This window comes from Oryza sativa, chromosome 12 (genome assembly GCF_034140825.1).
Source record: "Oryza sativa Japonica Group chromosome 12, ASM3414082v1".
Lineage (NCBI taxonomy): Eukaryota > Viridiplantae > Streptophyta > Magnoliopsida > Poales > Poaceae > Oryza > Oryza sativa.
The window spans coordinates 23,389,690-23,445,393 of NC_089046.1; the positions used below are offsets into that span (position 1 = coordinate 23,389,690).

A 55,704-nucleotide genomic window follows, 5' to 3' on the forward strand; every position below is an offset into this window, starting at 1 on the left:
GATAGCGCTTTCGTCTCTCCTGACGGTATCCGGAGATACCATAGGGGAATAGCCATGCCTATCCCTAAAGTCGATATCCGGCGTCTTGTCTTGGCGTATGTAGGCTTGTATTGGCTTCTGTTGTTCCGTATATTGTGGTGGTTGTTGATTGTGGTGGGTCTTGATCGTGGTGACCGTGTTGATCGTGTCCCCTCTCCTCCTAGGTGGATGTTCTTATTTGGACATCTTGTTTGGGCGACTGGATTTATGTTCTTAATTTCCTGGCGTGGATATTGGCAGGAATTAATTGAGACTTTAGGTCTTGTATTTATACCCATAGGTGTCCCCTTGTCCGAGTAGAACTAGGGAGACCAATATGGATACAATCCGAGTAGTACTGGTTGTTTCCATTTAGAACTCTGGTTGTCTTTCCTTATCCGGAACTCCTCCTATATCCGCAGGTTGTTTCCGTATAGGACATGGTATGTGGTGGGTCCTGCCGAGATGTAGTCGACTACTATTAGGTATGTGGTATCCATAACCCTGACAGTAGCCCCCGACTTCAATGCAAATGAACGAATTCATATTCTCAACTGCGTGCAGACATTGGAGTAACTGTTATCGAGCTGATGTGACCGTTCTCGGTGAGTTTAGAGATAACGTTAGACTTCCTTTATCAGACTCGTGCGGGCACCGAAAGGGTTTGTCTAAGTCAATCTCTGATGTCAACCAAGGAAGTACAGAGCAGACGACTAAGTCTCCCGTCTTGCTGTAATCGAGAATTTGGATTGAAGTCAAGAAATTTTATCTCGGCGGGTACACCATTTCTTCATTCTGTATTCCTTGTCGAGATCCAGCAATCGTTCTCGAGCGATCGAGAAGGCGTAGAGTCTGCGACGAAGCCTTGTCAACATTGGTCGTACTCGCCTTAGTCGATCTTGGTGTAGAACCATAGAGACATGGAGTCTTCCATAATGTCGAATAGAATTTTCCTGAAATCAATACTCAGAAAAGAATATCAAATAGAAATAGCCCCCGAGCGAACGCTCAAAGGGTGACATGTTATAATATGTATGGAAAACTAAAAATGAATTAACTTTACCGACCAATGTTTTGTGTATGAGCGTCTTCTCTCTTACCGACTTCGATCAGTCAGTTTGTAGAGTCATACACTCTCCCTAGTCCCCAGCCTTGTCGTCGGAGAATCGTTCTCAGAGGATAAGGCTCTTGGACCCTTGACCTGCCTTAGTTGAACAAGCACTGATCCTAGCCCCCAGCCGTGAAGTTGGAAAACTCAATTTCCGATCACACGGCTTGGTTAATACGCACGACGAGAACTCTTACACGACCAGGTCTTACATGGTCTTTTGTCTCTACAGGATCCGACAAGGCCTTATCGGCTCTGGGCATCCCCAGCCAAAGTTCCCTTAGGTTCCTCGGAGGCCTTGTCAAGATGACGTAAAGGGACAGTAGGATAGGTTTCAACGCTAGGTGTCGTCGTGGTAAGGGATCTCTGGGTAAAACACTTGGCGATATTGTATACCTGCTATCAACTTTGTTGAAGTAGAGGTAGTAGGAGAAATCGCTACACCGCTGGTCGAGGACCAGGTAGTAGTCGTAACTCGACCACTTGAAGTGGAAATAGTGGGAGAATCGCTACACCGCTGGTCGAGGACCAGGGAGTAGTCGTAACTCGACCACTTGAAGTGGAAGTAGTGGGAGAGACGCTACATCGCTGGTCGAGGACCAGGCAGTAGTCGTAACTCGACCACTTGAAGTGGAAATAGTGGGAGAGACGCTACATCGCTGGTCGAGGACCAGGCAGTAGTCGTAACTCGACCACTTAAAGTGGAAGTAGTGGGAGAGACGCTACATCGCTAGTCGAGAACCAGGCAGTAGTCGTAACTCGACCACTTAAAATTAGGCGAGAGAGATCACTACGCTTTACTGGTTCGAGAACTAGGAGTAGGAGTCTCTTAATCACCTATAGGGGCGCTAAAGTTGGTTTATTACATGTGCATATCATGTGGCCAGCATGACTCACATACCCAACTTATAGCATATCCGGATGTCTGCTCGCAATCATGTTGGGTGATCAAGCCAACGGCGTTTGCGAGGAATTATCCGTTGACAACCTTTTCTCGAGTAGTCCAGCCATGGCCGGTGCTATGAGATAGGTCGTCGGTCTTCGTTGGTAAGTTGGGTGCGATAACTCCGCATTTGTCGAGAATGTTCTCGATAATGGAGTGTACTCGACCATAACCTACTCGAGTGCTCAATTGTTCCTGAAAAATATTTTCTAGAAGGCAAGATATATAGCAGATAATATCGAGTATGTACTCAAAAAACTGCATGGATCTTCTAGTATTATCAGGATATAACGAGCAGATGTAATTATCAGGCATTATGTAAACCGTAAACAAGCATGATTTATACAGAAGAAAACAGAGCGAGCCCCCAGCGTTAGACCGTAGTTGGCCTAACATCGGAAGTACTCGCGCAATATATATTGTATAAAAAACATGCTCTAAGTAAACGTAATAAATTATAGATCTGACAATACTGTATGATCTGAATAGGTACGATAAATTGTAGATAAAATATTGCGTATCTTTGTAGATACATGCCGGATGTATCTACGAAATTAGTAGATTAATTTTAAAAAAATAATCTTACTAATTACCTTAATTAGCCTTAGTAGCCAACCTAAATTGTTCTCTGGTCACACAGTGACTAGCACACGTATGGGTGGCTCGTATGGGCTCCACAATGTGCATGCTAATACACGTGTGCATGACAATGCAATCGGTCGGCTTCTCGTCCGCTCGGTTGTCCTGCTGCTGCACGTGAAATCTCAACCAATCGGGTTCTGATTCCAGATTGTATTGATTAAGCTTGAATAATGGATGTTGATCCTGATTAAGCTTGGGTCTTGGGAACCGCGCGCTGCATGCAACCGTGCGTAGTAGATGCCGATCCCGATTTGATCTGTCAGAATTCCGGCGATGTCGATTTGGAGATGGTCGGTCGGGGACGAAACCTCCTGATCGATAAAATTAAATCGATGTCTTCCGCGGTGGCGAAAATCTTGAAGCCGATCTCGCCGGATCGAATAGTTAATGACGATGATTCCAATCTCGTCGGGAGACGTACTCCGATCAGATTAGATCTTTTCATGGTCAAAGTTGTCGAGTAGCTTGTTGTCGGAGGATCCATCTCTTAAACCCATCTCGTCGAAATCCTAAAGCACCAAAATCCCCCTACCTGGCGCGCCACTGTCGACGTTTGATATCGCGGTTCTAGTATTTGGACAGTATGGGGATCGTTGGTACTAGGATATACGCGAGACTGAGGTAAAAGAGATGGAGACAGGGATTTTTATACAGGTTTGGGCCCCTGAGTTGTCAGGTAATAACCCTACATCCTGTTGGCCGAAGCCGGAGTTGCTTTTTATTCACCATAATCACACCAGTACAATATGTGGGGTAGCTTATCTAACTGTTGTCGACATGGCGGTCTGAAAGGCTGACTCGTAGTCGACAACAGGGTAGCCTTCCTCCTCGAATCCATGTCCGGCGAGATCAGAGATAGCGCTTTCGTCTCTCCTGACGGTATCCGAAGACACCGTAGGGGAATAGCCATGCCTATCCCTGAAGTCGATATCTGGCGTCTTGTCTTGGCGTATGTAGGCTTGTATTGGCTTCTGTTGTTCCGTATATTGTGGTGGTTGTTGATTGTAGTGGGTCTCGATCGTGGTGACCATGTTGATCGTGTCCCCTCTCCTCGTAGGGGGTCTTGTATTTATACCCATAGGTATCCCCTTGTCCGAGTAGAACTAGGGAGACCAATATGGATACAATCCGAGTAGTTCTGGTTGTTTTCATGTAGAACTCTGGTTGTCTTTCCTTATCCGGAACTCCTCCTATATAGGACATGGTATGTGGTGGGTCCTGCCAAGATGTAGTCGTCGACTACTATTAGGTATGTGGTATCCATAACCCTGACACATATCCTTTTTAATTTCATTATTTGTGTGAATTGGGAAAGACAATGATTTCATATGTGCGTCAGGCTTCGATATCCAGAGGACTTTGTTCTTAAGGTGCCTTCAATAGTTCTTGATCCCAATGTTGCTTCTTCCAGGAAGATATTAAGCTGTAACAGTCCATCTGCAGTAAAAAGAATCATCCAGTAAAAAAAAAAGATATGAAGTACGCTATTTTTTTATAACTAGTTTTGCAGCCTTGCTCTATGTTTTTTTAACCAAGGATATGTCGTCATATCATGTTAGATTCAAGCCCACTAGTTGCCACTTTATGAAGTTATTGATAACACAAAGACAAAGTAAGATAGAAGGAGTTGCATGGTTGTTAATGTTAAACACACAACCAAACGGATATAACAACTAATGCACAACACACTTTATAGTTAAGTTAGCCCAAAGAAAATAATGGTTAACGTCATATGAAAAACATTTTTTTCTTGGATAAAATCAAATGAACAATACCAAATAAACAAAAAGCATTAGTATAATGGTTCTTGCACAAAATGTGATCCAGCCAATAACACTAGTTTTAAGGAGCATGATTGGCATTTATTTTTTCCTTGAAAGAATTGTCGTATGCTTTACTTATTTAGATGGTTCATCCATAATAATAGTTCATGCCAAACATGCTTTTTTTTCTTTGCAAACCAGAAGATGTTTACAACAACATTTAGCCTGAGTTTTTGTTTTGAGCTTTACCAACTCAACTTCCTCGTTGTTCGCACACATGCTTCCCAAACTGGTAAATGGTGCGTGTTTTGCCAAAAAAAAAGAATTATACAAAAGTTTCTTTAAAATATCACATTAATCAATTTTTCAAAAAAAAACCCTAATACCTAATTAATACACACGCTAATGGACTGTTCCGTTTTGCATGTTTGAAGGGAGAGTTCCCAACTCCAACTAAAACCCATCCTTAAGTCTTGTGCTTTTCTTCCTTTTCAACTAAATTTGTTTGTCAGTTATGCAATACGACACATTCAAGAAAAGAAGTTATGAAATATGACAAAAATACCATTCTTTACATAACAATGCACTGCCTTACAAAAAACAGACAAACAAAGAGACTTGTCTATGGTGATAGTTAAAGTGTGTGCGCACAACATGAACATCTGTACTTGTAAAGTGATTTACCTGTTTCCTAAGTGAAATTTCCTCTATCAGTCTTATCCCGGTGGTAGTCATTCCACCTTGAGTTGTAGCTCATGGCAAACCTTAGTAGCCCTTCCAACACAAACACAAACTTAAAAAGAACACTTTGATTCAAAAGAGAAAAGATAACACAATTAGATGAATCAACAAGGCAAATGTTACCTGCTTGTTCAGGGAGAGATGCCCATTTCCAGGTTCCTTCTTCATTCTCCTGGATGAAGCATGTGAACTTCCCTCTAAGGCCCATTTCAATGTTTTAATACCACTTTCCATCTCCTTGATTTTTTGTGGGAGGTCAAACTAAGTTTGTACTTTGCTTAGGAAATGTGGGTTGTGTGTGTGTTTGTGTGTTTACTCACGCATACACACAGGGACAAATTAAGAGATCGAGAGAAAGATAGAGTCAGAGTCAGAGTCAGAGAGAGAGAGATATGTTTTCCTCCCATATATCTTCATTCATGTCTAGATTTAAGGTTTGTGTTATTAGAATATCATCAACAATAGGTATGGAATGTTAAGAGAGTCTTGCATTTGAGGTAAAAGGGACGAATATCGACCTTCTCCATATATATCGACCTTTCATCCAGACTAATGCATGGCTCCTTAAATCATTAGGGAAACATTCTGGTAGTAGCCAAGTTTTGCAAGCATAACTAATTTATGCATGTGGTGTCTGCATATCAATGCTTTGCACAATAAAATTTAAGAAAGAAAATCCAATAAGCTTAGGACAACCTCTAAATGGACCATGATTCTACACAGCCAGGTGAGTACACTACTTCAGGCTTTTAGTAACATGTCATTCTGTCAATTAGCTGAAAACAAATGTGTTATTGAGTTCTTGGAAATGCTGTAGAAGTAATGCATGTACAAGGGAAAGGAGTAATACATGTAATAATGTAAAGAATCACAACTCATCGACTTATGAGGTAGTGTGGATCATTTATCATAGCACACAAGAGCATCTGTTCAGTTTCCTAAGACGTCGCTTATATTTCCGAAATCAAATATGCCTCATAAAGTTGAACGGAGGGAGTATATTCAATACTTGCTTAAGAGAATGCGTGCGATAGAGAATGCGTGTGACATAAAGAGTCGAGAATTTATAGTGTGTTAGTAGGATATACATTGTCACGTAACCGTAGTCGCGGAGTGTGTGTATATTGTCACACAACCAGTCGATCATGGTGGTTGGTCAAATTTATAATTTGTTAGTGGGGTATGTTATTGTCACATGGACTTTCTTCTAGTTTTTAGAAAAGAGGAATTGTGAGAAGCCGACTATCCTTTAGTACTAATTTTGAGATTTGAACCCAGGTGAGTTGGGCGAACACCCTCACACCACACCAACTGAGCTATGCTCAGTTCTCCTTTTTCATAGTTTCTACCAGTTAATAGAACATAAAAAAAACATGTCACCAGTATTAATCCTTACAAACAAGAATGCACAATCTTATATAAAATAAAACAAACAAGCATGTTCATCTATAGCGATAAGATTCTTGTATTGCATAAAGAATACTACCGAACAATGTACCTGTTTGAAAACCTCCTTGGTGAAGTTTCATCTCTTAATGCCATCCCTCGGTTAGTCATTCTACATAGAATTGCAGCTCTTTGCAAACCTCAATATCCCCTGCATTCCGAATTAACACAGAACAAGGAATGGAGAATAGAATAAGCGAAATTCACAAGCAAAAAAGAATTCCAAATGAACCAACAATTCCCCTATCCTTCTTTTCTATATAGTTGGTACCCACTTAGAGTTATTTACTGCTATAAAGCTGAGATTTGGTGAAGCCACGTCATCCTATGAAATAGACGGTCGGATTGATTCAGGCCAGCCTTTGTGTCACCGTTCGATTCCTCTCCGGTAGTGAAACTGTCGCAATAAAATGGCAACCGATGGCCGTGTTTAATGCATTTTAATTCCTTCACCTAACGCATGTTTTTATTCATCAATCCCGGTATATCTTCATCGTTGATAATGACGCACTCACCATGGGTCACCAGTTCAGTGCGACCTGTGCGGCTGCCCCAACGCCCAAGAACAGGTACTTGCCCTTCTGATACTCATGTCTCATGTAGCTGATCATCTTTGCTGCTACTTTGTTTCAGGCTACTTATGAGATTCGTTTTTTTTTTGTTGTATAATTAATCCTTTCGTACAACCTGCTCACATATATTACTGTCCTATCTGATTGATTAAATAAGATGCAGTGTTTGGGCACCAAGAAATATTTGTTCCATGCTTTACAAAGTGATTTTTACATTTTTGCGATGTTTTTACCGTTGATTATCTCCTACATTGCCCTACCACAGCTCACTTATGAAGTGCACTTCCAGTAGTTGCAGTGGTAATTAAGCAGCGATCGATTCCGCTCATGAAAATGGTTGCTTGCATAAGCCATGGTGAGTTTCCTTGACGATCCATGTTTCCTACAGTTTACACGTTAATTGATCCCTACCCTAAAACCTTGACTCTTTTGCAACCTTTAGTCTATTATTCTGTACTCTGTACATGCATCATTAATTTACTTTAGAGTTCAGCCAAGTTTTTCAGGTGAAGGATATCTATGGATCCAAAATATATGTGTTCCTTGGCCAAGTTTTAGTTAGGTGGCTATGTTTCTCTCCGACATTTATGCTCTCTGAAAAAAAACACACTCCATATTTAATTAGCAATTCTATTTGAGAACTTTTATTAACCTCCATGAAACTTGAAACTTGGTAGTTTCTTCTGCAATGAAATTATGTGATGAGTTTTCAGCTATATGATCCTGATCATTGAGATTAGGTAACTTCTCTGTAGGATATGAGCTGAAAACCTTCTAAAACAGGGTACTGAAATTTGTCTAATTACATCTGTAAAGACAAGGTCCAAACATATTTTTAGTTTTTTACTATGATGCTTGATCCAATTTAATTATAACAGCCTTTGTTTCATTAAATTTGGTTTGCAATTTTTACAAGTTTATGATTTTTAGTAAATGATGCCTTTATTTTGTTAATATCTATGTAGAAATTTGTTTCTTTTATTTGAAACATTGACGGTTTTGTCCTTCCAATTGGAGGTTTTGGCCATCAGCTGAATATTTCATATATACAATCATATATTTTTGTGACCATAATTATTTTAAGATATATTCTAAGCAGATTATAAGCAACTTTAATTATATTGTTTGCACAAATATTACGTACCGAGAACTACTCTTTTATGCCCGCAACAATGCGCGGGGCATCAACTAGTTAACCATGATAAACCATGATAAGAACAATTACCTGACCATTTCAGGTAATCTTTGAGGGATTGATGCATTAATGAAGCAGATCAACTTCTCATCTTCCTCCACTGACCTTTTCAGTCGTTCTAGACATATTCTTAATTTTTATTAGTGAATTAAGTTTAAACCTTACTTTCGGGGGTGCGTGGAGTGTGTGCCAGAGTCAGATAGAGCCTTGTAATGTTTTAGATGAATGAAGAGACAAAGGGAGCAATGGCAAGCACTTCCCCACATTCCTTAGCTTTATTTATATCCAAACTTGAAGGATACTACCTCCTTGAAGGATTCTACCTCCGTTTCAAAAAGACTTAACTTTTCAACATGAATATCGATGGACAAGAGATCCATGTAAAAAGATAAAGTCTTTTTGGATGAGGATAGTATGTTATCTGCCAGTAATGTCACAGGAAAAAAATGACAAGCATATAACTCCTAAAATTACCACGCACTACTTTATGAAAAATACAAACTTGTCCAAATGTAAGGTTTATGTTATTTCGACGAGTTTCTTTTGTCATTTATAGAACATGTCAAATGAAAAGGTTAACATGTCAAGAATCACACTCAAGCAGATAAATTGCGCTGCCTCTCTAATTTGTGGCATTGTGTCAGCTTCCTAAATAGCAGAGATCAAAATTTCACATACCCCTTAATCCTTCCTTATAATCTAGATATTTTGTTAACCTGTCATCAGCATCTGTATATTTGCTAAATTAATAGGATATAATCCACATTGTAAATAGAAACAGGAAAGCAAGAATATCCACACAGAAAACAAAATATCAAACAGAGACAAGAGAATAGGGTTGAATAGTTTTGGTTCATGAACTTATAATAAACTGGCGAGAAATGCGTGGATTCTGTACATTATTTTAAGTACAACTAATCTCGAGTCGAATCATTGTACACGTAAATATATTTGCAAGCTCTCCAAATGAGGCTTTGCCACATTAATATTGTGATGCAATCAGATCTGATTCAACTGAATGTTGGTCAAGGGTGTTTGTTCACTTCACATCTCAAGCTTGCTAGCAAGGTACCAGGAATGCATGGCTAGGCTGCCGAATGACATGATGTTGGCCAAAGACGAGAGCCCGTGGATCATCCCAAACTTCTTGTTGATTGCGGCAAGGGTAGGGTTGTTTTTTGCCACCTGAACATTCTTCGACCACCCAACCTCCTCACCAATGCTCAGGTCCCTCTCAATCTTGTGCCTCTTCTTCATCATCTGCGAGGATCAAACAACCAAATATTATCGTCGCACTAGGAGATGAAGAGAAAGGAAGGGGATCTTCTAATTTGTTTAGGCATGGTTACCATAGGTCTTGGTTCATACAAAAAGGCAAATGATTGACATATCATATACAACTAAATATTCTATTAAAGAAAAGCATTAGTGTTGCTGCACTTTATAAGAGAATCATAAACATGTTTTGCTAGAGTATGGGTAGTTAAATATCATTGAATATAAAACAAATAGGGGATATGGCAACGTATCACTGTCAACTACTCAACTGCACATCACTTTACACAAAAAAATGACTGGATAGAGGCACTTCAAAGGATTAGGAGTTTCAGTACTTGAAAGGAAGCAGAAAATAGCACAAATTATGAACTAAATTAAGAATATCAGCAGTGAGATAGCTTACTAGTAATCAACCAAAATAAGGATGCTTGTGAATTTAACATATAGATTATAAGTACAAGTGACTATATATAGTTGCATCAACAAGTTAATATGCAAAGTATAATTTATGTTGCTTAGGAACAACAAAGATAACCTACTACTATCTGATACAATCTTCTACATCCATGATGACCATCATGTAATCACCAACACTATGGCATCACATATGTGCTTATTCTGACCAATAACCTAAAGTAACACATGAGATCTAACAGGGATGAAGGAGTCTAACGTCGATCAACATTCATACATCCATAACAAAGTACTAAAATTGCACACTTCATATGCCATTTAATGAAGAAAAATCTTCAAGAAGATATTAAACATTTTAATGGAAGAGTTATGTCATGGTAAACAACACCACACTGAAGCATAGTTGCCTTTAAAAACTTGGCATTATAGGTTATAGCAATGAGCACTATAATGCAGCTATAGGAGGTCTCAATTTGGTAAAGCAATTACATAAGCAATCAAAATAATTAAAGGTAATGCTGATGCTGTTCTCTAATTAGCAACATCCCTACCCACATAATCAAGAGCATCCAAAATTAGATTCAAGTTAGAGTAGCACAAATATCAACCTCTCAACTCTGGAATCCACTATAGGAAAAGAAGCCTGCAACCCAAAACTATCACTATCCCGCAACTAAAAGTTACTAGTATTAGCCAATCAACAATCAAGCAATGCAAGAAACGCTTGTTAACTACCAGTAGAGTTGATTATGTATTGTTGCGTCATGTCTCGCCATTTTCTAACAAACTTCCATAACAGGTGAAGTATTATTTATGCTGATTAGGATGATATATATGAAGAATAAATCATCTACTATTGCTAATTTGCCATCACCAACCCTAAACTGACAGCTTGTAGTAATCTTGTACAAATTAAGTAATAGCTGACCTCGATGGTCATGGGGGTGAACACGAGCAGGTTGGAGAGGTCGAAGCCAAGGGCGGCGAGGAGGAAGCCGAGCTGGTAGCGCTCGACGGTGGACGCCGTCTTCCACGGGTGGAGGTAGGCGAAGGCGGCGACGGAGACGGCGGCGCAGGCGGAGATGAGCATGAAGTAGGCCGGGAACAACTTCCCCTGCAGGTTCCCGAACTGGTGCCTCGGCAGATTCCTTTCCAACACAAACAAACAACCATTCATCCAATCGAATCCAACTCTCGGATCAGATTTGAAGTAATCTCAGATTTGAAGCAATCTGGGTTCTTGGAATTGGGGGAAAAAAATCAAGAACTCCCCAAGGTTTTTGGGAGTGGTGGGATTACTTGAACATGATGATGCCGCCGATGAAGGTGGCCCAGAGGGCGGCGCCCCATGAGGTGGCGAAGCAGAGGAGGTGGGCCACCTTGGCGGCCGCGGCGGCGCCGCCGCCGGAGCCGGAGCCGGAGCGGGCGCCGAGGAGGACGTCGGGGGCGAAGACGACGCCCGCCGCGAAGAAGCAGACCGCCGCCAGGAACCGCGTCGCCCACCCCATCACTCTCTCTCTATCTCGATCTCGACGGTCTCGAGGAGGCGCCGGCGGCGAGGGGGAAGCGGCGGCCGGAGACGAGGAGGAGGTGTCGAGATGGAGGAGGGAAGGAGGTAGTTGGAGAGAAGGGATGGAAAAGGTGGGTTTTTTAGGGGAAATTTGGCCCTTCTAGAAGTAACAAGGGTATATTCGTAAATTTAAACCGAATTTGGAAATAAATTCCAGGCAATATACTACATGACTTTGTTATTGAGGCCCCATTCAGTTTAAAAAAAGAAACTTGCATCGAGTGTTATGGTACATGTATGGAGTATTAAATGTGGAAAAAAAACCAATTACATAGTTTTCGTGTAAATTGTGAGACGAATCTTTTAAGCCTAATTGCGCTATGATTTAACAATATGGTGCTATAGTAAATATTTGCTAATGATAAATTAATTTGTCTTAATAAATTCGTCTCGCAGTTTTTTGGTGGAATCTATAATTTGTTTTGTTATTATACAATGTTTAATACTTTAAATATATGTTCATATATCCGATGTGGTAACAAAACCTAAAAATTTTCCCCAACTAAAGATGAACTAAATTCCAGGCAATATACCGCATGACTTGTTTACTGAGTAGAGAAGTCAAAAAATCGTGGTTTGATTTCTTGAGACTGCCAAATTAGACTGTTGTTGGTTCTTTATGGCAATATCAAATGGTTACTTTCCCCGTCCTCGATGAGCATGTTTTTTAACCACTAAACGGGTTATTTTGTAAAAAACTTTTTTTTATTAAAGTCTCTTTATTTTTTAATTTATATAATAAGTAATAATCGGTTAATTATACACTAATGGTTTTTTCTCGTTTCGTTTGCTCCAAAAATTTCAGTCCAAACACAATTCCGAACGAGGCCTTATTCCTACTCTTCAAATCGCTGTGAATGTGAAACTACAGAGGCTAATTGATGGACGTGCCTGGTTTAGGTGGGAAAAATTTTTAGGTTTGATTGTCGTATTGGATATACGGACACACATTTGAAACATTTAAAGTTTAATAACAAAATAAATTACAGATTCCACCAGAAAACTGCGAGACGAATTTATTAAGCCTAATTAATCCGTCATTAGCAAATGTTTACTTAGCACCACATTATCAAATCATGACGCAATTAAGCTTAAAAGATTTGTTTCGCAATTTACACACAAACTGTATAATTGGTTTTTTTCCACATTTAATAGTACATGCATGTGTTCAAACATTCGATGTGATGGATGAATAGTTTTTATTTTGGGCACTAAACATAAACAAGGCCTGCGAAAGGGCCTGTAGCCTAGTGGTTACAAGAGCATCAGTAGCACATGAGGTCCTGGGTTCGACTCCTCATAGGAGTGAATTTTTCAGGATTTAACGGCGTTGTGCTTTTAGTTGTAGGCAACGTACCCGTCGACAGCGATGCACTTGTAGCTTCGTCAATCTCTCCAGAATTTGCCGGCCCAGTCTTCCTGTAGTGACTTCGTCAATCTCTCCAGGATTTGCCGGCGTTGTGCTTTTAATTGTAGGCGACGTACCCGTTGACAGCGATGCACCTGTAGCTTTGTCAATCTCTCCAGGAGTAGTGACTTCGTCAATCTCTCCAGGATTTGCCGGCGTTGTGCTTTTAGTTGTAGGCGACGTACCCGTCGACAGCGATGCACCTGTAGCTTCGTCAATCTCTCCAGGATTTGCCGGCCCAGTCTTCCTGTAGTGACTTCGTCAATCTCTCCATAATTTGTCGGCCCAGTCTTCAAAGATGCTCATAGGGGTGAGTGTGCGTGAGTTGCGTCAATCTCTCCAGGATTTACCGGCCCAGTCTTTAAAGATGTTCATAGGGGTGAGTGCGCGTGAGTTGTGAGTGTCTGCAGTACGTAGCGTTTAGTTTATATCAGGACAAATTCTTTTTTTTTTCTTATGCCGGAGCGGTTGGCCGTTTGGAAAAACGATATTTGACCGTTGGAAAACCGTTTTTTCAGTAGTACGTTAGACGTATAACTTAGTGGATTATACGGAATATAAGACAATTACTAATGTTTTTGATGATGAAGATACTTATTTGAGTTGTACACTAAGATAAAATTAATATTAGTGGTAAATGTTGTGTTAAAAAAAAAACCATGATACCATATGTAGATGTCCAAAACAACATATTTTAACAAGGGAATAGATTCTCAATTGTATTTGACTCCGAATCCCAGAGGCTATCATTGATAAAAATACATAATATATAAAACCCTGTTTCATGGATCTTTGTCATACTCATGTAAAAGTTGAATCATCAATGTATACTTGCAACAGTTCTAGAGAATTTTCACTTTGTTGCGGGTGGATAGAACCTCTATCTAAAATTCTGAGCTCCCTTATCACATATAAATAGTTGATGTTTAGTTATGACAAGATTTGGTCAAACTTTTAAATATTTCACAATCAATAGCCTTTCAAATGACTAGTTTTTTAAAAATGATATGCGCAATTTTTCCTTTAAAAGTACTACAATTATTGAAAAATTACTTTAGCATACGAAATTGACTGAAAATTCCCTTGGACCGAATCTTGTTAAAAGTGTCAAATATCTTTCGACTAGAGAGAGCAAACTTAGTTAAAAAAGTATACATCGGTAAATATACTGGCAGTTAAAAAACTTGCGAATGTAACTATAATGTAAATATAATATACTAAATAATAACTACAGTATAATTTAGTTTATAACTTTTAAATAGTTAACTTATGTACTCCCTCCATTTCAGATTATAAGACGTTTTGAATTTGGTCAAAGTCAAACTACTTTAAGTTTGATCAACTTCGTAGAAAAAAGTAGTAATATTTTCAACCCAAGACAAATTTATTATGAAAATATATTCAATTATTGATTTGATGAAACTAATTTAGTATTATAAATATTACTATATTTGTCTATAAACTTAGTCAAACTTAAAACAATTTGACTTTGACCAAAGTCAAAACGTCTTATAACCAACCTGAAACAGAGGAGCATGAAATTACATATTTCTTTATACAAATGCAGTTTTTAGAAATTCTTTTTTCATATCACTATCTTCCCGGAGAGGTAGCAGAAATGCGAGAAGAGCCCAGCCGCCGAGATGACGAGGGCCACCGCCGAGAAGCTGTGCGCCACCCAGAACCTCGCATTCTCGGCGGCGAGGGTGCTGCTGCTCCTTGCTGCCCGAGCATTCTGCCGCCAGCCGACGAACGAGCCGTCGCCGCCGATGCCGAGGCTTCTCTCCACTTTGTGCCTTTCACGCATCGCCTGATCATCGAAAGATCACATGAACAATTATTTAATTTCGCCATGCATTTTGATATATAAGTACAAGGGATTTCTGGTTGGTGATATATTGACGATACAGAAATCTTTATATTTGCAGAAGGAATTAATTGATACTGTATTTGTGGATGGAGGAATTAATAATTACTACATGGTAAATAAATCTCCCAAACAGTTTATTGACTAGCCATTAATTTGTACACCTCCATTGTTTGCTCGTTGGTTTATATATATCAACTGTAATCAAAATTTAAAATTTGAAATGTAAGAGTTGATTTTGAGGGGATTTTTTATCACTTATTTTTTTTCAGCTTTAGATTTTAAATTTTGTTATAAGAAAATAAATATAAAGTTTTTACTCATAGAATAGTTTTGGTTGCTATGTCAATTTTCTAACCGCTTATCGGTTGTAGAGCAGGGTGTGTTCGTTGGAGCTGGTTCCCAACCAGCACAGTACGCACGGAAAACGGAGCGATCTATTAGCGCGTGTATTAGCTAATTTTTTTTTAAAAATGGAATAATATGATTTTTTTAAACAACTTTCGTATAGATTTTTTTTTTAAAAAAAACGCATCGTTTAGCAGTTTGGGAAGCTTGCGTGCGGATAACGAGTCGGAGGGAGCTGGGAACCAGCCCTTTCAAATACACCTGTGTTCAGCAGGTGAGGTTGGGAACTCACCTCCCGCGCATGCAAAACAGAGTGACATATTTTCTTATGATTAATTAAGTATTTACTAATTTTTTTTGAAAAATAGATTAATATGATTTTTAAAGTAACTTTTGTATAGAATTTTTTTTTTTTGCAAAACATACACCGAATATGAATATGGAGGAAGTAATAAGTACTCCATCCGTCCCAAAATATAAGTATTTTAGCACAGTGACAAGTCAAATATTTTTAACTTTTACTATTAATAAAAAAAATAAAAAAGATCAATAATGTAAATTGATGTTACTAGATTTGTCATTAAACAAACTATTATAATATACAACTTTTTTTTATTCAAAACATTTTATTTTTATAGATATTGTTGATCAAAGTAGTATCTCGAAAACCGTGTCAGAGCTTAAAATTGTTATATTCTAGGAGGGAGTACTAATTAAAGACTGTATGTTAACCGTGGTGTTATTGTTTAAAACTGGCATGCTGCGTGCGCCCTTTTAGCTTTGCGAAAATGTTTCTAGAACCTACAGGTCTGTAATATTTAACGCGTGGTCAATGCTCACTGAGTCACTGTCGATTGATTATTATTTATAATTCAATTATAATATTTATGGCCCCGTTCGAAACCACATAGGATGTGATTAAGGTTAGACATGAAAAAAAATTAGTGCCTGATTAATTTAATTATTAAAACTTGAAAATAATTTTATTAAATTTTTTATTTTAAAAAATTTCTATATAGAAAGTTTTCGTACGAAACATGCTAATAAAAACTTTTGTAAAACTTAGAGTGAAGTGCATGAGCGGTCCTTAAACTTGTACGAGTGTGTCATCTAGATCCATAGACCCTAAAAATACATTTGCGTCTCCAAACTTTTGTTGGCTGTCATATCTAAATGGGTTCCAACCCGTTCCATGCGATGATGTGACATGCCATGGTGTCGCCTACGTGTTAGTCGGACCACATGTGAGTCACATAGAATAAAATAAAAACATATTTTCTCTTCTTTATCTTAGAATTATTTTTTAAAATTTTATTTTTTCCTCTCTTTATAAGAGGATAAAATATGGTTTTTAATTTTATTTATATATATGAGTAATATATGGGTTCAACTAACACTTATGCATCACCGTAGCTTTTCCACATTAGCGTATGGAGCGGGTTATTAGAAACCCAAAGACACTAAAGACAAGTACGAAAACCCAAAATATTTTATTATAGAAGTTTATAAACCTAGATTATATACCCATATAAATTTAAGTACCGCATATCGCATATGTACTTGGCTCCAAAATTTATGTCTTCGATCTGAAAAGAATGTACCTCGAGTGTCCTAGGGGTGAAGATAAGCAGGTTGGCGAGGTCGTACCCAGCGGCGACGAGGAGGACCGCGAGCTGCCGGCGCTCGGCCGGCGGCCACGGCGGGCGGTGGAGCCACGCGAACGCCGCCGCGGAGGCCGCCGTGCACGCCGCGTTGAGCGCGAAGCACGCCGGGAACACCTTCCCCCGCAGCCTGCCCATCGCGTGCCTCGGCAAGTTCCTTAATCAATCAATTAATTAATCCACGTGAGCACAATGATTAATTAAACTAATAAAGCAGGGTTAATCTCTCTTACTGATTAATTAATCAATCCACGTGAAAGACGACGATTAATTAAACTAATAAAGCAGCGTTAATCTCCCCCCTAATTAGTTATTCTCTCTGTCTCATCTCTATCTCTACTATTATAAAAATTAAAGATGTTTTTACTAGTATTTTGGTACGCCATCTGTGTATTAGTCGGTTTTAAGTTCGTTTGCTTTTGGAAATCCATATCCATATTGTGGTTTTTAAGATCGTTCACTTTTTTTAAGATCGTTCACTTTTGATAGTACAGAAGGAATCATATAAGAAATCTGTTTGATAAAACTCGCATGCTAACTTAAGACGATCGGATCCTATTTGCAGCTCATGACTTTCTAAAAATATATATATGTAAGCGAACTCACACAGTGAATTTTCATCTTAACTAAACCATATAACAATAATAAGATTAAATTAGGCTTCATCCGTTGCTACGCACGGGTATTTTTTATAGTAATATATAAAATTTTCGAAGGATATAATACATTTAATACTACGAATCTGGAAATTAAACAGAATATACAAATCTCTCCAAAATAAGAAACGCCCAGCGGTTTTCGCCAGTTCCACAAGATGGTTGACTAACCGGCTAGTCTGAGTTTGAGGTCTCAATCCTTTCTATTTGATATTAGTTCATTCTCTAGTATTCGTGGTTTCTATATATCTCTTTAAAAAAATTTAAATTATAAGACGGAGGAAATACATTGAAGCTGCAGGGAGAAAATGTGTAGTACAGGAACATGATGACGCCGCCGACGAGGATGGCCCAGACGGTGACGCCCCAGGAGGTGGCGAAGCAGAGGAGGTGCACCGCCTTCGCCGCCGCCGCCGCCGTCATGCCGAGACCAGCGCCGCCGGCGAGGAGGAAGAAGACGGCGAGCAGCAGCAGCAGCATTTCCGACCACCGTACTGAATGCACGTAAATAATAGGCACCGAGCTGGTTGATCGGCTTACAGATAGGAGAGGCAAACTCGGGAGGCTTACAGATATGTTTTTATAGGCCCCGTTCTTTGGTTGAATGAAGTAAAAATTAAAAGACCAATTTTTGCGACTATAGTGCAAATTAATGCCATTATTATAAACACAAGATTATGAGTTAGCACAAGATTATGAGTTTTTAGAAGATACTCCTTCCGTCCTATTTTTTAAGTACAGCCATAAGTTTTCGTGTACAATTTTAACAGTTCGTTTTATTTAAAAAAGTTGACAAAAATTAAAAACATAAGTCACACATAAAGTATTATTCATGTTTTATTATCTAATAACAATAAAAATACTAATCATAAAAACATTTCAAATAAGACGGACGATCAAAGTTGGATACGAAAAATCATGACTACGTTTAAAATGAGATGGAGGGAGAATATGTTTTTTTCTAGAAAATATGTTATACAAATAGCTACAGGCAATCAGCAATAATAGTTTTTAATTACACGCACGTCACGCACACACTACAGATAACTAACATCTTCAGTTGAGACAGCGATGATATGAATGTGACTAGTTGGTGGTCTATAACTAATAGGAATGGACGAATTAAACATACAGTAAATAGTTTTTAAAAATAAATTTAACTAGCTGATCATATATATTCCCCGAGGAAAAAAATTAAGTTCCAAAAAAAAGTGATGTCTATCGTTCCACAAAAATTAAGTTCCAAAAATTAAGTTTGGAGCTAAGATTCGTGGAGTTGTATAAATATGTTGTATAAGTGTTGTCAAATTTTTTCATAATCATTTTTAAGCAAACGAGGGAACATCTCCTCAAGATCAAAATAGTTTCCCAATTCCATATACTCTGTTTAACAGACCTTGAGCATAGTATGTCACCAACCTAATTGATCAAAAGTAAATATAAAATTACCTAGTCATAACTAACATAGTCATTTACTAGGAAAATTAGAGCCCCATCGTTTGGCCTAAACAGCCAAAGAATAAGCCAAAATTTGAATTTTTGAACTTGATTTTGAAGTTGATTTTGAGATGCTTTTAACATAATTTTTGTTAGTGTTGGCTTTTAAGTCGCTACGAACAAATCTATAAAAGTTTTACTTATAAATTAATTTTTATTTTCTAATAAGCCATTAGGCAAAATAGGCAACCGATGGGAGCCTTACTGATGTAATGGGGCTGCACCCATTGAATTGGGGATTTGGGTAGTAGCCGTCCCTGTTCTAGAATAAATAAAAATTCTAGTCCTCCTCCCCATCCCTAGGGTGCCATTTTTTTTCTTTGTTGTCGGCTCCATGCAGGTACAAGAGGCAAAAGAAAGTCTGGGAGGCACGCAACAAGCCAACAGTAGAGCTAATATGGGGCTAAAAACTTTTAAGTCTCTATCACATCAGATGTTTGGATACTAATTATAAATATTAAAAATAGACTATTAATAAAACCTATCCATAATCTTGGACTAATTCGCGAGACGAATCTATTGAGCCTAATTAATATATGATTAGCCTATGTGATGCTACAGTAAACATTCTCTAATTATGGATTAATTAGGCTTAAAAAATTTATGTCGCGAATTAGCTTTTATTTATATAATTAGTGTCTAAATATAGAGACTAAAGTTAAGTCCCTATATCCAAACACCACCTTAAGTTACGCTGTCACCCCAAGGGAGCGAGTAAGGAGCAATTTGTGATTATGCAATCGGAGGCTATAGCTAGTTTTCGGTGTATATATACATATATACAGTGCGCCTAGGAAGTAGGGTTTATCCGGTCCAAAACAGTTTGTCTGAATGAAAGGTCTTACGAGGGAACCAAGCCATGAGGGTCGCTATTTCCGGTTTTTTCCAGTATAGTTCCGAGTGTTCGTTGTATATAGGCAAAATTTGACTTCAGACACTGAAAAATTGTGTAATTAGCTGTGAGACACCCGAAAGACGTGAATTTACCCGAGGGCTCTAAAAGTGTGGTAATTTGCTGCAGAACACTGGACGCATTAAAATATAATATCCACTGAATTGATAAGAGATAAATCATATAAAATGACAGTTTTGCCCCTTCTCTTCTTCCCTCTCTATTTTCTTGTCCTTTTTCTCTCATTGACACACCCTCTCTCTACTTCTTTCTCGCACGAAGGCAGCACAGCAGGGCGCAGCAGCGCGTGAGATCGAATGCTGATTGGCGCTTGCGTGGGTTCAAGTGCTTGGCGTCCTTGTCATTATCGTCGCCCACGCCGCCGCCCATGTCGCCGCAAGAGATGACGTCGAGGTCGTCGCTCCTGGACCGACCCACCTTGTTCTCCACCTCCGACGCATCCCTCGCCTTCGTGCATCCTCCTCCACCGCCGCTATCCCGGGCTACTACCGCGTCCGCTTGCCTCCGAGCGAGGAGGACCCGCCACAGCCACGCCCTCCTCCCCACCGCTCCCGCACCGCGTGGCATACGGTTGATGAGCCCGGCGACAGCGGCTTCGATGGCGGCAATGGTGACGGAGGTGGCTGCGGCCAGGCAGTGGCGGCGTCGATGACAGTCGGCGAGCGCGGCGGCAGCGGCTTCGACGGTGGCAAATGGCGAGAGGCGCTGAGGGCAATTTTGTCTTTTTGAAATTTCTCTCTCATCTTTTTTATCAGAAATGATACAATATTATCTCAGGTGTCTTACAGCAAATTACATGAATTTTGTGGTGTCCATCAGCAATGACACGATTTTACGGTGTCTCACGGCCAACTACACAATTTTTTGGTGTCCCAGGGCAAATTTTGCATTGTATATATTATGCCAAACATGAATTTTCAGCACCTCTCAAATCTACAACGCTGTAGCCCCATCATCAATTATTAGAGGTCCAGAAAGTTGAGAACAACACAAACTTCTGTGTTTTAGTGTTTTCGTTTTCAATTTGTACAGTCATACTTCACAGCTAACACGCAAAACAAAAAATACACTCAACTTTTTCTTAGCTTATGGCTTGTCTTTGCCGGTATTCACAACATCAAAACAGTGACCTTTTTACTAAGTCTGTGATTCACGCAAAATTACCAGAACATGTGAAAGTGTTCAAAGGAATTTACCAATTGATTTGCAGAGGGGAAAGCTAATCCATATCATTTTGAAATTCAATCCATGATACTGAGTTTTAATATCTCGTAGGCGTCGGCAAGGTAAAAATACTTCATCTGGAAACAATATTCAACATAGAGAAACATAAGCTTTTGTTACCACGATTATATGCAACTGAAATAAGAAAAATAAATTGAGAAAGTATCACCAAAAGTCTAAAACGATTATGTGCAGATACTGTGTTGATCTAATGTACCTTAACAAAGACGAGATCTCACGTGACCTTCAATTGGTTTGGTACCCATACATGGACGGTGCATAACTAACAGGATATGGCAAATTAAACATACATTCAACAAGTTAAAAAAAAAACATTCAACAAGCTGACGATATGCAGCTCTAATTGTCACTGTTCTTTCAATCTCAATTCAAAAAATATATAGCTGGCAAATATTTCTCTCTCTCTCTCTCCAGATGTCACTTTGTTCTTGGCAGTTGGCACAAGTAACTTTTAGCATATCTCAAATCTACAACACTGTAGCCGGTTAGCCACATCACCATGATGCGAAATAATCACTCCACCGATAATGTTGCTAGATGTTTACATATAAACAGCAGCAACAAATGTACGCGCATGTGTGGATCAGTGTTCTTCACCTCCAGAACACAGAAATCTAAAATTTATAATAGAGAACTCAATATCAGGAGGAGGCAGCTCTTTACTTCATGTGATCATTAACATGAAAGGAAATTCCTTTAGGTTTGGACTTTGGAACTAGTGTGAAGGGATTAGAGCACTGATAATCTCTAACTTGACAGTGAGCTTTGAAACAGCCAAGAACCACTGGTCCTCAGCAAGGGAGGAACCACTCAGCTTTTTGTTTCTGTATGGTATTTGTTTCCCAAGAGAAAAGCATTGCACGTATACCGTTCATAAGCCAACTGCCCTGTAAAAACAATAAAAACCAATTAGTAAACCAAAACAAATGGTTCAGGAAGTTGAGAACAATACAGGACTAATGAATGCAACAACAAATCAGGACTGGAGGACCACTGTACCTATCGAACCTACAATGTCAGAATGTACAAAAGAGCAATATCAAGCTGAAATCCCTGCTGCTTTTCCAGTCCATGTGAGTATAAAAGCATCATTGTTTCCTTCCCAGCCAAATTCTGTGAGCAAGTTCTCAAAGTTCATTGGAATGCTTAGTTGGTGTTACATCTTTAGTGGGGGCATGTTGGTAGACTACTGATCGTGATACACTGATTTTTTCCAGTGACTATTTTCTGTTCACAATTATTTTAAACCAAAATCTTTTTGAATGTTTTCGCTTTCAATTTGTATGATGATGCTTCACAGCTAATCAAATACAAGGAAAATTACAAATGCAGTTAAGTTTTTCTTAGCTTATGTCTTGTCTTTAGCAGTATTCACAAGATCAAAAATAGTGAACTTTTTATGAAGCCTATGATGCACCAAAGTTACCAGAACATGTGAAAGTGTTAAAAGGAATGCACCGATTTGTTCTGCAATTGTTTCCTGAGTAGAAAGCTTAAATCCATATAATTTTTGAAATTCCATCGATGCCATAGAGCTTAATATCTCTATGGCGTTGGAAGGTACAAATCCTTCATCTGGAAACAATATTCAACATAGAGAAACATAAGCTTTTGTTACCACGATTAGGTGCGATTGAAATAAGAAACAGAGTGTTGAGAAAATATTGCGACAACAGATTATGTGAAGCAATTATTGAGGTGTTGATCTAATGTACCTTAAGCAAAGATGAGGCTGTTTTGCACCTTTCACTGAGGATAGGGCATCATTCATGTGTAAATTAGCATGCAGTCAATAGATCACACTTCACGCATTGACAACTTGAACAGCAACTTCAGACTCTATGCTCTGATTAGAGCCACAACTCGACTGAGCATTTCTACTGAGGTATTTATCCATTAACTCTCCTGCCTCACTGAATTGACCCATTTTTGCAAGTGCAGCAACAATTGGCCAATATGATTGATTATTGCTCGTGCTGCAGCCACTGCGCTCCCTTGCAAATAGAATTTCTTTGGCCTTATTGACTCTCCTTTCATCACATAGAGCTTTTATCAGGGAATTGTATGTGTAACTGTCTGGAACCACACCAAATCTCACCATGTCATTGAAAATATCTTCAGCTTTATCTACCTTCCTCATCCGGCAAAAACTCAAGATGAGGGCATTGAAGGAATATGCATCAGGAGTAACGCCATCTATTTTCATTTTATTAAGAAGATCAATAGCCTTGTTAACATGCCCTGCTGAACAAAGTGTGTGCATTAATACATTGTAAGTCTGAGCATTTGGTCTAACACCCCACTCTGCCATCTCTTCAAAGCAAACAAAAGCATCATCCAGTTGATGGGTATTGCACAGGCCATCAATAAGAGAGGTAAATGTAATGATATCTGGCATGAAACCATGTTCCATAAGCATCTTAAGAACAACCTTTGCATTATGTACATTCCCTAATTTTGAATATCCACTTATTAGTGTGTTAAAGGTGACAAGGTTAGGCAAGAAACCTTTGTCTTGCATCTCCTTGACAATCTCCTCTGCTTTATCAACTGCCCCGGCCTTCACGAAGCAATCTATCACCATGTTGTAAGACATCACACTAGACAAGAGTCCCTTTAAAACCATGTGCCCCAAATAGTGGTTTGCCTTCGAAAAATTCTTGCAGTTCAGCAAGGATTTGATTACCATAATATATACATCAAATCCTGGATTCCCGCCATTCTTAATGAAAGAATCTAGTAACTCACATAGATCACTCACCTCCAGGCATTTCAGAGCACAAGACATGACAATGCCAAATGCTGTGCTGTCAAGGAGATAACCCCTAGCACTCATCCTCTTCTCAAACTCAACTGCCTCTTTGGCCATGTCCTTCTTCGACAGGCAATACAGCATCGTGTGGCATGCGCTCGGGTGAAGGGACGTCTCATGGCCTAGCCAATCACTCAACATCCTGTATGCCTTGTCTCTCTCCAAGCAGCGAAACACGCCATGAACCAGTGTCCTGTAAGTGGCCTCGCTCGGCGCCACGCCCTTCTCCTTCATCTTGTCCAGCATACGGAACGCCTCCTCCACCCTGCCGGCATTGCAGAACCCGTCCACCAGCATGGTGTACGTGAACACGTTCGGCCTGATCCCCTCCCCCTCCATCTGCCTCACCAGCCGGACCGCCTCATCGACGATCCCGCGCCGGCACACGCCGTGGACGAGCGAGTTGTACGTGAAGTGGTCGGGCCGGCACCCGTCGGCGGGCATCTGCTGGAACCTGAGGTACGCGGTGTCGACGGCCCCCGCCCTCACCGACGCCGCGATCAGCGCGTTGTACACCGCCGTGCTGGGCCTCAGACCCAGCCGCGGCATTTGCACGAACACCTCGTGCGCGTAGCGTGCGAGCCCCAGCCTGCCCCAGCTCTCCACCAGCGCGCACACCAGCTCCTCCGACACCTCGCACCCGCAACCCCTCACCTCCGCCACCAGCCTCCCCGACAGCACCACCGGCCCGCGCCGCCACAGCGCGCCCACGAGCGCCCGCCGCACGCCGCCGTCGCGCGCGAAGTGGGCGCCGAACCGCGACGCCCACACGTAGAGCCGCACGCAGAGCAGCGGCTCCCCCAACCCCTCCCTCTCCGCCGCCGCACGAAGCGCGCGGACGACGAAGCGGGGGCCGAGGCGGGGGAGCGCGGCGGCGAACTCGGCGTTGAGACGGGGGAACCAGTCATCCTCGGCCAAGATCGAGGCGGCGCGGGCAGGGTCGGCGGGGTCCGGTGGGTTCGCGGCGGATTTGGTGGAGAGGCTGGATCTCGGTGGGGTTTCGGGGCGGCGATTTGCGCCGGAGAGGCGGCGGCAGCGGCGGCGGCGGAGGAGGAGGAGATTGGGGTGATGGATGCTCCTCATTTGCGGTTTGCATCCAACAAAAATCGCCGCCTTTCTGGTCTGGGTGTTCACTAATCACTACTGCCTCTCTGGCTCTCTGAAGCAAGGAGAAGCAAGGAGGTAGACCTGGCCAAATGGGCCGTGCCAAGACGGGCCGGCCCGAGCACGGCAGTACTGTAGCCGGCCCAGGCCCGGCACGGCACGCCAGCCTGTGGGCCGTGCCGGCACGGCCCGTTATCCTGTGCCGTGTTTGGGCCGATGCCTCAGCCCGTGGGCTGGCACGGCACGGCACGTTTACTGTAGCGTGCCGGCACGGCACGGCCCAGGCATGGCACGGCCCACCGGCCCATTTATTTTTCCTACGATTTTCTAATTTTTCCCATATATTTCTCATATTTTTTATTTTTTTCCACATTTTATCCTATTTGTACCATATATTTTATGATATATTTCCTAAATTTTCCTCACATTTATCCTATATTTATCATTTTTTTCCTTTATATTATGTTTTTTCTGCCTTTTTTCTTTTTTTCCCTTCAAATTTCAATTTTTATGGGCCACATGTACTAGTGGGCCGGCTACCAGCCCACGTGCCACTACAGTAGCCGTGCCGGCCCGGCACGGCCCAGCACCTTCTTGGGCCGTGCTTGGGCCGTGGCCTTGGCACGTGGGCCGGCACGGCACGGCCCGCTACAGGAGCCGTGCCTAACGGGCCGTGCCCTAGTGGGCCGTGCCGTCGGCGTGCCGTGCCGTGCTGGGCCGGGCCGCCCGTTTGGCCTGCTATACAAGGAGGAGCAAGTAAGTTTTTTTTTTTTTACATTAAAATATATGACGCCGTTGACTTTTTTCCAACGTTTGACTATCCGTCTTATTTAAAAAATTTATATAATTATAATATATTTTATTATGACTTGATTGATATGAAATGTTTTTTAAGTATGACATAAATATTTTCATATTTGCATAAAAATTTTGAATAAAACGAATGGTCAAATGTTGCTTAAAAAGTCAACGGCGTCATACATTAAAATATGGATGAAGTATTTTCTCCATTTCACAATGTAAGTCATTCTACCATTTCCCATATTTATATTGATGTTAATGAATCTAGATTGATATATATATATCTAGATTCATTAACATTAATATGAATGTGGGAAATGCTAGAATGATTTATATTGTGAAATAGAGGGAGTACATAATAAAAAAATCTAACTTAAAAAGAGAAAGAATGCCACCCTCCTATCCTAGTACAACGAATTTGAATAAAATATTCTTTAGATTCGTTGTATTGAGTTTTTTTTTACAAAGGAAGTACTGTTTTAGGCAAAGAGTATACTGTCCATGAAAAACTTAGCTGAGTACACACTTCATCCCATAATAAATCAACTTCTAGAAACGTATTTTTAGGAAGTATTGATTATAAGAAATACTTTAGAGAACGATATACTCCATTCCAACTATATAGGATAATCCCAAAACGTCTTATTATATAAAACTATCATAAGAATATAAAGTGTTTATCTATATTCATAACTAAGAGCTTAGTCGGTTTGAATGAAAAACCGATGATTTTGGATTCTTAAGAATTAATTTCTAGAAGTGACATTTAATTTGTAGGAATGATGTATAGGAAAACCAAAAAAAATCCTCTTGGAGAGAAAACATATGAAATTTTTTATCCACTCATGCGTGCATGTATTCCTATTCTTCCATTTTTTTTCTTATTGTTGTGGGTCAAAAATCCTCCCAATTAACAAGCATATAAGGGAGTAATATGGAATGGATGATTCGGTCTTTTATGTATGCCTTAGTGACAAATACAGTTATACTCATCAGTCATCACACGATTTTACTTCTATTGAATGGCCTTAGCGTGATATCAGTATATCACACGCCATATAGGATCAATTCATCTATACATTCATAAGGCATGACAATTAGATATTTAGATAGCCTATTTAGTTTACATGCAGTGTATAGTGTGGCTTTGCACTCCTCTCTCCTCTTATATATACACACATTTTTTTTTGTTAAAAATGATATAAATAATGTTTCTCTGTGCCATCTTTTCTTCCAACTATGAAAAGGGTGAGATATTGAAGTGAACCAATGTTATAAAAATGTTTATTCCAACAAACGGACTATATATGATTTAAGGTTTAGGAGATATGGAGCAGATAGATATTCATACAGCGAGATAGAATGACTTCATTCAGTGTCATTTAGTGTCGTTCAGTGTGATTAGTTATTTTACTATGTATTCGATCCAATAACTCATCGGGCACTACAAGAAGCAGGTCATGAAGAAAAGGTTCATTTCATACATCGTAACCAAGTTAGCTTCACAGCATCAAACCTAAGTAGAGGAATATCACAACTCTAGTATATGATTGATGTGAGATGATGGGTATGAAGTATTATATTGTTTTTCGTTATCACTACGAGAATGATGCTATAAGTTATAAGTGCTATGAAACAAAACACTATAAGGCTTAATATAATTGTGATGTCCATTTTCAGTGACAATACATGTCAAATTTTATAAACAAGAGTAAATTTGACAAAACTATATGAATGTTGATCAAACTATCACAAAACTATATATGTAAAATGATGTATCACAAAACTACATACTTAACATCAAATTTATCATAAAAGTACAGATTTAAGGCCAAATTAAAGCATCACAAAAGTACAGATGTGATAATATTAAATTTGTCGCAAAACTACAGATTTTAGAATTCAAATCCCTAGCACCATTGTTATGTTGGAGCTATAAGTGTTGTAATTTTGTGACTAAATTGTTTCTAAATATACAGTTTTGTGATAATTTTGGTACTAAAATATAATTTTGTGACACTCCGTCTTGAATGTGTAGTTTTGTGGTAAATTTGATTTTAAATTTATAGTTTTGTGATAGTTTTATTATTAAATATTCCCTCCGTTTCAAAATGTTTGACACCGTTGACTTTTTAGCATATGTTTGACCGTTCGTCTTATTCAAAAAATTTTGTGAAATATGTAAAACTATATGTGTACATGAAAGTATATTTAACAATAAATCAAATGATATGAAAATAATAAATAATTACTTAAATTTTTTGAATAAGACGAATGGTCAAACACATACTAAAAAGTTAACGGTGTCAAACATTTTGAAACGGAGGGAGTATGTAGTTTTGTGACACTTCATTTTAAACGTGTAGTTTTGTGGTAAATTTAATGTTATATCTGTAATTTTGTGACACACCGAATTAAATGGACAGTTTTGTGATGGTTTAGTCACGGTATATATAATTGTGTGAAATTTACTCACAAAAATATTTTATTTTTAGTTAATTATTATTTTTCCATATCTATATGCACGTGTCTGGTCATAAAACCAAAAATATTTGTGAATCCTCTTTAGAGAAGGATAACATTTCTTACTATTAGCTTATTTTAAAACCAATATATATAATAGATTAACTATAAAGTTGGCTATAATATATTTCTTCTCTCTCTATCTCTCATTTATATATTTAATATATTTGTCTTGTAGCTTGTGATAAGCTAACTCTTGAATGAGAGTCAATACCCTTAAATTTTTTGGGTTCATCTCAGCATGGAAATTGTTTTGCATCCCTTGGTAACAAATGAATGGTATATACAGTATGTGCAGTAGTACTTTTTTATTATTTTTATTTTTTTTAACGTTTTCCCGTCTCTTGGGCTAGTGGCCCGACTCTCTCATCCCTCCGGCTTCCGGAATCCCCACCGCCGAACGCACGATTTCTTCCCGACGCTGTCACTTGCTCTCCCCCCACATCGGCGGCGGCGGAGGCGCGGCGGTTGGCGTCCTGCGGCTGCGGAGCGAGCGGAGAAGCCAAGGTCGTGTGTTGGGTGAACTCCCAGCCTCGGCCGCTCATCGGGGAGGGCACTGCTGCACAAGGGAAGCGGTTTCTTGGTTGGGGTTTAGTGTCTGCATTGGATATGAGTCACGGGTTCTTGGTTAGATTCTGAAGAGGTTCTTGGTTAGATTCTGCGCATGATCCAAATTCCGTAGAAGGATAAACAGATTCGTTGAGTGGCAAAGAAGAGGTGGTAAGCAGATGGGTGTGGTGACAAGGGGCAAGAAGAGGAGGCTGGATGATGAATCCAGCAACCCACAACTGGCGCCTCGAGGAGGAGAAGACCTGATAAGCCGCCTCCCGGACGATATCCTCACCGGCATCATCACCCTCCTCCCTACCAAGGACGGCGCCTGCACACAGATGCTCTCGCGGCAGTGGCGCCCTCTCTGGCAATCTGCGCCTCTCAATCTTGAGGCCAGGGTCAATGGCTGCACGTTGGGAAAGGATGTGGCCACCATCTACAGCACGCTGCTAACCCACAGTGGTCCGGTCCGTCGATTCTCCCTCAGCTAGGGATGTGACGACTGTAATGGTCACTTTCCCGTCGCCGATTCCATTGTTGGATCCCCCAGGCTCGACCACCTCCAGGAGTTTGAACTGTTCTATGATAGCGTTGGCGTTCAAAATCCTCCGGTTCCACCGTCGGTACTCCGTCTATCTTCTACTCTCCGTGTTCTCAGGATTCTTTCAACGTGTGACACACTTCAGTTTCCCATGGAGACTGCTTGCACGCTCGATTTCCCACACCTCAAGGAGCTCACCTTATCCCAAGTCAACATTGCAGATAGCATTCTCCATGGTATTCTTTCACGATGCATTGTCTTGGAGAGCTTGGTGCTGGATGCGAACAGGGGTTGTAGTCGTCTCCGTATCAGCTCCTTGACCCTTCAAAGCCTTGGTGTGTCAGATACTTATTTCTCTGTAGAGGGAATGCTGGAGGAAGTCATTATCGAGGATGCCCCGCTCCTGGAAAGGCTTACACCACCAGTTATATGGCATGAAGGCTTTGTTATTCGGGTTATTCAGGCACCAAAACTGAAGACATTGGGTTATCTAAGCCAGAAAATTTCCACACTTCAGCTTGGAAACATGGTTTTCCAGGTAGCTTCATACACATATACTGCAGGCATTTCTTTCTCTTGATATGTTATTTCTTCACAACATTTCATTCACCATATCTATTTCAGAAACTGGTGCCTGTTAGTCTGTCCAATGTGATGCGCGCTATGAAAATTTTAGCCCTTCACACCGCTCCTGATCTGGATGTTGTTATTGACTTCCTAAAATTCTTTCCGTGCGTGGAGAAGCTATACATCGTGGTGAGAGTTTTTTCTTTGTTAAATTCAGTGAGTACACACTCATTTTGTTCTATTGTGCCATGCCATCGGCCCTCTTCTTGAATCTATGGTTATATCATGTTTCTTTCAACTCTCTTTTCTCCTTGTTAGGCATTAAATCAGGGAAACTTCAAGAATGTACGGCGATATGTTTCACTTGAGTGCCTTGATCTACATCTCAAGATGGTGGAATTTATTAACTATCATGGAAACTTATCAGATTTGAACTTCATCAAGTTCTTCGTGTTAAATGCTCAAGTGCTAGAATGTATAAAGTTTGTAGCCTGTCGTGACAAATGTGATGCAAAATGGATTAAAACACAACATCAGAGGCTACAACTTTATTCCAGAGCTTCACGAGGCGTTACACTTGATTTTCAAGCTGATTATGGGGTGGATAGTTTGGTACACGTGAAGCACATCAGTGATTTGATTACAGATGATCCCTTTGATAGATCGTTCTGTAGATGCCGTGATGAGGAAATATGAATTCCTTTGAAGCTGTTTATCAGTTGTATACTTTGGTAAGTTTGAAGCGCATTTTTAGTTTACACGCCTAAAATTTATTATTTTGGCATATTTTGTTGCAAGCCTGGAATATTTATTGTGCCAAAGAAGGTGAATGACATTGATCTATTTTAGTTTCATTCCTCTTTCTGTGTGGTATGACTCTGTGTTCCTCTCCTATTGTACACAAAACTAGGCTAGGTTGGTGTTGTTATTGTAGTTTTAATTCCACTCTGAGCTACATCATTCATTCTTGTTTTTAGTACCTCATTTTGGCATCAATGCAGTCTCACAATTTCATTAGAATTTTGGTTTCTGTTTTGAGGTTTTTCGTCACTGGTTTAATGCTGTCAGAATATTGTTTTATGTGCTGTCAGAATATCGATATTGGTTCATGAACTTTACGCAAGTGCCGGTTTGATACACACTATATTTTCACCTCAAATGGATACAAACAAGTTGTAAGTAACTGAGTTATATTAGCAAATTTGAATGGTCAAGAAATAATAGATATTTACTTTTAATTTGGTTTTGTCATGGAACATTTATGTAACGACCTAGTCCAATGGCAGTAAGCACGGAAGGAGATTCTGAATATTGAATCCATTGTAAGCCAAGCATCAACATTGTTATTTTTATTGTTTTCTTTTTGTGCCACACGGGGCTTTAGTGAGACTTCAGTTTTAAGTTAAGATATTCGTCTGTAAGTTTGAGATTCCCTTTATAGAGGATTGATGAAGACACTCGATCTAAGGCCTCTGCATTCTTTACCACCGAATTATGAAAGCAATCCTCTCAACTGTACTATTTGTGTATGTACCAGTAGTAAGATTGCAAATTTGTCTTGTTTTCATGCTATGTGTGGTACTTGAAAGACCTAATTGCAGTATTATTCTACTTGCAGGTGTATGGTCATATTGTCATATTGATATTGCCAGGCAGAAAAGACTGCTACTGCTACGGAGACAACCGAGTGCTGTTTTGTATTCTGTTAGACCCAAGGCCACCTTTTGGACAATTCACTGGGGATTTAAGTTGTGACATTATTGTACTCTATATATAGTAAGTAAGTAAGTTTGTGTTTTCTCTCAAATCCTGTGGCCATGCTAGGACTCATGTTTAGACTGGGAATAACCACTTAATGATCAGTAGTGGGTAGTTTTAAGTTGCTTTTATGGACAACTTAGTGTATGAATCTGATGGATTAGTGCGTTAAATACTATCGGTTCAACGAAAACGGTAACCTCCTTGGTATGATGGGATTAGGATTGGTGACTTGCAAAAGATGAATGTTTATGCTCCTTGGTATGATGGGATTAGGCATTGGTGAGTTGCAAAAGATGAATGTTTATACTGTTCTAACTTGCAAAAGGAAAAATCCTCCTAGATTTCCTAACCTGCATTTTGGATCATGTGCGTGTAGCATATTAGGAATTTCCGTGATATTATTTGGTAAGCGGTAGGCCAGTTTAAGAAAAGGAAACTAGAAAAATATATCCTGTGCATTGCTGTGGTAATTACAGTTAGACATGTCTAAAGAAAAAAAAAACTAACGCATGAACAGATTTATTTTTCATGATCTATCTCTCCTCTTAATTAGGACCCATCTATGCAACCCACTATGGATGCTCTTAGTGCGTAGTAATTCTATCAGTGTTGCTGTCATATTTTGTTCGCACGAACACAGTTCAAATATCAATCCATTTCGAGATCCAAAGAAAAGAAACCAGGAGCTAGGTATAAACGAATAAAACATTTCTCGTGACGCTTCAATCCTAATGAAATTATTGTTGACCACAGGTAGAGTCCTCAATTTTTTTTCCCGAATGTTACTCGATAAATAAGGAGTTTCCCCGAAACAGAATCATCTAGATCTGTTACTTGATAAATAAGGAGTTAAGGAGTTAAGCTAGCTGCATGCTTTTTCATTCCTTAAATCATATGACATCCTTGTTCCCTCACACAATATATATAAACCTCGTTCTTGTTATATATGCTTGTCTCCATGATCAGTTCGTTGCACATTCAAAAACGCATGATGACTATATATATTGGTTTATTACGCATGATGACTATATATCGGTTTATTGCTTCAAAAACTCATGATGACTATATATATCGGTTTATTGCTATGATACATGTGATTTCTTGATAGGTAAACATCATATTTAGCACTACGATGAGATATTGGAGAGGTAGGATGAGATATTGGAGAGGAGGTCATCATATTTAGCACTACGATGAGATATTGGAGAGGTAGGATGAGATATTGGAGAGGAGGTTACCAATAGATATTGGAGAGGAGGGTACCAACAAGCTTTATTTAACAGTAGGATGCTATGTTTATTTAACAGTAGGATGATAAACAGTAGGATGCTATGTTTATTTAACAGTAGGATGATATGAAATATTGGAGAGAGATAATGGAGGGAGGTAGTAGGAGATATGAGATATTGGAGAGAAGTAGGATGATATGAAATATTGGAGAGAGATAATGGAGGGAGGTAGTAGGAGATATGAGATATTGGAGAGAGGCAAAGCAATGCCCGCATACAATGTGAATTATACCGACATTCATTTTGTTTGATGTTCTTGCAGATGCGGTGCCGCATATAATGTGAATTATACCGGCAATCATTTTGTTTGATGTTCTTGGGTATGCGGTGATAAAATTACTGTCGTTTGATCCTTTGATAGATTATATTATGATAAGTTCTGTATTGATTATAAGTAAGAAAAGTATAAACAATTGTACATATATGCTGAAAATCACCCCAAAGAGAAATGTCCACCAACCTTTATATATTTTCTCTAAATTTGTGAAAAATGACTCAAATTTGTGAAAAATGATTCTAATGTGAAATCTAGACAAGATATGTGATATAGTCTCTCTCCCTTCATGAAAATTTATACTCAGACTGTATCTAAATAAACGTATCGTATTAGTACGAGAAGAACTGAAAAACATATTATTACGAGAAGTATCTAAATCAATGTATCGTATTAGTACGAGAAGAACTGAAAAACATATTATTACGAGAAGAAAGAAGAAATGAAAAACATATTATTACGAGAAGAAACAAGTACGAGAAGAATGAAAAACATTTCTAAAAGAACCAACCCACGAGAGAAAAGAGAAGTAACCCATGAGAGAGAAGAACTGAAAAACATTTCTAAAAAAACATTTATAAAAGAACCAACCCACGAGAGAAAAGATAAGAGATAAGGAAGAAAAGAGTATCCAACAATGGAGAAAAGATAAGAGATAAGGAAGAAAAGAGTATCCAACAATGGAGAATTTGTTATTCATTTACAGATATTATTTAATCCATTGATCCATATATGTTCTACCGTACTTGCTTTTCTAAGAGAATCTGTACCATCTTTAAACTCAAAGGTTAATTTGATCCGTGTCATTGCAAATGTATCTATTCTGATGAATAGCATAACAATTCGTCTATTTGTAGCCGTGCCACTTAAATTTTACAAAATTGGAACCATACCATCGTTGTCACATTTTCTATCTTCTTCCCCATATTGCACGTAGGACCCACCAGTCAGATTCCATCTTCTTCCTCATCCTCCCTTATCTTCTTCCTTCGACGGGAGGAGTGGTGGGGTACAGTCGGTGCGGCCGCGCCCACATGTGCGGGCTCCCCCAACGGACAGCCAACACGGGCCCCCAACGGCGGCGCGGGTCGTCAACGGCGCGGAGGAAGCGCTCGGCCTTAGGGGTGAGGTGAGCCCACAGGAGTGGCTGGACCGACCCGTTCGGGCTATGGAGGCACCGGAGCGCCTGCACGCGTTCTAGCAAGTGGCAGAGTTGGTGCCCATCGCGCATGCGCGGGGGCGGCCGTCGGCAGCGCGCCCCCCTCTTGCTTTGTTGTGTCTCCACTCTTCATCCACGTCGCGTTCATCGAGACTGCCTCCGGCTCAGATGCCTCATGCTCCTGCTCCAACCCCAAGCCTCAGAAGAGGCCGACCCGGACTCCTCGCCTCCACGGCAGCGATGGGACGGCACCAGCCAAGGGGAGGACCTCAGCGGGAACCGAGGAGGCTGATGACAGCAGCGACGCTACCTTCACCTCTGACATGTATATGTCGGGGTCCTCTTGTTCGAGGTGCGGTGATCGAGATAAATGCATTGTTATTTCTCCGCATGCACTGCTTGTCATCGGCTCATTGCTGATTTCATGTCTACGGCTGTTGTTGCAGCTGTTCTATACGTTCGAGACGATGGAGGAGAAGATGCGAGCAATGGCGAACCTACCGCAGTGCGTCTTGCCTCCACAGTTGTTGCTCAAGTGGCCCAAGGAAGCATCATTCTGTCAGTTGTTGATGCACCCTGTGCCGGACACCTGACCGAAGGAAGAAGGTAAAGAAGGATGAGGAAGAAGATGAATCTGACGGGTGGGTCCCCCAGTGCAGATGGAGAAGAAGATGGAAAACGTGATAGCGATGACATGGTTCTAATTTTGTAAAATTTGAGCGACACAGCTATGAATAGACGAATTTTAATGGTATTTATTTGAATAGGCACATTTACAGACATGGATCAAATTAACCCTAAACTCAAACTGTTTAGATCTAGTAAGTCAGAGTGTTTTTTCACTCTGAGGATGCATGACACCTGTCCGGGATATACATCCGGCAGTCCAAGAACATAGATGACGATGGTAAAGCTTAAAAATTATAATGAGTGTACAAATTAAAAGATGCGATTTCTTTGTACATAGGTTAGACAACAAGCATGCAGTAGAATATTTACAGAGGGCACAACCAAATTGATCGACACAAATTTGTATCGTACACCCGCCCACTAACATATATGAGAAGAACGATGATCGACACAAATTTGTATCGCACACCAGCCCACTAACATATATGAGAAACCATGTTTCCGGTCTCAGTGGCGCAGCTAGGGGGCCAGAGGGTGCCAACACCCCCCTATCCAAACACCACCACCTAGTTTTTACTCTATATTAAAGTTAACTAAGATAGGTATTTATCTAGTTTATTTGTATAGCTTGAAAGTATTATCAGTTTAGTTAGTTAGCAAGTCTATAAATATTAGCAAGAAACATGATCTATAAAATTAGTTTGTGATTTCTCATCTTTTTCAAAGTAAAATAGATAATACTTATTTGTGAGATTGTTCAATAGTTTACATTGAAAGAATTTAGCAATAAAAACTAGTTTCAAACTTTCAATGATATTATTAAAGAGCTAAAATTCAAGTTTATTTTAAAGGACTAGTTTACGTATTGATTGTTATTGATGGTTACTATTTGACCTCATTTGCTATCAATATTAGTTATTCGGTATCATGGCTTATGCTCACCCCACACCCCCCTATTCTTAAATCCTGGCTTCGCCCCTGTCTGGTCTACCAACTTATCAGAATTACTATAACGTATATGCATTTTCAGCGCACTTTTTTTTCATAAATGAAAGTTTTCTTACTTTCATATAAAAGTTCTTTGATGAAAGGCTTTCACATAAAATTTTTCGGACGAAGTGTGTGCTAGGGATAAACCTACGCTAAACAGTAGTACCCCAGCTTATTATTGGCCACTTCATAAGTTTACGAAGTTTTTTTTTAAAAAAAACAATGGTTTACTGATAGTAGAAAGCATGGCGCATCAAGCCTCACACAAAAATCTGATACTCCTAGTTCCCAACGGTAGGCTATACCGCCCACAGACATCAGGTCTTGGGCATCATGCACGAATTAATATAAGTATGCTTTCGGTGGTACTTCCTCCATTTTATAATATAAGTCATTCTAAAATTACTCATATTCATATATATGTTAATGAATCTAGACATAGTCTAAATGTGGACAATGCTAGAATGACTTATATTATAAAACGGAGGGAGTAGCAATCAAAGTCAGTGACAAATTTTGATAGTACCAACCCACTAACACAATAACTCTACTGGTGTAGTGGTGTGGTTCTCAACTTATCATCACATACATATAGAATATACGTTCACTTTGCCATCTTATTGTGATTCATCATGCATGAAATTAATTAGATACTAGAGGAAGCCAAAACCATATCCATATGTCCTACATTAATGATTTTGCCAATTACAAGCCATGAGAAATATACTAGGGGCGGAAATTTTATGAGATCATGTAGGATCCCCTTTGATGTTCACTTGATATTAAAAGAAAGGATATGATAACGTTTGAGCTGCTAATCATGTTAACAGATGATATTTTGATGATGTATAGCTCAATCGCTTATTTAAATTAAACAGGGTGTACGGAGAGAGAGTATCTATGCTCCTTTCAAAAACTTTAGTTTATGTAAATTGACCCATGATATTTTCTGATATTACGTAATTAATAGTCAAATATTTGGTTCAGTCAAATAAATAGCATAAGATATTTTTAGGCGAAGTTCCATTTCACCTAAAATGGAAAAAAATGGTATTTCAACCAGTCGACATCGTTTGAAAGTGGCATTTCAAGGAAACCACACTGTGAAGTGGCATTCGAGCAAAACCCAATCTCGAAGATGGCAAAAATATCAATTTTCTCCTCTCTAAAGTAAGGAGTAAAGTAATTATTTTTACTATTAATTACTCCGTAATCAATATAGACAATGGGCTTAGTTACTGCCTTAGACCAGGAGTATATTGTTCATGAAAAATTATCCTTTGTTTATAAGAAATAACTACCTCCATCTCAAAATATATCAACCTAGAGCTGGATCGGACATATTCTAGTCCAACGAATCTGGATAGCCCCTTGTCCATTGGACTAGGATATATCATCTCTAGTCCTAAATTGCTATATTTTAGAACGGAGGGAGTACTAGACAACGATACTCCATTTCAACAATATATGATAATCCAAAATGTCTTATCATAATAATATGAAACAGAGATGATTCTTTCTTTTATGTAGGAGTATATCTTAGTGACCTTTACGAGAAACTAGCATTTGGCTCTTGCGTTGCACCGAGATTTTGATTAAAGAAATTATCATTAATCCACTATATCATCTGTGTGCTGCATATATTTGTTAATAGTATGCGAATCCTTTAGCCTCAAAATATGTTCCTTTTGCTTAAAAAAAGAGTTTGGTGGGGTCGATCGATTGACACGCAGACCCTCTAGCATCCAGTCCCTTTTTCGTGAAAATAAAGCAAAAAGTTGATAATGGAGTGGCATGCCACCCTCTTTTAATAGAGATATCAGGTATAGAAAATATAGCTTTACTCATCACACAATTTTCCTTCTATTCAATGGCCTTTCTTTCACACAAGATGAGCCCACTATCACACGCCATATAGGATCAATTCATCCCTACATTCATAAGGCATGAGAATTATATATGTATGCATGCAGTGTATTGGCGGGTGGTTTTGCACTCCTCACTCCCTTATATATACACACATTTTTGTTAGGTAAATGATATGAACCCATGTTTCCCAATGCTATCTTTTTGATTTAACGATGACAAAAAAAAAGAGATATTGAAGTGAACCAATGTTATCGGTAACGCTATTCCGCGCTGTATTAGTTCGAGTGCCGCACAGCGTCCTCTGTTTTTCCCTTTTTTACCACCTCATCTTTCCTATGCATCCCACCTTTTCTCAGTTCGTTTTTTTCATTTTTTACCACTTCACCTTCCGTGTTTCTTCTTTTCCATCTCATTCTTTCTTCATCAATGGGCCCAATAAAATATCAACCATCCAGATTTTTCTATTTTTCGTTCCTTCTATATAGTTTTTCTGTTTTCGCGGTTTTAGTACCGTCTAGTTTTTCTTTCTGAGTTTTCTGTTTTTTATCTCCGCACGTTTCAGAATAACAAATTTACTCGTTTTTCATTTACTCCCAGCCTCCCACATTTCCTCATTCAGAAGTAACAAATTTATTCTCATTCAGAAGTAACAAATTTAATCGCATGGATACCTCCACATCGTATGACGCCATGTCGTAAAAAAAATACTATTACCTTACAACACTAGTAATTCTTTTACCAATATTATAAATATTGTTTAGATTTCGTGGTCTGTAAGTAAAACAATTACTACCTTCCTCTCGATATAGCGCATGATCTCGTAGCCACCGTGTAGTATTATGTTTACTGATGTGTTCAATACATAATATAAGAGTAAAAACTGAGATTTCGTGGTCTGCGAATAAAACAATTACCACCTTCCTCTCGATATAGCCATGATCTCGTAGTCACCGTGTAATAATATGTTTACTGATGTGTTCAATACACAATATAAGAGTTAAAATTGATACTAAGAGTATTGTTGATCTGTATCACAAAATAGTCATATGAATGAAAAAATTACAGGCTCAATCACACACAATCAATAAAATTACTCACAGGTGAATCAAACTAGAAAAAAAAATGATTCAGTCAAAAATCCATTTGGTGGCTTTATTGGATCTTGCTATAAAGATGAAGAGCACAGTCTGTGTCTTGTGATTGGTAGTGGAGAGGGCAACTAGGTGGCAAGCAGTAGTCGGCCATGGAATTATGGAAGGATGTAGTGGTGTGGTATAGAGATGAGCTCGACGTTGCACAGTATTAGCCATCCATCATCTAGCAAGCACGAAAAAAAATACAAAAACATTCTCGTTCATGTCAATAGAGATGACGAGTAAAACAAAAATAGTAAACAACATCCATCACCGGCGGACTCCACCCTATCCTCTGCGCCCAGCCACATGGAGCACGATGTGCAAATGTAGGACCTGTGCAGCCCATCAATTGAGATCAGGTAACATTGGAGATTGCACGTTAATTTGATTTGCAAAAAAGAAAAAAAAATTTGGGCTTCATGCGTGAAGTTGAAGGAGAGTATGCAGATGCAAATCAGAGTGTCATTTTCTTACTTGCTTGTTCTATCAATGTTGGCGATGTGGAGCAGCCGCTGGTTGTTGCTATTGGCCTAGGTAAACACCTCCTTGCTGGTTAAGGTGCTGCCCAGCGTCCGGCAACGAGGCCCGAAGCAGTGCTTTCACCTCAACCGCCACCGGCCACCGCCATCAACCGCCACGGTGTTGTCGTCCTCCTCCATGGTGTGTCGCCGATCTGTGGGCTGGGGTGGTGGATCGATTCAGATCCGAAAAAAAGGAAAAAAATGAAGTGGGGGCGAGAGTGGTTGGTTGGGTATGGGAAAAATAGAATTTATACCGGAAGCAGAGAAGTTGTTTTTATCGAAGTAAATCATTTACTCCGATAATGGTGGGAGCATGTGGGGTTGGATCGGAAGCAGGGAGTTGTTTTTATTATCGAAGTAAATCATTTACTTGAATAAAGGTGGGTGGTTGAGGCGCGCGATACGAGTAAATCGTTTACTCCGACTTTGGTAGGAGTGGGATGACAGGATGTGGGGTGGGGCGGGCCTGGGTTGATGCATGTTTGACGCTTGGAATATTAGGAGCACGCTGCGCTCCTACTAGTAGTTCTACCAATGGTATATAAATATTTATTCTAATAAACTAGACTTTGATTTAAGATTTAGGAGATATGCAGGAGATAGGCTATCTGCATGAATTATGATGGGTTTATGGGCTCTAAATTAACCAATTATGAAGAAGAAATCTATTCCATACATAGTAACCATTTGGAGTCACACACAAGTAGAAAAATATCATATGCACATCAACAGTCTATATGACATGAGAGATGATGTAGACCAAACAGTGAAGAACTAACTATCAAGTTAACAAGTCTACATGACATGAGAGATGATGTAGACTAAACAGTGAAGAACTAACTATCAAGTTGTGCCATTGTCACTTTGATTCTTACAGCTACTGTGGTTTTGTTGTTGTTATTTTCTTTCCCACAATGTGATAAAACACTGTTGATACTAAGCGCTATAAAATAAAGCTTAATATAAAAGTGGTGTCCACATCGTTATGTCAAATTCTTCGTAATTCGATAGGTATTGTACAGACACAAAATTAGTAACATGGGTAAAAATAAACATTTTAGGAGAAAAAAATGTTTTGCTTCCGTGATAATAATAATAATAATAATAATAATAATAATAATAATAATAATAATAATAATAATAATAATAATAAACGGTAAGTTACATTTTTCTACGTTTCCATCTATCCGTGATCTTCTGGGCCAGTGGGCTGACCACTGGAATCCCCACCGCCGCACGCACGATTTCATTCCCGAAGCTGTCGCTTTTCTCTCCCCTCATCGGCGGCGGCAGCGGCGGCGGCGGCGGAGGAGCGGCGGTGGTCGTCCTGCGGCGAAGGTCGTGTGTTGGGTGAACTCCCAGACTCGGCCACTCGTCGATCGGTGATAGGGCACCGCTGCAAAAGGCAAGCAATTTTCTCGTTAGGGTTTGCTCCAAACCATCTCGAATTTCACATGTCTATATGGATCGAGAGACCTTTTTTTCCACTCTAAATCTACTACCGCAGAAATTTGTTTAATTTGCCCCAGTTGGCATTCTTGCATTTCCGAACCTGCAGGGGTTTACAGTCTAGTGTCTGCAATCACTTCAACAAAATTAAACAAGTGGTTCTTGGTTAGGTTCTATGCCTGATCCAAACTCCGCAGAAGGATTCAAGATTTGGGTGCCCAATTTTTTTTGTTGGATCACAAGAAGGAGGTGGTAAACAGATGGGTGTGGTGACAAGGGCCAAGAAGAGGATGCTGGATGAGGAATCCAGCAACCCACAACTGGCGCCCAGAGGAGGAGAAGACTTGATAAGCCGCCTCCCGGATGATATCCTCATCAGCATCCTCCTCAGCAAGGATGCTGCCCGCACACAGATGCTTTCGCGGCGGTGGCAACTGCTCTAGCAATCGGCGCCTCTCAATCTTGAGGCCATGGTCGATAGCAGCACGATGGGGAAGGACGTGACCACCATCGACACCGTGCTTCAAGCCCACAGGGGCCGTGTTCGTCAATTCTCCCTCAGCTGGACATTGGACTACAACCACTTCTTCATCGTCGATTACTTGCTTGGATCCCCTCAGCTCTGCAAACTCCAGGAGTTTGAACTGTTCTATTTTAATATTGACGCTCAAAATCTGTGGTTCCGCTGTCTGTATTCTGTCTAGCGCATACTCTATGTGTTCTTAGGATTTGTTCAACGTGTGACACACTTCAGTTTCCCATGGAGACTGATTGCATGCCCAATTTCCCACACCTCAAGGAGCTCACCCTATCCAACATCAACATCGTCGATGGGGAGAGGGGAGGGGCAGCTCGCGGTGGGAGGAGCGGCGTTGCCGGTGGGGAGTGCGGGAGGGGCAGCACGCGGTGGGAGGAGCAGTGTTGCCGGTGGGGAGAGAGGAGGGGCACCACCGGTAGGAGAGAGAGGTGGCCTGCGGTGGAGGGAGGGAGGGGAAAAATGAATTAGGGTTATGGATTTTTTTTGCCCCGGCGGTTTTGATGGATTCAGAAACGATCTGAGCCGTCCATAAAAACGAACAGCTCAGATCGATCCCATGTCGGGCTAGCCTCCATTGTCGGGCCGCATCACTGCTGGGCCGCGCACACTTCATGGGCCACGCGTGGGCCGACGGTCCAACAAAACACTTAGGTTAGACATTCGGTTGGAGACCACACAACAGTGAAAGGAGAAGTAGGAGGAGCCCAATTAGACTTCATGTTGGGCTGAACGCTTTCTTGCGGGCTGAGGCGGAGGAAGGAGAAGGGGAAAGCGGGCCGACTCAATTGCGGGCTAAAGAATAAAATGGGCTGAAAAAGGCTCAGAGAGAAAGGATGATTTTTATTTAAATAAATGCTGAAATAATGTTTGTATTATCAAAATTAGCAATTAAGCTATGGAAATTCCAATAAAATTCCAAAGAGCATAATTAATCATGGAGAATTTAATAAAATTAAATCCAACCATATCATTTTATTTCTCACACTTACTTTACTTGTAAACTAATTTAATTATACACCTACCTACTTAAAAAATACCCAAATATTTCAGAAAATTTGTATTTCAATTAATTACATAATGTAAATCTTTCTCAACTTTTCCTCAATTTTCTGGTATTTACATTTCTCGTTGCAATGCACGGGTACTTTTGCTAGTACGTAGAATAACATATATAATTCCTTTCTCTATCCGTTTATCTCATGACGCAACTCAAACAAAGGATCCAAAATGATCCAGATATGTTCTCTCCGAGAGTCCTGTCCTTTGCATATCATGCAGTATTATGCTAGGATTGGTTGAGAGAACGTGTGCAGTGTGTAACACCACCGGTCCTAGCTCGATGTCTCCTATTAGGACCCTTCTAATTAAATGCAACCCACTATGGTCGCTCTTAGGGAGTAGTAATTAAATCAGTGTTGCTGTCATATTTTGTTAGCACGAACACACATTTCAAATATCAATCCAATTCGAGATCCAAAGAAAATAAGAAACCGGGAGCTAGGTATAAACGAATAAAACATTTCTCGTGACGCTTCAATCCTAATGAAATTGTTGTTGACAACAGGTAGAGTCCTCTAAATTTTTTTCGCCGAAACAGAATCATCTAGATCTGTTACTCGATAAATAAGGAGTTGAGCTAGCCGCATGCTTTTTCATTCCTTAAATCATATGACATCCTTGTTCCCTCACACAATATATACAAGCCTCGTTCTTGTTATATATGCATGTATCCATGATCAGTTCGTTGCACATTCAAAAACTCATAATGACTATATATCGGTTTATTGCTTGAAAAACTCATGATGACTATATATTTACTGCTATGATGTGATTTCTTGATAGGTAAACATACATCTCTCTCATTAGAGAGAAAGGAGGGTACCAACAAGCCTTTATTTAGCCGGATATTTAGCACTAGATGAGATATTGGAGGGAGGTAGGAGATATGAAATATTGGAGAGAGGCAAAGTAGGCAAAGCAATGGCCGCATACAACGCGAATTATATGGACAATCATTTTGTTTGATGTTTATTTAGCAGGATATTTAGCACTAGGATGAGATATTGGAGGGAGGTAGTAGGAGATATGAAATATTGGAGAGAAGCAAAGCAGGCAAAGCAATTGCCGCATACAACGCGAACTATATCGACAATCATTTTGTTTGATGTTCTTGGGGATGTGGTGACAAAATTGCCGTCGATTGATCCTTTGATATATTATATTATAGTAAGTTGTCTATTGATTAGAAGTAAGAAAAGTATAAACAATTGTACATATATGCTGAAAATCAACACAAAGAGAAATGTCCACCAACATTTTTATATTTTCTCCAAATTTATGAAAAATGACTCAAAATTTGTGAAAAATTATTCTTATGTGAAATCTAGACAACACATATGATATAGTCTCTCACCCTTCATGAAAATTTATACTCTTATCAGACTGTTACTATTATCTAAATTGATGTATCTCATTAGTACGAAGAACTAAAAAATATTTCTAAAACCATGCCAGGAAAGAAAAGAACAAGAGCATCCAACAACGGAGAATTTGTTTCTCATTTCATCCTATGAGTTAGAGTTTTTCACCAAGGATGGTCAATTATAAAAACAAAGAATATTCATTTTGCAGAGATTATTTAATCCATTGATCCATATATGTTCTACCGTACATGCTTTTTTAAGAGAATCCGCACCTTCTTTAAACTCAAAGGTTAATTTGATCCATGTCATTGCAAATGTACCTATTCAGATGAATGCCATAACAATTCATCTATTTGTAGCCGTGCCACTTAAATTTTACAAAATTGGAACCGTATCATCGCCGTCACATTTTCTATCTTCTTCCCCATATGCACGTAGGACCCACCCGTTATATTCATCTTCTTCCTCATCCTCATTTATCTTCTTCCTTTGACGGGAGGAGTGGTGGGGTACAGCCGGTGCAGCCGCGCCCACACGTGCAGGATCCCCCAGCCGACAGCAACATGGGCCCCGAACGGCGGCGCGGGTTGTTGACGGCGCGGAGGAAGCGCTCGGCCTTGGGGGTGAGGTGAGCCCGCAGGAGTGGCTGGACCGGCCCGTCTGGGCTATGGAGGCGCCGGAGCGCCTGCACGTGTTCTGCTAGGTGGCAGAGTTGGTGCCCATTGTGCATGCGCAAGGGGTGGCCGTCGGTAGCACGCCCCCGTCCTGCTTTGTCGTGTCTCCACCCTTCGTCCACGTTGCGTTCATTGAGTCCGCCTCCGGCTCGGACGCCTCAGGCTCCTGCTCCAATCCCAAGGCTCGGAGGAGGCCCACCCGGACTCCTCGACTCCATGGCAGCGACGGGACGGCACCAGCCAAGGGGAGGACCTCAGCGGGAAGACGTTAAAGGAAGATGGTAAAGGAGGATGAAGAAGAAGATGAATCTGACGGGTGGGTCCCCAGTGCAGATGGAGAAGAAGGTGGAAAACGTAATAGCAATGACATGGTTCTAATTTTGTAAAATTTGAGCGACATAGCTACGAATAGATGAATTATAAAGTCATTTATCTGAATAGGCACATTTACAGGCACGGATCAAATTAACCCTAAACTCAAACTGTTGAGATGTAGTAAGTCGGAGTGTTTTTTGGTTCTGAGGATGCATGTTACCTGTCCGGGATATACGTCCGGCAGTCCAAGAACATAGATGATGATGGCGAAGCTTAAAAATTATAATGAGTGTATAAATTAAAAGATGTGATTTCTTTGTAAATAGGTTAGACAACAAGCATACAGTAGGATATTTACAGAGGGCCAAATTGATAGACACAAATTTGTATCGTACACCAGCCCACTAATATATATGAGAAGAACAATGATCGACACAAATTTGTATCGCACACCAGCCCACTAACATATATGAGAAACAATGTTTCCATTCTACCAACTTATCGCAATTGCTATTTAACGTATGTGTATTTTCAGCGCACTTTTTTTTTCCATAAGTGAAAGTTTTCTTACTTTCATATAAAAGTTCTTTGATGAAAGCTTTCACATAAAATATTTCGGACGAACTTTTTGAAGTGTGCGCTAGGAATAAACCTACGCTAAACAGTACTAGGGTCCCCAGCTTATTATTGGCCACTTCATACGTTTACTACGAAGTTTAAAAGAAACACTGGTTTACTGCGCATGTAGTTTCCAACGGTAGGCTATACTGCTCACAGACATCAGGTCTTGGGCATCATGCACGAATATAAGTATGTTTTCGGTGGTAGCAATCAAAGTCATCAACATATATAAATTTTTATAAATTTTGATAGACACTATCCCACTAATACAATAACTCTACTACTGGTGTAGTGGTGTGGTTCTCAACTTATCCTTATATAATATAGAATATACGTTCACTTTGCCATCTTATTGTGATTCATCATGCATGTAATTAATTAGATAAGCCAAAACCATATCCATATGTCATACATTAATGATTTTGCCAATTAATTACAATCTATGAGAAATACTCCCTCCGTACTCGTAAAGGAAGTCGTTTTGGACAGCGACATGGTCTCCAAAATACAACTTTAACTTCTTGTTTCTATAAAAATATTTATTAAAAAGTGATATATGTATACTTTTACGAAAGTATTTTTCAAGACAAATCTATTCAAATAATTTTTATATTTTTAAACTCAACAACTTAAGAGTTATTCATGATTTATATTCCCAAGGTTTGACTTAAACATTATCCTAAACGACTTTCTTTACGAGTACAGAGGGAGTATATTGGGGACGGAAATTTTATGACATCATGTAGGATCCCCTTTGGTGTTCACTTCATATTTAAAGAAAGGATATGATAACATTTGAGCTGCTAATCACATTGTTAACAGATGATTTTGATGATGTATAGCCCAATCGCTTATTTAAATTATAAACGGTGTGCACGGAGAGAGCATCTATGTACTCCTTTAAAAAGCTTTAGTGATGGTGGCAGTAAATATGCCACATTTTAATAGTTTATGTAAATTGAACCATGATATTATGTAATAGTCAAATATTTGGTTCAGTCAAATGAATAGCATAAGATATTTTTAGGCGAAGTTCCATTTCACCTAAAATGTAAAAAAATGGTATTTCAACAAGTCGGCATTGTTTGAGAGTGGCATTTCAAGGAAACCACTCTATGGAGAGGAATTCGAGCAAAACCCAGTATCGAAGATGGCAAAATATCAGTTTTCTCCTCTCTAAAGTAAGGAGTAAATTAAAGTATTTTTTACTATTAATTACTCCATAGTCCATATAGACAATGGGCTTAATTACTGCCTTAGGTAAGGAGTATTTTGTTCATGAAAAACTTATGCTTTGTTTATAAGAAATAGTACCTCCATATCAAAATATATCAACCTATAATTGGATAAGACATATCCTAGTCCAACGAATCTAGACAACCCCTCGTCCATTGGACTAGGATATGTCAGATCCAATCCTAAATTACTTTATTTTGGGACGGAGGGAGTACTAGACAACGATACCCATTTCAACAATATATGATAATCCAAAATGTCTTATCATAATAATATGAAACAGAGATGATTCTTTCTTTTATGTAGGAGTATATCTTAGTGACCTTTACAATAACTTAGCATTTGGCGCTTGCGTTGCAACGAGATTTTGATTAAAGAAATTATCATTAATCCACTATTGCTATTTTTTTTTCTGCATGTATCATCTCTGCTGCATATATTTGTTAATACTTAATAGTATGTGAATCCTTTAGCCTCAAAATATGTTCTTTTTCCTTAAAAAAGAGTTGGTGGCCGGGTTGATTGACATGTAGACCCTCTAGCCTCCTGTCCGTTTTTCGTGAAAATAAAGCAAAAAAGTTGATGATGGAGTGGCGTGCCACTCTCTTTTAACAGAGATATCAGATATAGAAAACATAGCTAGTATTACTCATCACATAATTTTCCTTCTATTCAATGGTCTTTCTTTCACACAAGATGAGCCCATTATCACACGCCATATAGGATCAATTCGTCCCTACATTCAGAAGGCATGACAATTATATATGTATGCATTCAGTGTATAGGCGAGTGGCTTTGCACTCCTCACTCCCTTATATATACACACATTTTGTTAGGCAAATGATATGAATCCATGTTTCCCTGTACCATCTTTTGATTCAACAATGAAAAAAAAGAGATATTGAAGTGAGCCAATGTTATATAAATATTTAGGACTTTGATTTAAGATGTAGAAGACATGGAGTAGATAGGCTATCTAATTAAATTATGATGAGTTTATGGGTGCTAAATTAACTTATTATGAAGGAAAAGTCTATTCCATACATAGTAACAAATTAGAGTCTCACAGTAGTAGAGAAATATCATATGCGTATCAAAATATCTGATATGAGAGATGATACAAAAACAAAAAGGAAGAACTGTTATGTCATTGTCACTTTGATTCTCATAGCGTGATCGTGTCGTTATCATTTTCATTCCCACAATGTGATTAAGATATTACAATTATAATAATAATTGTAATAAATGGTAAGTGCAGCAGTGCAATTTTTTACGTTTCCATCTATCCGTTATGTTCTGGGTCAGTGGGCTGACCCTCTTCCATCCCGACGCTGCCGCTTTCTCTCCCCTCATCTTCGGCGGCGACGGCAGCGGAGGGCGCAGCAGTGGGAGAAGCCATGGTCGTGTACGTGTTGGGTGAACTCCCAGGCTCGTCGATCGGGGAGGACACGACTGCAAAAGGCAAGCAAATTTTCTTGTTAGGGTTTGCTCCTAACCATCTCTCGAATTTCACATGTCTATATGCATCGAGAGAATTCACCCCCTAATACCGCAGAAATTCGTTTAATTTGCCCTATTTTACATTCTTGCATTTCCAAACCTGTAGGAGTTTAGGGTCTAGTGTCTGCAATGATTTCAACAAATTAAAGAAGGGGTTCTCGGTTAGGTTCTATGCCTGATCCAAATTTCGCAGAAAGATTCAAGATTCAGGTGCCTGACTTTTCTTTGGATCACAAGGAGGAGGTGGTAACCAAATGGGTGTAGTGACAAGGGCCATGAAGAGGAGGCTGGATGAGGAATCCAGCAACCCAGAATTGGCGCCCAGAGGAGGAGAAGACCTGATAAGCCGCCTCCCGGACGATATCTTCACCAGCATCATCACTATCCTCCCCGGCAAGGATGCTGCCCGCACACAGATGCTCTCACGGCAGTGGCGACCGCTCTGGCAATCGGCGCCTCTCAATCTTGAGGCCATGGTCGATAGTAGGACGGTGGGGAAGGATGTGACAACCATCCAGACCGTGCTTCAAGCCCACAGGGGCCGTGTCCATTGATTCTCCCTCTGCTGGACATTGGACTACAACCACTTCTTCATCGTCGATTACTTGCTTGGATCCCCTCAGCTCTGCAAACTCCAGGAGTTTGAACTGTTCTATTTTAATATTTGAACTCCAGGATTAGCTCCTTGACCCTTCAAAGTCTTGGTGTGTCAGATGCTTGTTCTTATGTAGAGGGAAAGCTGGAGGAAGTAATTATCGAGAATGCCCCACTCCTAGAAAGGCTTACCCCACCATGTATACGGAATGAAGGCTTTGTTATTTGGGTTACTCAAGCACCGAAAATGAAAACATTGGGCTATCTAAGCCATAAAATTTCCACAATTGAGCTTGGAACCATGGTTTTCCAGGTAGCTGCATACATATATGCTGTTGCCATTTCTATTTTTTGGTATGTTATTTCTTCACACTCTCATACATTTCATTCACTATATCCATTTTCAGAAACTGGTTCCTGTTAGTCTGTCAAATGTGATGTGCACTGTGAAGATCTTAGCTCTTGACAGAGCTCCTGATCTGGATGTTGTTATTGACTTCTTAAAATGCTTTCCGTGCGTGGAGAAGCTATACGTTGTGGTGAGAGTTTTTTCTTTGTTAAATTCAGTGAGTAAACACCCATTTTGTTCTATTGTGCCATGGCATCGACCTTTTTTTTTTAATCTATGGTTATGTCATGTTTCTTTTAACTCGCTTTTTTTCCTTGTCAGGCGTTCATTCAGGGGAACTTCAAGAATGCACTGCGATATGTTTCACTTGAGTGCCTTGATCTACATCTTAGGATGGTGGAATTTATTAACTATCAGGGTAATATGTTAGATTTGAACTTCATCAGGTTCTTTGTATTAAATGCTCGAGTTCTAGAATGTGTGAAGCTTGTAGCCGCTCATGACAAATATGGCAGAAAATGGATGGAAAAACAACAGCAAAAGCTACAGCTTTATGGCAGAGCTTCACGAGGCATCACATTTGATTTTCAAGCTGATTACGGGTCAAATGGTTCAGTACACATGAAGCACATCAGTGATTTGACTACAGATGATCCCTTTGATAGTTCATTTTGTAGATGCCGTGATGAGGAATTATGAATTCCTTTGAAGCTGTTTATCTGTCTTATATACTTTGGTTGTATCAACCGCATGCTTAGTTTGTACATCTGAAATTTCTTGTTTTGCAATATTGCGGTGCAAGCCTGGGATATTTATTGTGCCAGAGAAGTTGAATAGCATTGATCTATTTTAGTTTTTTTTTAACTCTTTCTGTTTGGTACGACTGTGTGTTGCTCCTCACCTATTGTAGACAAAACTAGACTATGATGTTCTTGTTACTGTGGTATTCATTCCACTTTGAGCTACATCATTCTTGGTTTTAGTACCTCATTTTGGCATTAATTCGATCCCACAATGTCATTGCAATCTAGGTTTCTTTTTTGAAGTTTCTCATCAATCATCACTGGTTTTTTGCTGTCAGAATATTATTTTGTATGTTTGAACATCTTCCTGTACTTACGCAAGTGCCAGTTTGATACACACTACACAGTTTCACCTCAAATAGATACAAACAAGTTGTAAGAAACTATGTTAGCATGAAACAATTGAATGGTTAAGAAATAGTGGATATTTACTTTAAATTTGGTTCTGTTATGGAAAATTATATAACTCCCTAGTCCAACGGTAGTAAGCACGAAAGGAGATTCTGAATACTGAACCCGTTGTAGCCAGGCATCAACATTGTTATTTTTATTAGTTTTCTTTTTGTGCTACATGGGGTTAAGTGAGGCTTAAGTTTTAAGTTGCTAAGTTATTATTTTTTTATAGTTTATCTTTTGGTGCTACATGGGGTTAAGTGAGACTTAAGTTTTAGGGCTGTGTTCTTAAGTCCAAGTTCCCAACCTTACTCTCTCGCTTACAGCGCGCATGCTTTTCAAACTGCTAAACTGTGCGTGTTTTGCAAAAAATTTCTATAGAAAAGTTACTTTAAAAAATTATATTAATCTATTTTTCAAACTGCTAATCGGTGCGTGTTTTTGAAATTAATCACGCATTAATCCATTACTTCGTTTTCCTTGTCAGAGGTGAGGGTTCCCAACCCTCACCAAAGAACACAGAGTTGCTAAGTTATTGGTTTGTAAGGGTGTGTTCGCTAGTACAGGTTCCCGGGAATAGTACGCGCAGAAAACGGAACGGTCCATTAGCACGTGATTAATTAAGTATTAGCTATTTTTTTCAGAAATGGATTAATTTGATTTTTTAAGCAACTTTCGTATAGAAACTTTTTGCAAAAAACACACCGTTTAGTAGTTTGAAAAGCGTGCGTGCGAAAAACGAGGGAGAGAGGTTAGGAAAAGGAGGTGCGGAACACACCCTAAGTTGAGACTCCAGTTACAATGGTGGAATACACATGGAAGCTATATAGCCTATATATGATATAAGAGTGGAAGCTCCAAAGGTGAATCAGGAATCTTGGTATGAGATGATAGTCTTCTTTCCCTTGAAATGGAAAATTAGAACGAAATATTGCTTTTCTTTTTTACTTTTGGCAGGATCAAATATTACCATTTTTAAGATTCCAAGATTTTATAGTTTGGCGTCTTGACTTTTAACTATTTTCATGGCTTAATCCAGCTCACTCCGTTAGTGTAGCTCAACTGCATGCTTAAGGTTCATGGTGGTGGAAACTGCCTATCTATGTTCAAGTTCTAAACTTGGCGAGATGCCTGTGGTAATTTTGTGAACCTCAAGATATGACGATCCATTCTTCAGATGTACTCATATAGATATAGATAGGGAGTGCATGTGTGTGTTCGAAACACAATATATATAAGCGCCTACGTGCGTACTGTGTTTCGAAAAAAATATCAAAGTTTGACATGTCACGAGTTTGGATAGAAACGGTGGCATAAATTTCTGAGCGATCAATTATCATTTCTGTAAAAGTAGCACGGTTTCTGAACGATTTTTAATCCTAATGAAATTGCTATTGACCACATGCATGCTTCAAATCTTGAAGCATGCATGTGGTCAAAAACAATATATGGTATAATGGAGCTATGTAACCTTACTCTAACAAAAACAACATGGGTATATATAGGAAGAATTATTATATATATACGGTAGCATAAACCACATGTAATCGTCATATGTTAATCGTTGTTCTCTCACTTACACAATATATGCCTCGTTCATTTTATATGTGTGATGTGTCCATGATCAGTTCATTGCATCGAGTAACGTATGATGATTACATGTGGTTTATGCTACCATATATATATAATAATTCTTCCTATATATACCCATATTGTTTTTGTTAGAGTAAGGTTATATAGCTCCATTATACCATATATTGCTGACGTAGAATTAATTTATAATATTTTCAGCGACCAGTTAATTTTCTTGGTGGTTAAAAACAAAGCCACCAACATTACTCGTTATCTTGACAATCATGACTAAGTTACCAATGATATACTCATAGAGGGTTCCATAGAACCGCCAAGGTATACAAACTTTTCCATGTGCGTTGGCCTAACCATAAGCAAAATACTTCTCGGGAGTTCTAACCCAAACTGCCAAAGAAAATTCCCATAACTTTGCTAATTAGATGTGTTTATCTCTAATATTCAGCTACAATATACACTACGCTGTCTTATGCACGATTCGAAGTTGTTTGCAGTTTGAACCAACAACGGCACATTTTTGGGTTCATGTCATTTGATACCCTCGACACCTAAGGATATGCCCGTTGGCTAATATCAATATGATCATCACCACCAAACCAAAGTCAAAATCAATAATATATTGAGCTTTCCTTGTTCAAAGGTAACACGGATTCTGAATTTGTTTTTAAGCTTATGTAGTTTTTAATTTTATGTCGTGCTTTGCTAATTTTGTGCATTTGTTATGTGTGACTCATCAATATTTTTCAGCATTCTTGCAAGGTTGTTTCACTTCAAAATGGTCATTGGCTTAGTCTTGAGTATGATCCTGTGAGGGTGAGTTTTGCATCTGTTCATACATTTTTAGATTGGATCTGGATAGGGTGAGCTCTGCATCTGTTTATGCCTTTTACATTGGTTATGAAAGAGGAGAAAAAAAATGAATCAATCAGCTCGAGGAGTGTTTTTTTCTTTCAAGCAATAAAATGATCGATCTATACATTTATTCTTTTCCTTTCCTGCAACTAAGAAACATATATGGTGAAAACCCATAAAAACATGATCTAAAAGTTTTTCAATTCATGAAAAATTTTACTAGAGATATATAGGGTAAATTAAAGGCATGAAATATACACACAAGATCTCGAGTCCAAACTTAACTTTATTTGAAAGTAACAAACAAGACAAAATTTAGGTGAATAGCATCATATATGATACTATTTACCTAAATTTTTTCTTTTTTTTATTTCTCCCAAATATTGAAGTCGGGTTTGGACTTTGGAGTTTAGATTTTGTGTTAATGTATTTCATGCCTATATATAGAGCCTATCTCTATTTGTTTCATGAAAGAAAAAATTACTCTTGTTGAAATGGAGGCAGGACCTACTTTGCTCGATTGGAGCTAACCACATACTTTTCCTTATCATATTTATCTCACAGAACACATGACAGCATTCACGCCCATTGTACATTCAAAAAATGCATGATACTATGTGGGTTGGTTGCTATACTGTGATCTTATCCATATATAAATATATATTAAATATATATTTTCGAATGGCCTATCAGATTTGACTGGCATTATATTGATAGGGATCTTCTCCATATAAAAACATACATCTTCTCGTGCGAGGGAGGCTACATCTGCCTCCATGTTTAGGTGCCATCAAACCTTCAAACTTTATTCAGCGAAGGATGAGATATTGGAGAGAGCCAAAACGATGCCTAGATCCATAGTGCTCAAGCTAACAAAACCATCATTATTTTAATTCCTATGTTCCTATAATGTCTAAGGTAAATTTTTCTACAGGACATCACGACTTCATGGTTTTGGCGGTAACACAGCGCACAGGGTGACTTTTGGAAAAGATACTCTCAAATATTCAAATATTCTTTTAGGGAGACACTCTCAAATTTCTTTTGGTGTAGACACTCTCAAATGTTGGATATTTCTCTCTATTTCATTAAAATAATAATTTCCGGTTGAAGAGGAGAGAGGAATCGCCTAAAATGTAAAAAATATCAGCCCTCCCATCTATCTTCTCTTCTGTCTCTATCTTCCTCGGCGCAGAGGCCCGGCGCGGGCGTATGTGCAATGTAATTTTAGTACAAATACACTGTAAATTTTAGTAAAAAAAGAAGGAAAGAAATAGAGAGAAGACGGCATCAGCAAGAAAACATGGGTGTGTAAATCAAAATATTCACATGGCCCCACACAGCCTCATCGCCCCTCGCGCCCTAATCCAGCATGAAATCCGCACAAATCATGGTGTAGACCCTACGGTTAAAAAAACATCAAATACAAAGGAAAAAATCACACGACAGATATATAGAAAATTCGCCACGTACTTAACCCTAGATATATTTTCCTCTATAAATGTCTATGTACACCCTCTAGAACAATTGAGTTTTATTTAGTTGAATTTTGCCAAGTGCCATTCATATTATCTCTAGTCCTCGTTCGATTAGTCGGCGACTATAGATTCAGAGCCTCCAATAGTTGGTGTGTTGATTTGCTGGGTCGATTGGATCTACCACTTCAATCGCAACTATTCCTTTATACTTCATCACCAATTCGCAATTTTTAGATTGCATCTCACTACTAGAAAAATGATTTTTGCTAGCGGCCTATGGTGCCGCTAGCATCAAAAGGCCAGTGAAAATAATTCATTTGTGCTGGCGGACAACCAACCGCGAATGAAAATAGGGTTTCTCTGGCGGCAACAACGACTGACAACGAAAATTGGTTTTCCCTGGTGGCAATCTTAAGATACCCACCAGCAAAAACTTTTTTGGAGCGAACAAAAATGAAAATCCAGGTCCAAAATAGTTTCACAAATTCCAAATCATTGTCCCAAATAATCACAATCCCAAATCCCCAATCACAATCCAACTTGCAACATGTTCAGATTCAAATCCACATCCAAGTTTTCAGGAAACAATTCAAATCCCCATCAAAAGAGTTTATTAGATTCAATTAACATGTAAGTGTACATGCATACAAGCATTTTGAACAATAGCACAACATTGAAAAAACAGCATCAACAACAGCGCCACAGGTTTTTGTGGCCGTCGCCGACCGAGCAGCAGCTGAGATGGATCTGATGAGGGAGCCATCGGATTTGGGAACCCTAGCCGCCGGCGAGGAGGTGTTGGCGGCGAGACCATGGGATTGTTTAGTCTACATCACCCGCCCATTAGCCTTACCCTACCCTGTTCATCACACCAGTCTGATCGTGACATTTTGGTTAACAAAATGATATAAATCCATGTTTGCCTATCCATCTCTTTTGACTTGAACGGCAAGTAGTCCATAGACAGGGGACAATTTAGGCATTCTACAGGGAGGTGTAGTTATTCACTGCTAGACCTTTTTATTCTCAACTGTTACCAGAATTCGGGAATCACAAATGATATATAGATAACACT

At 39.4% G+C, this 55,704-nt stretch overlaps 5 protein-coding genes and 1 pseudogene across 9 annotated transcripts; 3 read left to right on the forward strand and 3 right to left on the reverse strand.

Annotated features, from left to right (window-relative positions):
• Positions 1-9,261: 9,261 nt before the first annotated feature.
• Positions 9,262-11,741, reverse strand: LOC4352500 (uncharacterized). The gene is made up of 3 exons (XM_015762711.2): positions 11,420-11,741; positions 11,049-11,268; positions 9,262-9,688 (listed from the first exon to the last, which is right to left on the reverse strand). Exons 1-3 carry the CDS (start codon positions 11,626-11,628, stop codon positions 9,473-9,475), a joined length of 645 nt encoding a protein of 214 aa, XP_015618197.1. The 5' UTR covers positions 11,629-11,741; the 3' UTR covers positions 9,262-9,472.
• A 2,720-nt stretch (positions 11,742-14,461) lies between these two features.
• LOC107279685 (uncharacterized) lies at positions 14,462-18,177 on the reverse strand. The gene is made up of 3 exons (XM_015763804.2): positions 17,950-18,177; positions 16,915-17,131; positions 14,462-14,908 (listed from the first exon to the last, which is right to left on the reverse strand). The coding sequence occupies exons 1-3, from the start codon at positions 18,108-18,110 to the stop codon at positions 14,684-14,686; spliced, it is 603 nt and encodes a 200-aa protein (XP_015619290.2). The 5' UTR covers positions 18,111-18,177; the 3' UTR covers positions 14,462-14,683.
• Positions 18,178-21,482: 3,305 nt separating this feature from the next.
• On the reverse strand, positions 21,483-25,250 carry LOC4352501 (putative pentatricopeptide repeat-containing protein At3g16890, mitochondrial). 5 transcript variants are annotated; one of them, XM_015765327.3, is made up of 4 exons: positions 23,001-25,250; positions 22,744-22,860; positions 22,285-22,398; positions 21,559-22,172 (listed from the first exon to the last, which is right to left on the reverse strand). In XM_015765327.3, exon 1 carries the CDS (start codon positions 25,178-25,180, stop codon positions 23,090-23,092), a length of 2,091 nt encoding a protein of 696 aa, XP_015620813.1. In that variant the 5' UTR covers positions 25,181-25,250; the 3' UTR covers positions 21,559-22,172; positions 22,285-22,398; positions 22,744-22,860; positions 23,001-23,089. The 5 variants fall into 5 exon arrangements, with proteins under 5 accessions (XP_015620815.1, XP_015620812.1, XP_015620813.1 ...); XM_015765328.3 differs by having other exon boundaries at positions 22,712-22,860; XM_015765329.3 differs by lacking the exon at positions 22,285-22,398 and having other exon boundaries at positions 21,483-22,172.
• Positions 25,251-29,253: 4,003 nt separating this feature from the next.
• Positions 29,254-32,136, forward strand: LOC4352502 (FBD-associated F-box protein At5g60610-like). The gene is made up of 5 exons (XM_066306593.1): positions 29,254-29,544; positions 29,644-30,156; positions 30,243-30,374; positions 30,504-30,916; positions 31,804-32,136. The coding sequence occupies exons 1-4, from the start codon at positions 29,254-29,256 to the stop codon at positions 30,879-30,881; spliced, it is 1,314 nt and encodes a 437-aa protein (XP_066162690.1). The 3' UTR covers positions 30,882-30,916; positions 31,804-32,136.
• On the forward strand, positions 31,465-35,288 carry LOC112936142 (protein SPA1-RELATED 4-like; annotated as a pseudogene).
• Positions 35,289-48,824: 13,536 nt separating this feature from the next.
• Positions 48,825-50,212, forward strand: LOC107279686 (F-box/FBD/LRR-repeat protein At5g53840-like). Its single transcript, XM_066306185.1, has 4 exons — positions 48,825-49,061; positions 49,304-49,477; positions 49,572-49,703; positions 49,835-50,212. The coding sequence occupies exons 1-4, from the start codon at positions 48,825-48,827 to the stop codon at positions 50,210-50,212; spliced, it is 921 nt and encodes a 306-aa protein (XP_066162282.1).
• The last annotated feature ends 5,492 nt before the right edge of the window (positions 50,213-55,704 follow it).

Coding starts and splice junctions, on each gene's coding strand:
- LOC4352500 (XM_015762711.2), bottom strand. CDS start 11,628: ATGGGGTGGGCGACGCGGTTCCTGGCGGCGGTCTGCTTCTTCGCGGCG. Junction 11,269..11,419: donor GGCGGCATCATCATGTTCAA/GTAATCCCACCA, acceptor TGTGTTGGAAAG/GAATCTGCCGAGGCACCAGT. Junction 9,689..11,048: donor TCACCCCCATGACCATCGAG/GTCAGCTATTAC, acceptor TGATCCTCGCAG/ATGATGAAGAAGAGGCACAA.
- LOC107279685 (XM_015763804.2), bottom strand. CDS start 18,110: ATGCTGCTGCTGCTGCTCGCCGTCTTCTTCCTCCTCGCCGGCGGCGCT. Junction 17,132..17,949: donor GGCGGCGTCATCATGTTCCT/GTACTACACATT, acceptor TGATTGATTAAG/GAACTTGCCGAGGCACGCGA. Junction 14,909..16,914: donor TCACCCCTAGGACACTCGAG/GTACATTCTTTT, acceptor TTCGATGATCAG/GCGATGCGTGAAAGGCACAA.
- LOC4352501 (XM_015765329.3), bottom strand. CDS start 25,180: ATGAGGAGCATCCATCACCCCAATCTCCTCCTCCTCCGCCGCCGCCGC.
- LOC4352502 (XM_066306593.1), top strand. CDS start 29,254: ATGGGTGTGGTGACAAGGGGCAAGAAGAGGAGGCTGGATGATGAATCC. Junction 29,545..29,643: donor TGCTAACCCACAGTGGTCCG/GTCCGTCGATTC, acceptor GACCACCTCCAG/GAGTTTGAACTGTTCTATGA. Junction 30,157..30,242: donor TTGGAAACATGGTTTTCCAG/GTAGCTTCATAC, acceptor TATCTATTTCAG/AAACTGGTGCCTGTTAGTCT.
- LOC107279686 (XM_066306185.1), top strand. CDS start 48,825: ATGGGTGTAGTGACAAGGGCCATGAAGAGGAGGCTGGATGAGGAATCC. Junction 49,478..49,571: donor TTGGAACCATGGTTTTCCAG/GTAGCTGCATAC, acceptor ATCCATTTTCAG/AAACTGGTTCCTGTTAGTCT. Junction 49,704..49,834: donor TGGAGAAGCTATACGTTGTG/GTGAGAGTTTTT, acceptor TTTCCTTGTCAG/GCGTTCATTCAGGGGAACTT.